This window comes from Haliotis asinina, chromosome 7 (assembly GCF_037392515.1).
Source record: "Haliotis asinina isolate JCU_RB_2024 chromosome 7, JCU_Hal_asi_v2, whole genome shotgun sequence".
NCBI lineage: Eukaryota > Metazoa > Mollusca > Gastropoda > Lepetellida > Haliotidae > Haliotis > Haliotis asinina.
This window is the reverse complement of record NC_090286.1, coordinates 11,916,848-11,988,936: the sequence shown is the minus strand read 5'-3', so window position 1 is coordinate 11,988,936 and position 72,089 is coordinate 11,916,848. Positions and strand designations below refer to the sequence as shown.

Sequence of the window (72,089 nt, the reverse complement as noted above, 5' to 3'; positions counted from 1 at the left end):
AGACCGGCTGGTAACTGACGGTCTTCAAAGTTGACCAACTTCCTGACACACGTTCCGTGCTGCTAGAGGAGAGTAGAGTCGCCCTTCGCTGATCCAGGTATGACTCACTGGGTCGTCGTGTGCATCGTTGAATCCATGTAGGAGGCCTGACACCTGTGGTAGGTCAAAGAAGATGAAGATCAGGATGAGGACACAGCTCTGATCTTGTGGTTCAACATATATGTATTGGGCAGACCGATGTGTTTTAGAACACCCATGCTGTTTGTGTAGTCCGGTATAACGATGATCTCTGTAATAATAGATGTGTGGTAACTCGGAGTCGACTTCGGAAATCGTCTTCCACGTGTGCTATGTGACAAGGAAGAGGAAGCTGACAGACAGTCAGTCGTCACCATGCCGAGGCGCAGGAAAGAGGATGTCACCTGTGACTCGAAGCATGTGAAAATGGGTAAACCCATACAAAGAAACGCTGCCAATGCGCGAGAAAGAGCTCGTATGAGGGTGCTAAGTAAAGCTTTTTCCAAACTGAAAACCACCCTTCCATGGGTACCCGCGGACACTAAATTGTCAAAGTTGGACACTCTCCGTCTGGCGTCGAGCTATATCGCCCACCTACAGCAGATTCTGGATGCAGAGGATGTAGAGACTCAGCAACAACTCATCCACCCTCTTAATCTGGTAGGTCATTCATTCATTCATTATCAACCATATTAATCTTTGGACCATTCATCCTTCGCCCACATCCTCTAAACCTAGAGGGTCACTGATCCTTCTTCAACCCTGACACATTCTATTTCCACCCCTTAACCCGACATGACATTCAGACTACTTTCATCCTTTTAACCTGACAGTTCATTTATCGTTCTTCCAAACTTGTAAAATGACACGTCCTTCTTCCACCCTTATAACCTGAGACATCCTTCTTCCACTCTCTTAACCTGAGACATCCTTCTTCCACCCTCTTAACCTGAGACATCCTTCTTCCACCCCCTTTACCTGAGACATCCTTCTTCCACCCTCTTAACCTGACAGATCCTTCTTCCACCCTCTTAACCTGAGACATCCTTCTTCCACCCACTTAACCTGAGACATCATTCTTCCACCCCCTTTACCTGAGACATCCTTCTTCCACCCTCTTAACCCGACAGATCCTTCTTCCACCCTCTTAACCTGAGACATCCTTCTTCCACCCACTTAACCTGAGACATCATTCTTCCACCCTCTTAACCTGAGACATCCTTCTTCCACCCTCTTAACCTGACAGATCCTTCTTCCACCCTCTTAACCTGAGACATCCTTCTTCCACCCTCTTAACCTGATACATCATTCTTCCACCTACTTAACCTGACAGATCCTTCTTCCACCCTCTTAACCTGAGACATCCTTCTTCCACCCTCTTAACCTGAGACATCCTCCTTCCACCCTCTTTACCTGAGACATCCTCCTTCCGCCCTCTTAACCTGGCACATCCTTCTTCCACCCTCTTAACCTGACACATCATTCTTCCACCTACTTAACCTGACAGATCCATCTTCCACCCTGAACACTCCAGGCATACATCCATTACCCATCCTCTGGGGCAGTTCAGTAATCATTCAAACACCTCCAAACCTTTAATGCCACTCACCATACATATACCTCTTGTCACAATCGGTTTTTAATCACTTGCCAGCCCCAAACCACTATTATGCTTTGTCCCAGTATCCGTCAGCAACTGTTTTAAGGCCCCCTATCATCCGGATATTGCTTTGCTTTCTGTCCAGAGTCAGTCTCCCCTGATGTAGTGATAGTGCATTATTTTGTCTTCCCACAGAGTTTTACTTATCACCTCCTTACATCCCGCATATAATATATTTTCTATATTTTATACCTTTCTGACAAATTGTTCTCTGACCTACAGTTTAATTCATTACCTCCTTATATTCCACATGTATGTTATATTCAGTATTACCACATATCTTTCTGACAAATTGTTCTATTGCCTTCCCACACAATTTAATTCTTTGTCTTTTTATCCGATGTGTATGTCTTATTCAGTATTATCACATACCTTTCTGACAAATTGTTATCTCACATAGCGAAGGTCCCATAATCTATTCTGGATGTCGGTGTAGGAAGAAGAGTTTAACAATCTTTTTAAGCGAGGAGGATGGGGGTTGGTAGATGAAAACCTCATGGTTATTAGTAATGAGTTCTTTTTTTACATTCTCAATCCCTTCAGCAAACAGTCCTTCATACTTTTCAATCCTTATTTCTCTTCATTTTGTTGTAGATTTTTTAAAGAATATTTTAAATTTTTTAAACATATTAAACTACCCTTAAACAACATTTATAGATTGACTTTTGTTTTTTTATGATTGTTATCAGTGACTTTTATCATATATCATTAACTTTTATTTTTGCTGAATATTTTGCTGAGTACCTATAACTCATCCTTTTCGAATTTACTCTTAAATGTTTAGTATACCTTCCTGTTTTTCAGTGTAAAGATTTCCCTTTGCTGATAGCAGTGTATTTCAATCATTCAAGGGCAAGTCTCTTTTATGTGTTCATAAAAAAACCCTGGGATTTTCGTTCATATTGTCTTTTGTACTTAATGCTCCAATGTGATGTGTTGACTCTGGGCTTCAAGTGGAACAGATTTGTTTGTTCACGTCCTTGTTCTTGGCTGTGTGTATCGTGTAAAGGAATATTTCTGTTTGGTTAAGCCTCGTGTCTCTTTTCTATAATTCTATATATTTATGCTTTTTGTCTGCTCTTTGTTTATTAATTTTTAATAATGGATATGAAAGTCTTTGTCTCGTTTCGAGTATTCCCCCTTCCTCCGCTTGAGATATATATTTCTTTCCCCAGTATATTTCACTTTCTGCTTCCTATATCTATTCTGTTTAGCCATATGCCGCAGCAGATTATATTTGCAGTTCCTGTTTCGATAAGCGTTGTGTGTCATTTAAGATTATAATCCCCGTAATGGCAGGAGACGTTTTACATGTGACGTATTCTGGATGGTTGTTTAGGTTGGAACGTGTTAAGTCTACATTTGAACTGATACCTTTACAGCATTGCTCATAATACATGTTGTCAGCCATTTACTTTCTTTATTATTCTCCATCACTTCTTTCATATTTTACGTAATGTTTACACAGGCTCTCTTGACGTTGATATATTCGTGCCACGCATCGCTTAACCCCGGGATACACCACGAAGTCACACACAATTTAACCTAGGATATGCATAAATATCACACACAATTTATACCGAGGTACATGTATACCTCAATGTCACACGCTAATTAACACGGGATATAGATCAATGTCACACACTAGTTAACCTGGGATAACTAACGCCATGCACCATTTATCCTGGGATTTACGACAATGTCACACGCGATTTAACTCGGGATTTACATCAATGTCAACCGCCATTTTACCTGGGATTTACCACAATATCACATCATATAACCTTGGATTTACACCAGTGTCAACCCGGGATATACAATAGTTTCAACTGCCATTTAACCCGGATTATACCGCAATATCACAATTTAACGCGGGATTTACAATGTCACACACCACTTAAACCGGGATATTCAACTGTGTCAACCCCAATTTAACCAGGGATATTCAACACACAGTGTCAGCCACATTCAACCCACGATATACATCAATGTAAACCGCCATTTAACCCGCGATATACAACAGGGTGAACCGCCATATAACCCGGGATATACAAGTGTCCACCACCATTTAACCCGGGATATACAACTGTGTCAACCGCCATTTAACCCGGGATATATCAAGTTCCAAAATGACATTTTACCCACCATCACATGTACATAATACAGAAGTATATCCATTGCATTCCACATAAGATGTCGACATGTAGCATTTCCTGCAGGGGAGAATCCGACTATTCAGAACGCTGTTTTTATTGTAATATGTCTTGTAATAACCATTTGGCCACTACTACGCTATATGTCTGTATGTCATTTCTTATGTCTACCAAAAGTTTTGAAAGACCTGCTAAGGCTTGAGTGACCAACAACTTGTGGTCAAGAGTAGTGAAGCTCTTTGAAATATCAAAAGGAACAGTACGTTCCACTGTACCTATACATTAGCGAAATGTAGACCCAAAGTCTTGAGCTGCTGGAATATTGTTTGACATTGAAGAAAGGTAGACAAGTGAAAAGTCATACCTCTTGTCTGACAGTCTGTTTGTAGTAAAAACCGATACTTTTGCAAAATGCGGACAGATGAGGCAGATGCGGACGTACTTCTAGCCGCTTCTTCTTCGTGTACAGGTGGAGAAGTCAGTAGATAGCACGTGATGATTAAGACGGGGTATAACGGTATCTCACAAGACAGTTAGCCTGGGACACGCGAGTTTATTATATGGAGTCAACAAGATATAGATAAGTGTTTTTGCTCAGAGTGAGTGAGTTTACTTTTACGTCGCACTCAGCAATATTCCAGCTGTATGGCGGCGGTCTGTAAATAATCGAGTCTGGACCAGACAATCCAGTGATCAACAACATGAGCATCGATCTGCGCAATTGGGAACCGATGACATGTGTCAACCAAGTCAGCGAACCTGACAGCCCGATCCCGTTAGTCGCCTCTTACGACAAGCATAGTCGCCTTTTATGGCAAGCATGGGTTGCTGAAGGCCTATTCTTCCTCGGGACCTTCACGGGTGGTTTTGCTAAGAATAGCTATGACATGTATCCCCCAACATCCCCAGTCTGAAGTGTACCCGTTTATCCTGCGGATAATAAGGATCAAGAACAGTGTGTTCTATATGTGTATGTGCATTATGGCCATACCCATGAGTACACTGGGTCACATCCATTCAAAATGACAAATGAACATGTTAATTTTCAAGACTAGTTTCTGATATTTGATTTTCTACAGCAAAGTCTGCACAATTCTCCAAACACTACTTCGGTTAGAAGTTTAGGTAGATGGGGTGGGGTGGGGGGTGTGTGTATCTTAAAACAGTGGAATATGTGTAAAGCGGTATACTAGTATTATAATTAATGGCAGTTATGTAATTCTTTATAAAAACACAAAGTCATCTATATTGAGACCTGTACATAAACGTTCATTAAACTAAACTACTTGAAATGATTTATGTTCTTGATACAGACATGACCTACTTGATTTACAAACCCTTGAACATCAGTCGTGTGGATTACAATCTCTTAATCTTTGTATACGGTTATTATTATATAGAATATATCACCCAGCTCGTGTGTGGTCCATGCGAGACCATGGCCAAAAGTAAACAATAATCTTTTTTACGTTTAATGGCCATGTTACACGATAACATTGAAGCAAATATTTACATAAAAGATAACATTACTTAGATGTTTGTTATTACATTATTATGTTAAACCAATATTTAATTCATTTCTAGGGTTAGTCAACAAATATTAATATACAAATATACCTACCTGATGTATGATTACATTCAGTAATTGCTTACATAAAAGAGGAACGATGAAACATTCGGCATAGCCGATTTTCGAATGTACCCAGACAGCAAATAAGAAATACTGTAAAATCATTTATTTTCGCGCGGCTTAATTTTCGCGGTTAAAGGTGGTATCAAATTTCTTAAATAGAACAGATGGTGAAATATGTGACCTCGATTGTAACTGTTCAGCGTGAACTAAAGCTTTATCAGTTTTGAGAACAAGACTATTGATTCCTTTAGACTAACACAGTCTGTTTGAGAATAACAAGGATTAAAAGTAAAGGTAAATGTTTATACATGGTTATACCATCCATCAGTTTATCAGTGTTCCAGGTGTGCCACCTTTCCTTGAAACATTGTATCATACAGCCGTCAATAGGGCGTGAAACACGGATATAAAATTTTCTGTTGATTTCACTGTAATTGACAAGGGTTGTACTTGTCTATTTCACAGCAGTTGACAAGGGATAAGCCTGTCTATTCTATTTCACAGCACTTGACGTATGTTTTTACCTGTCTATTTCGCAGCATTTGACATAGGTCATATTTGTATATTTCACAGCAGTTGACATGGATTATGGCTGTCTTTTTCATAGCAGTTGAAATGGGTTATACATATCTACCTCACATTAGTTGATTTGGGTTATACCTGTCTATTTCACCGTAACTGACAAGGATTATGCGTGATTATTTCACAGCAGTTGACAAGAGTTATACATATGTATATACGTATATGTTTGCAGACCACTTGACCTAACAAGGATTATATCTGTCTATTCTACAGCATTTGACAAAATTAAACCTGTCAATTTCACAGCAGTTTATATGGATTAAATCTGTTTATTTCACAGCAATTGGCATGGGTCAAACCTGTCTATTTTGTAGCAGTTGACAAGGGGCAAACCTGTCTATTTCACAACAGTTGATATGGATTAAGTCTGTCCATTTCACAGCAGCTGACAAGGGTTAAACCTGTTTATTTCACAGCAGCTGACAAGGGTTAAACCTGTTTATTTCACCGCAATTGACATTGCCAATACTGCTTAATATTACAGAAGTTGAAACGAGTTCCCAATTTATGAAACGGTATAGTTAACACGGATTCTACCGGTTCGTATCTTGGGAGTTGATAAAGCCGGGTATATCGATGTACCTCACATGAAATATACATTTTAATGTAACAAACCTTAACACAGGGTATAGTTGTTTGTCTCACAACAGAACATTCATGTCATTTATCACCTCTGTTACCTGTTAAGAAGGATTATATCTGTTACTATAACAGGAGTTGATACGAGGTATGCCAGTTTATCACAATGCTGCTAACATGGGATAACAGTGCATTGTACAGAAGGTAACTGGTTGTTCAAAATGTAATCAATAAGTTGTACCAGGGATATACAGAGGTTGTATTCAATTTATAATATGTCTTCCTAAAGGGACAGGATACAAAATCTATCCTACAAATATACCTTGACACCTAGTGTTGAATCTTGTTTCATATTGCTCTCTCGTCATGTAGCAGGCAAACCTTTGTATGTGTATATGAAATATATAGTAGGAACTTCACAATCGACTGTGCTTCAGAGATTCTTTAACATTGAATTCCTAAATATTCTAAATATATTGAAAAGGTTTTGTAGCTTGTTTTCAATTCCATGCATATTGTTCTCCTTGAATGCATATGCTAGACGCCTGCGTCAACTTCAAAAGTTCTGAAACAATTACATGTAAAGCTTTTTCTCACGGGCTAGGTTCCTGGAACAAATTGTTGTGCTCAACTGCATGTACTTGTCACGGGGGTCTGCAAAGAATGATCCTATTCCAATTTCACCTGTGTTCAAATAGAGCCACTTGTCCCAGGCCCCCTCCCCCGACCGAGGCTCCGTGACATGAATGCGCTTCCCCCTGCTGTGCTGCCGTTATCAACCAAGGCAAAGAAAAATGAGTAAAAACGACGTAAATAATATGTGCACGTGCGTTATCAGTGCGGGTGTCGTTTATCTCCGCCGAGCTGCCGGGACGATCGGGCCGCGTACATGAGAGTGAAAGAGAAGGATGGGGAGAGCGAGAGTGGTCTTTGAGGGGCGATGGAGGCTGAGACGGAATCGAGAGAGGGTGGGAAAGGGCTGAGCGGGGTTGAAAGGTAGGAGATGGGGGTCTGGACGATTGGACTGATGAAAAATTGATAGCACGAGAGAAAGCTAAAATGGGGTGAGAAAAGGATGGCTGAGAGGCTCTTATAGGGATATTGGAAGGATGAGGTAGTTAAAAGTGGCCGGGACAGTGCGCGGTTGCTTAGGTGAGTGAGCGAATGAGATTGGTTTTACGCCGCTTTTAGCAATAGTCCAATAATATCACGGCGGGAAACACCACAAACTGGCTTCACGCATTGTACCCATATGGGGAATTGGACCCGGGCCTTCGGCGTGACGAGTAAACACTTTAACCACAATTAAGGCTACCCCATCACCCCGGTTGCCGAGGCCACCACATGGCAGCACTGAGGGGTAAAGTGGAGAGAGTGGACCGACAGGAGGTCGGAATTGGGATGAGGAAAGTGAAAATTGTTTTACTGGGTCGGGACAGGCGTAGACAAAGTGGAGCTTCTAAACAGAAGAAGATAATGGAGGGACCGAGGTCTGAAAAGGGTGTGGGGTGGGTAAGGCGAGGGTGATGAGAACTGGGTGGTCAGGCTTGGGTCAAAAGATGAAGAGGTACGACTGAAGTCCCCACTTTTCTGTAACAATATACATTTGCAAAAACAACTATCATAAAGAAACCAACCTTACTACTCATGAAGGTAAACGATAGGCCAAATTCTCGAATTCCAGACAGATAACTCAAGCTTAATAGTAAAATGAAACATTATCAATACATCTACATGCCTATCACTGCAAAAAGCTAAACTGTCGAGCAAAACAAAGTATGCGCCCATTTTTCATAAATCCGACAAGAAATGGCAATTCAATAATGATGTATCAGATCCTCATTACATTATGTTTCGGGCATTAAGTTTACAGTATTGCAATGACAGATCTGTAACGTTTTAATAACTTTCACAATTTTTTGGTCAAATTCAGTTTTCAAGTGTATACTTTCTTTTCGCCGACAGTTCACAAGCCCACCTTTCAACGTAAACAAGTCAGTCAACAAATATAGAATTACGATTCAACAGCATTTCAGCAAAGCTAGGATTCAATAATAAGCCTTCTTCGAGAGTAGTTCAAAAATTCAATGTCGGATAAAAATCTTAATAGGTCTGCAAGTTTTCCATCTTTTCCAAAATAAGCTTTTCCGAGGTTTTTCAGTTCAAGTCAATAAATAAGAGGCCCTAATCGTCACGTTTCTACTCTGAAAATGAACAGCATCAGTATCGTCGGTAAAACGAGATGAAACACAAGAACGCTCGATCGTGCACTTCAAAAACGTCCCTTGTGAGGCGCTGAAAGTCTTGCTCCACAACTATCACGGACAATTTTTAAATATGTATGCAGTGGTAAAAGGGTTTCTTTTTTTCAAAATATATTTGAATCACAATTAGAATTTCGAGTATATGAACTTTGGGTTACATTTTTTCAGCCACATCGGGTTTTAGAACTTCTGAGACAAAAAAAAGTGTACGTTATGATACGGTGAGTGAAGAGAATACATTCTCTCGAATCGGGTCTTGGAAAGATGGGTGGAGGGAAATGTCATATCTGATAAAGGTGAAACTGGAATGGTAACAGGTATGGTGTCAATAAAATGTGCACAATAAATTATGGTACGATTTCAAACAGGGATTATGAAATCTGATAGCATGTAGTCTGTGCAGTGAAACGTATGAAACGGTTATGTATTGAGAGCGTACGTTTGCCTTCGACACTAGTTATTTTAGTTTACATCAGTTTTCAACTCAATGGATTTCTTGGTTAGTGGAGCTTAGATAAATGAATGTGGTCTATACTTTCCACACATTTTCGATTTATAATATAAAACATGACCCAGATGACGGCCATTTTGAATGCACATTGTGTTTTTACATTACCCAGATGTTATATGGTTGTGTAATTTACATGCCGTTTTATCTTTAAAAGTATACGCATGTTCTTCTTTATCCGTTATATAACGTCCTCAACCGTCGCATGTTGTCTATTTCACAAACCAACTACGTTGAGCTGGTGAGTTTTGTGGGTCTCGTGTTCCTTACACATGTTCCACCAAATGTTGTTTCATATTCCCCTAACAGCACTTATAAGAGGAAGAAAATGTGTTTATAGGTGATTTTCTTTTAATATAGCAATATATTGCTCTCCTGGTCGGTCATGGCAAGTAGTTCGTTGTGTACAAGGTTTGAATCTGTTTAAAACTCTAAAATCTGCGTACACTGATTTGGGTTTTTTCATTGTACAGATATTAATCAGCAAGTGTTTGGTCTTCTGTTTCAGACCTGGCCGTTCACCTTTTCCGGGAGGGTCATCGGCGCAGACAACAAGACTCTAGACGCGCTGAAAATCTCAGCAAAACAGGATACCTGCACTAAGTGCTGATTTCATGTTTATCAAGTACAACGTTGTGATACGGGCTACCGTGTAGGAGTCGGAATGAACTTATGGTAGACTCGGTCCCAGTGGCTTGTCCTACGTATCAAGCATTGCCCTATAATATCACAGTTAAAAGCATCGATAGGGTTAAAGACATCCTTGCAACACTGGAAATGGGAAGCAAAGGATTTACCAAAGCGACACAGGACGTCATCCTGCATCGAGGATACAAGGAAGACGTAGTTTGGAACAAGGAAATATTTACCTTTATCATTGTGACACAGGAAGGCCTAGCTTGGAACCACAAGAAAACTTGATCTTTATGATTGTGACACAGGAACAAGCACTTCAGCGACATAGGAAGACGTACCCTAGGGAAGACTTTGAACCAAACTTGTAACACAGGCAGACAACGTAATAGAGAACGATCTATCCTGAAGATTCATACTTATCAGAGCCATGTGCAGACATTCTTGTGACTTTGAACACTTATCGTACACACGTCATCATGACGCATGTGTCATGGAGTGTTTATAATGTGAAATTAGTAGATGTGAGACGACGATAGTAGAGAAGACAGCGACGTCCCGTACAACGTGGCGTTAAACGTCGTGTCGTTGTACCCAGCCATGTTATAGTATCATTTGTGATTGTGACGTGATGTTTGTCAAATTCAAGTAAAACTTGGTACATTCTTAAAACGCTTTTGTTTTCAAGTGATACTTTAGTAATAAAGGGGATTTCAATATTTGAACATATGCTATATCTATGGGGGTGATAATGTAGCTGTATCTCATTAGATGACAAATAATATGACTATATCACCTATATGACAAGAAATATGTCACCTGGATGACAAATATCAGGGAACATATCTATATCTCCTAGATGACAAACACCCGGGTTCATGTCTATATTACCTACTTGACAAATGTCAGGAAACACATCTTATCAAAAAGATGTCAAATATCAGTGGATTATATTTATATCATCCGTATGACAAATATCTGGAAACATATCTACACGTATATCACCTAGATGACAAATGTCAGGGAACATATACATATCATCAGGATAAGAAATATCAGGGAACATATCTATATCACCTAGATGACAAACACCCGGAAGCATGTCTATATTACAAATGTCAGGAAACACACCTGTGCCAATAAGATGACAAATACCAGGGGATTATATTTGTATCATCCAGACGACAAATATCAGGGAACATATCTGTATCGCCCAGTTGACAGATATCAAGGAAGATATCTACATTACCTAGCTGACAAATGTTGGGCAACATAACTATATCACCTAGATGGCAAATTTCAGGAACACATCAGCATCACCCAGTTGACAAATATCAAGGAACACATCTTGACCTATGACCTAAATGAGAAATATCAGAGAGTGTATCTATATCGCCTACAGATGACAAATATCAGTGATCATGTCTGTATCACAAAGACGACAAATATCAAGGAACATATACACGTACATATCATCTGGATGACAAATATCAAGGAACATATACACCTACATATCATCTGGATGACAAATATCAAGGAACATATACACGTACATATCATCTGGATGACAAATATCAAGGAACATATACACCTACATATCATCTGGATGACAAATATCAGTCAACATATCTGTGTCGCCCAGTTACCAAAAGTCAAAGAACATACACATATTGCCTAGATGAGAAATGTTACGGAACACAGACACACACTATATATATGCATATACAGAGAGAGAGAGAGGGTGGGGGAGAGAGAGAGGGAGAGAGAGAGAGAGAGAGAGAGTGTGTGTGTGTGTGTGTGTGTGTGTGTGTGTGTGTGTGTGTTGGTTTTTTGGGGGGTTTTTTGTTGTCGTTTTTTGTGTGTGTGTTTTGTCATCTAGGTAATATGTACACATTACCCGGGTGGCAATATCAGGAGACGTATCTACATGACTCAGTGATAAACATCAGAACATAGCTATATCGCCTTGATGACAAACATCAGAGGACATTACTGTATCGGGTTGATGACAAACATCAGAGGACATTACTGTATCGGGTTGATGACAAACATCAGAGGACATAGCTGCATCGGGTTGGTGACAAACATCAGAGAACACAGCTGTATCACGCTGATGACAAACATCAGAGAACACAGCTATAGCCTAGCACCATAGCAAATGTACCATATGTCGACGCTTGACCAATGAGGTGTACAATGAACGATGTGACCATGATCTTTCCGCGACATTTCTTTGCGACTCTTGTTGGGGTGATCGATATAATTTTGTAACAAGATGCCCTGTACGTCAAGGAGTCTATACACAACAAACTCAAGACAGATATACTACATAAAACAACCATTACAATCAGCAAAACCTCCATGTCATTAAGCGTGGTGGATACTTTGCCCTTTATTGGCACAGTTTACCAGATACGCTCCCTGAATCCAAGTCTGAAGTGCCCCCGCCCTCCACTGGGGGCGCTCGAACGCATCCTACATGCGCCATGTTCCAGCGCATCCTGGCCCGAGCTTGTCAAGGTGTCCGCTAGGGGGCGCTCAACACAGATACCCTGGCCTTGTTATCTCCGCAAGCCCACAATTCCCAGACATTTGTCACGCCCCACGTGCGCGGATGTGATATGCTCTCTCACTTCCTCCGCCAAGAAAGCCAATTTAGATAATATATTTGTTATTAATTTTATTTAATGAGACATTTGCCGAGTCTGCCTGGGATACCAATCTATTCACATTAATATTAGCGATCCATAGTGCCTAGCAGAGAAGGGCACCTCTGATGACGAGGCACATTGACGAAAACCTTCTCCTTTGGAACATGGAAACACAGAAGGGTGGGACAACGGGATAAGTAGCTGCAAGAACAAAAATTGAAAAAAACAAAACAAACAAAACATCGCCGCCTTCCTCGTAGGATACACGAGTCTTATGTTCCTCCGTAAATCAACCAGTGAGTTTTCCTACTGCACGCCCCGGCAAACGGCGCCCCGATGTATGGAAGTGTTCAGTATGTATCTTAGGAGTTGGTAGCAATGGTTAGAAGGCCGCATAACTTAAAGTGTAGTAGAAGACCGTACACGATACTAGTAAAAGGATTTAGAAGGGGGAGTTTGAACAAAATAGCAAAAGGTTCAAGCATGCCTGCTACCAGATCGTACATGGTATTAGATCATATATGAGTAAATATGTGTATTGGTGACTAAAAATATTTTTGGTAGAGTAATGAGTGAGTGAGTTTAGTTTTACGCCGCAGTCGGCAATATTCCATCTATATGGCGACAGTTTGTGAATAGTCGAGTCTGGACCAGACAACCCAGTGATCAACACCAGGTTCATCGATCTGCGCAATTGTGAACCGATGACAAGTGTCAATCAAGACAGCGAGCCTGACCACCCGATCCCCTTAGTCGCCTCTCACGACAAGCACAGTCGCCTTTTATGACAAGCATGGGTTGCTGAAGGCCTATTCTACCTCGGACCTTCACGGGTCTACGGTAGAGGACTGTGTAGAGTAGAGTTGACTGCATGGAAGGTCGTACACAGTAAAACTGAATTTTTGTAACCGGCGGCGTTTGGAATATCTAGTAATCGAGCACAGAGAATACTGTTGAACATGTCTGGCAGAAGATCGTAGATAGGAGAGTTGGACTGTTCTGGTAGAAGATCGTAGATAACAGATGTGACCTTTTTCTAGCTAGAAGATCGTATAGGACTGAGTTCAACATTTCTAATAGTGACCGTTAAAGCAAAAGTTAAATATTTCTGGTAAAAAGGACGTGGAGGGTTGAGTTGAACACTGAAGCAAACTTGAAGCGAAATAAACAATGTTAAGGGGGAGTTGAACATGTAATGCAGAACGTCGTGTAGGGAAGAGCTGAGATCTGAGCCCTTATTCTCGAAACGTTCGTAACCCTAAGAATTCTTAACTTTGATCGTAGTCAATGTTTTAAGAATGGGTAGGGTTACGAACGTTTCGAGAATAGCTAGCCTGTTTCACAAGCGGCGTTGGATGATCAATGGGATTAAAAGTTGGTCCGAGGTAATGAAAAATGTCAGGAATTTCACAGCTAAACATTTACACAGAAGGTGATGAACGATACAGCTAAAATAGTTAGAGAGTCAGAAGGTGTATTTGGTTCACTAACTGACCAACAGCAACTTGAACATATTTATAAAATGTATGTCAACCGTTCATTCTTCATACTGCACCAATAGACGAGCAATGATTCTATGAAATACAAGTCGACATTAAAGACAAATGATTTCTTCAAGAAACAAACACTTAAGAGTAACACCTATGGGTCTTTGATTAAGATATGAGGTGAAATGGGTCTCAACATATTTCAAACTATTTCGCTCATGCTTGCATGCGTGTGTATGTGTAACTGCTTGTACTAGCCGAGACTTAAGCTGGTTTTCCAGTGCTTGTAAATACCTTACACAGACACGTTATACTGACTCCGAGCCTACCAGTCCCTGTTGTACCCACTAACGTTGGGCGTCAGGCAGGGACCAAGTACCATATTTTATCGTCTTTTGGTGACGCGGCCGGGAATCGAACCCGCGACCTTCCGCCCTCCGGTAGGGCGCTCGAACCACTACACGACAGAGGCGGTCCTTTGATTAAGAAATGAAATGAACAGAACATTAAATGAGTACATTGCATAAAAAAACAACAGTCCTTAAATTATCTCAACAAAAAATATGTTAAAGGATCGCAGAGACTCTTTACTTTCAGAACTTGCTGTAATCCAGACTTACCAAATATTTGAAACGTAAATGGACGTATGGTTTCGGGGTGTGTGACGGACAACCTAGTCTGTGTATGAGTGAAAGGTTTAGTATACTCAATTGTGTAGGTATATGTATACATACAAACGTGCAAAGTCACCGATTCTGACATGGTGTATGGCGCAGGCTTTCCCTCAAGCATTCAAACAGTCCGTGACACAAAAACTACACATAGAGCAACTCTAAGAATTATCTGGTGGTATATTTTCACGAAAATCACATGGCCATTAAACCCGAGTTCAAACAGCAAAATGCGCCCCTCCTCAGAAAGGTTGTATCAGCGCTTGAAGCGAACCCAACACAATGTCTTCCTGATGACGATCGTAATCTGGGGGGTAGTTTCACGTGCAGCAAAGTGAAAGATGGGGTCGAGGACAGACCGGGGTAACGGTTCCTGTGTACATGGGCGTACAAGGCGCCGACAGAAAAAGGTAAATATCCGAGTTATTTTCCGGAAAAGAAACTGAGAGACTAATTCATGTTTTGTTGTGAGACTGGAATTTGATCCAACTGTGTGCAACCCGACATGGGTATGGTGTAAGTATTGGTGGGGGATGGGCCCCCTCGTGCCGTGGGGGGTGGGGGACGAAGGGTGGGGGAGTAGATGGAGTGTCCCGAGGGAAGGGCAGGGGAGAGATCGGAGAGAGAGATGGGCGCCGCGTTGTTGGTGCACGTGCGCTGATGAAGTCTCGACCTAGCGCGGAGTAAATATTTACTTCCGAACTCTTTGAGACTGATAAGCGCGGTGTAGCGATGCTTTTGGGAAGTACTCCGGTTTAGACAGTATTTGTTTTCCTGCACTTGCCTTTTGTACACTGTTGTCACACGTGGTCGTGTTGCTCCCTCTGGCGGCGGCGCTAGACACTACATCACGCTGAAGAACTAAAACACGGCTTACAGAAAACAGGATAATGGTTAAGATATGGAAATGCCGAAGTTGACGCGTACCATAATATTACATTCTTTTGATTTCCCCCGACTTTTATCTGAATATCGCCCTCATAGAATTTGGAAATTTTAATAGATATTCATCAAAATGGCACGATGTCAGAATACAGTATAAGTTTTCATAATAGCATAAATTAACTTCTTCCGCCTTCACTTGCACGTGTTTAACCCCTCCAGTAGATTGGGATACTTTGTACCTGACACGGTAGCCTCTTGGAACCAAGGGGCAGGGTCATGCAGTAATTGTTACCGTTCAGTGCATGGTAAAGTCCATGATCACTGTTACCGTACACTGTATGATAAATTCCATGATCACTGTTACCGTACACTGCATGATAAATTCCATGATCACCGTTACTGTCACATTGCATGATAAACTCCAAGATGACTGTTACCGTACACTTACAGCAAAGCAGTGTTGTTTCGGACGAATGTAGCAGTGTTGTAACGGTCGTGGATAGCTGAAATGTGACGGACGTGCAAAGCAGTGTTGTTACAGACGAGCATGGCAGTGTTGTTAAGGACGAACTTAGCAGTGTTCTTTCGGACGAGGAAAGCAGTGTTGTTACGGACAAACATGGCAGTGTTGTTAAGGACGAACTTAGCAGTGTGTTACGGACGGGGAAAGCAGTATTGCTACGGACAAGCATGACAGTGTTGTTAAGGACGAACTTAGCAGTGTGTTACGGACGAGAAAAGCAGTGTTGTTACGGACGAGCATGGCAGTGTTGTTAAGGACGAGCTTAGCTGTATTGTACGGACGAGCACAGCTGTGTTGTTACGGACGAGCATAGCCGTGTTGTACGGACGAGCACAGCAGTGTAGGCTCATTACGTTTAGAAACCACATTTATCCACTAACAACACACTTGCTACAATATGCATATGCTGAAGACATCCACTAGCACGTGTGACATAGCGTTACACTTTGCATAATATGCAGTGTATATTGAGCAGAACAAACAAAAGAAACGGCGTCTCTTTAACTGTGTACATTATCCTCATTTCTTTAGGGAAATGTAGCAAAAAAAATGCGTCTCCCAATTATTTCCGACATGATCATGTTACGTTACATGCCTTTGGTCGTCTTCTGAAACAATTACAACAATTTGACTGATTTCGTCAAACATCGTGAAACAGGACAAGAAGGAAAACATAATGTCATACAATGTATATGTGTTCCTATGCCTTATGCAGTAAGATACCCAGTGTAATGTGGGTATCAAACCAACAAGCCGAACATGTTAGGTCAAGTGCATCCAAGTTCCCCCAGCAAGCCATGTATATATTGTAGTTCCCGCAAAACAGCCATATATGAACGTATGACAATACAAAATATCCATACTATCAAACTTTCTACACAAGATATGTATCAAAGTTTCCATAAAAGAGATTTATCAAACTTTCCGTAAATGAGGTTTATCAAACTTTCTACACAAGAGATTTATCAACCATTCTACACAAGAGATTCATCAAACTTTCCATTCAAGAGGTTTACAAAACGTTCTACACAAGATGTTTATCAAAGTTTTCATAAAAGAGGTTCATCATACTTTCAATACAAGAGATTTACCAAACTTTCTACACAAGAGATTCATCAACCATTCTGCACAAGAGATTTATCAAACTCTCCATAAAAGAGGTTCATCAAACTTTCAATACAAGAGATTTATCAACCATTCTACACAAGAGATTTATCAACCATTCTGCACAAGAGATTTATCAAACTCTCCATAAAAGAGGTTCATCAAACTTTCAATACAAGAGATTTATCAACCATTCTACACAAGAGATTTATCAAACTTTCTACACAAGAGATTTATCAACTATTCTACACAAGACATTTATCAAACTTTCCATTCGAGAGGTTTTTTTAAAGCTTTCTACACGAGGGATTTGTCAAACTTTCCATACAAGAGATTTATCAAACTTTATCAAAGCCACTTATCAAAATACCCGGAGAGGTCAATCCGAAAGTCATCAACACGAATCAAACAGTACAGGTTGTAGAGAATGCATGGACGGTCAAGATCGGAGGCAAATTGCCGTCTTGTCTCTGGGATATTGCTTGCGGCGTTAAACAACAAACACACAGAAGTCTCCCACGCAAATCATATATCGAGGACTCAAACACGCATCGTCTATAACGGTATATCTTCACTGAGATCTCAGATCTGCGACTAAACAAACCCTGAAACATCCACGTGAACAATGATTTTTTATCACTGCCTGTGATCCACGTGCCCTGGAAGAAACCATTTTCAGTGAAGAGGTGACTGTGCCAAAGTGTGAACCGCCGCATCAATGCACTGCGTGCAATCGTTGATGATTAACGTAAACTCGGGCATTGTCACTAGAAAGTGATTCCGAATTCAATGTCGAAGTCTATAAATGCTTAGATAATAATGAGGGATTCGTTTGTCCCCAGAAACGTATTCGGAAGTATCGGAAATGACGAACTAGAAAATCCCTCCACCCCTGCTGTTGCTATCGACTACGCCGATTATGCAGATCGAGGGTTCAGTCGCGCGGTCATGAGATTTCTGGAGTTGTTAGTTCGGAACCTCTGCCGTCCCAGTCTGTCTTCCTAGTCTGTCGTACAGACCCTGAAGTATAAATATCCAAGAAAGCCCATGCAAGTCTAGAAAATGTGGCAAGTCTAGATGAAGAAAGTCTCAGGGCTCCATTTCATTATATTATTATTTTTTCACTATGAACGTTTTTTCAGTAAAATATGTTCATTTCAGAGACTAGCTGCTAGTCTACACGATTCCTCATGTCATCGGCAAGGAAAGACGGGAGGTCTACCACCTCACAATTCTTCCCTGCTTACCAGGATCAAGATACATTAGGCATCAATCCAATGTGAAAGAAATATGTACATGCTGTGTAAAATTGATCTTAGATATGCGTATTTTTAATTCGTTGACTTTTTGAAGAATTAGCAGCGAAACTGTACGTGGAAATTTAAACTTTTTGAAGAATTAACAGCGAAACTGTACGTGGAAACTTAAAGTTAGTTAATTATCTTACAAAAATGACCCAACAAAAGAATTCAAGTGGAACCAAGCAATTAGCAGGTGTAAATTCTGTCCTTAACTCAGTACAGTAGAATTCCACACAGATATACTATGAAATTCTGTTCAATGTGGTACTTAAAGAATGGTCACTGTCGTAAACGGTTTGCTATAAGGGAGGCCATCATTAACATTTTATTCTTCAAATTTCACCTACATCCAAAAATGGGATTTACAAATTCTGTTACTAAGGTGTCTATAAATATAAATGATTTACTACTATACTACCTCGCAAAAGACAGTATGCATCCACAGTTGTCGGTACCTAAAACGAAAAGGTTACGGTGATGTATTTATTACGGGTGTTATATATATTTTGATACAGTAACTTTTTGATTGCGTTTTGATCAATTTTTCTTGCGCATTTATTTCTAACGCGGCCAATTATAACATTCTGAATAGTCTGTCTCACAGTTCCTGAACTGTTATTTTCCCTACAGTCTAGTCTTCCCTGCACTGCAAAAGTCCTAAATGAAGCAGGTTCAGACTGAATCTCTGGTCCAAGGGGTCCTTTTCAGTTTAAATGGGTTTGTTCGTTACAATATGTAGTATATATTCAGAGACTAAACGTTTATCAACATCTTGACTAGAATATGACACACGTGCTGAAATTCTCTCCAATAATTAATTATACTGCAAACACACAGATATGTTCATGTCCTGCTAGATGGTAGAACTATCCCTTCTGATTTCTCCAGTGGCGATGGAGAAAGGACTACATACCTCACTTACCTACCACGGCATACAAAGAAACGGGAGCTCTACCATCTCGCACACCTAGCATCATATTCAGAAACTGGGGGCGTGAAACCAAGAGACGTGAGACGTGAGGTCTACCATCTCGCACAACTAACGTCATAATTATTGTGAGCGAACGCGCTCGTAACTGTGTGTGTGTGTGTGTGTGTGTGTGTGTGTGTGTGTGTGTGTGTGTGTGTGTGTGTGTGTGTGTGTGTGTGTGTGTGTCGCCCTTTGAGTGAGTCTTGCCGATCAGTTCTATTCTATTTTTCCCTGCCGTTGTAGTTCAGCACCAGCGCATTTGCTGAAGCGCTGAAGATCGTTGTTGTTGTGCCGAAGTTCGTGGAGGCTTTATAGTTGGTCATTGTATCCCGTTACAGCACCGTGTAACATCGAAATGCTGCTTATTTTGGTAGTTGAGACTGTTGTCACCATCGTCGCTGTAACACTAGTACTATGGGTTGAGATGGAGCTTTTTAGGTCGTTGTGAGTGAGTGAGTTTAGTTTCACGCCGCACACAGCAGTATTCCAGCTACATGGCGGCTGTCTGTAAATAATCGAGTCTGGGCCAGACAATCCAGTGATGTCCTTGGTTATTTAACCGTGAAAATGTTGATTCCTTTTCAATGACATTGTCAAGATGAACCATTGCATCAGAACTTTAACTGAGTGAGTGAGTTTAGTTTTACGCCACACTCAGCAATATTCCAGCTACTTGGCAGTGGTCTGTAAATAATCGAGTCTAGACCAGACAATCCAGTGATCAGCAACATAAGCATCGATCTGCGCGACTGGGAACCGATGACATATGCGAACCAAGTCAGCGAGCCTGACCACCCGATCCCTTTAGTCGCCTCTTACGACAAGCATAGTCACCTTTTATGGCAAGCACGGGTTGTTGAATGCCTATTCTACCCCGTATAATCTGGGTCTGTAGGTGGTTGTGGGTTGGTGGAGTAGCCTAATGGTTCTTGCGTCCGCTCGTCGCGCTAAAGACCCCGGTTCGATTCCCCACATGCGTACAGTGTTCGAAGTCCATAACTGGTGTCCGTTGTCATGACATTGCTTGGATAGTGATAAAAGCTGTACTCACTGACTTGTAGGTCTTTGTTGTAGGCTGGAGACCGGAGCGACAGCACGGAGTTACATGTAACTATGGATTCAGATGAAGATTTGTGGGTCGTTGTTGTTGCCCTCGAGGTCATTGCTACAGTTCGGGGCCTATCATTCAATTCTTACAGTGGAGCAGCCCTTGCCCACACGTGCAGCTATCGTTATAGTCCACTCGACAGCTAAGATCACTTTTACATGCCTGAAGGGGTAGGTCACGTGACAGCTACTTGAGGGTGGGTATTGCGTTCCAGTAGCGGTTGTTGAAGTAGACGGCAGACAACACACGTGCCGTCATTCAGCATGTGCAGTCGTCGACCACGAACCCACAACTCCAGGCCAAAACAGGAGAAGATAGACCCACCATGCCAAGATGCCTTCAGTGTCGGGTGTGGGTCTTTACGTCGCAACGCCAGTGACGTTCTATGTCACCATGGAAGATCCACCAGTAACGCTGCACGCGAACGTTCTCGTGTGAAGCTGTTACGGACTGCGTTCCTCAACTTGCAGCTGTCCCTGCCCGCTGTGCCCCCTGACACCAAACTGTCCAAGTTGGATGTACTTTTACTGGCCACTGACTACATCGCGCACCTCAGGAACAGTCTAGCACGTGGACAAGAGAGAGACGAGAGAGGTGTCCGTGGGGGTGAGGATGAAGGGGAAGGGTTCCACGCCACCACTGTGTGTACAAGAGGCCGTGGGGCCACTCACGGGATGACAAGATTAAGGGCTCATCGGAGTTCTCGGGATACGCCATATGGGATGTGGATGAGAGGGGTAAGGACTCGACAGAGGGAGGAGAATGCACCGATTGAAACTCATTGCAGATTCACCGAAGATCGTCTGAATAAACATAGATTCGAGAGACATCCAACCAAGGTAAGTAAGTCACACTGATATGTTTTAAAGGATAAGGTGTGTGTGTGTGTGTGTGTGTGTGTGTGTGTGTGTGTGTGTGTGTGTGTGTGTGTGTGTGTGTGTGTGTGTGTGGCTGTGTGTGTGGCTGTGTGTGTGGCTGTGTATGTGTCCGTGTTTGTATCTGTGTCTGTATGTGTGAGTCTGCTTGTGTGCGTTTGTTGATTAACAGACGTATCCTAGCTATTGGATGACTTATAAATTAACTACTCTGGACCAGACAATCCAGAGATTTACATTGTGAACAACTATTCCGTAGCCATCCAAGTGACCGAGTCTGAACATGAGATCAACATAGATGGTGGTGAGATCTATCCAGCGTCTGTTGTGAGATCCCTTGACGTCATCTGTGGATCTTATGGGATCCGTGACACGATCTGTCAAAAGTAGCAGGCACGATCCCATGGCAAGTTTTGAAATCATGTGTCGTAGTTTGTCCAAGGTAGGGTATGAAACCTGTGACGCAGTCTGTCATGATGTAGCAGGAGAGATCCTGTGATTGTTGATGAGATCCTGTGTTGGAGTTTGTCCAAGGTAGGGAGTGAGATCCCGTCATGGAACTTTGCATCCCAATGCCCCTTAATTATTGCTGTCATGTTGGTCAAAGTGTTCCTAAATATTCAAACATATACAACCTTCGGTCACATTTTAATGTCGTCTTATGTAGGCTGGCACTGACACAAAAATTTTCCCTTTCACAGAAATGGCCAATGCGAGCAAGACTATATGACGGGATTGTCAACAGTGCAAGAGAGCCAAAACTGAGAGAGTCACATGCAGTAAACGATACACTGGGGGAGACCAACAAGCAGTAGACGACATATTTTAGGTGACGCGCCAGCAGACGACATATTGTGTAGAATCAGAAGCAGATCGACGACATATTGGATGAGACTCAACAGCATACGACTTACTGGAGCAGACTCACCGACAGACGACGTCTTACTGGAGACACACCAGCAGACGACATATTGGATGAGACACATCGGCAGACGATATATTGCAAACAAAGTAGAAGACTCACCAGTACACAACATATTGGAGCAGACACCCGTGAAACTTAAGTTCATGTCTACATCTTGAGAGAACATCTGCAAAGGTCGTTTCTACAATGATGAGTGCCTGCCATGCCTTTGTACAATGTTCTAATGTTCTTAAGCACAGCTATCGTGCGTAAATGATGTCCTTGAATTTGGAAGAATTATAAAAAGGATACATCATGCAAGAAATATGAGTGCTTTGCCGTGTGATATTTCGAGAGTTTGCTGATGAGTGCGAGACAGATCATACAGTAGAGTGATGTGCGATAAGTGCCTACCAAGCGATCCTACTGCAGTGTTAAGTAGTAACAATATAGTGTGTGGAGCCATAAGTAGTTTGTACCAATGTTTGATTGACATTTCCAAAAGACACTTAAAATCAGTATCCACAATATCACAGTACCGTTCTTAGTTCCTGAAGCTAAAGATTTAGACTTGGCCCATCTGAGGTGGACCCATATTTTAATATGAATTCTTATGCAACTGGGTAACTAGGCTATGCTATTATGTAAAACGCTATATGGAGTGTTAAGATAGTCAAAAACCCTGTACAATGTTAAAATATCAATGCATGCAGGCAGTGGAGGTAGACGGTTAATTTGTGCAATACTAGACATGTGATCCTTTAGTCCCGAATATGTATACAGTGCCACGTAAGTGATTACTGTCTAATATCACAGACAAAGAGCAAAGATAGTTACGTGATTATTACAGCCAGTATTCACGTGTTAAGTTGAGCGAAAACTACGTACATTGCTTAATGATCTAGTGGCGGTGAGCTGTTGCGTTGAGAAACGTTTGTTACACTGTGCAGTGTTTGATTAACAGAGTTAATATTGCCCCGAATTTGTACACAGACATTTCGAAGGTGAAAGAATATATTCAGTGAAACCTGAAATAGGTGTCAATATGATTTACGCATATTCTAGAAGTTATTAAATAAATGTATTATGACTTCTTTGATGGGCATTCTCTGACGGTGATGCTTGACAACGGCATTAGAATCTATGCCGGAACATTGCCTTTCATTGAATAAAGACATTTTTAGCCATAAAATTATCATCATTTTTAAATGTATTATGGGATGAAAAAAATGGGCTGCCTAGGTCTGTGATTGATACAAATACTCCGGAGACGACCTGCGGTGATGTATGCGGCGAAGGTGGCAGCCCACTTGACACTATAACCTTTACCCGTGGTACCTGGCCGCACGTGGGGTGTTGACCTTAACCACAACAGTTTGAGAGACAGGCACTTATTTGTGTAACAACGCCCAGGGCGGGATTCTACCAGCCAAACGTCAACCGCCCCCTCTTTTCCCGTCCACTCTCTCCCTCCTGTAACTGTCTCCCCTTTCTCTTACTGTCCCGTGAAGATCCGGGTTTGAACTGGTCTCCAGCAACCCATGCTTGTCGTAAGAGGCGACTAGAGGGGTCAGATGGCAATGTCATCGTATAATAATTGTGTCGATCGATGCTCATAATGTTGATCACTGGATGACATGAGTAAGGTGTAAACCTCTCTTCTTTCTCTCAGCCTCATCTTCTCTTCTCCCCTTCTGTCTCTACGCTGGCCTTAACTCTACCCTGTGCTCAGTGTGTGACTTGGTGTGAAGCTGGAGTGGAGCTTGGTGTGTTATTTGGGTGTGAAACTGGAGTGTGCGTCGAGTGTGTATCTTGGAGTATGAAACTGGTGTGACTTGGGTGGGGAACTGGAGTGTCTCTTGGGTGTGAAACGTAATGTGAAGCTTGGTGTCTGAAGCTGTGTGTGATTTGGGTGTGAAACTGGAGTGGAGCTTGGTGTGTGATTTGGGTTAGAGACTGGTGTGAAGCTTGGTGTGTGAATTGGGTGTGAAACTGGAGTGACGGTGTGTAACTTGGATGTGAAAGTGGAATGTCCCTCGAGTGTGAAGCTGGTGACCTGCGTGTGAAACTGGTGTGATGGCTGATGTGTGACTTGGGTGTGAAACTGGAGTGTGTCTTGCATGTGAAACTGGTGTGAAGCTTGGTGTGTGGCTTGGATGTGAAACTGCTGAATAACTTTGGTAGGAAAGTGGAGTAAAGCCTTCTTTGGGTTTGAATCTTGCGTGAAGTTCAGTGTGACTCGGGTGTGAAACTGGGGTGACTTGGGTATGAAACTGGTTTGTGCTTTGTTGGAAACTGATGTGTGACTTTGATGCAAAACTGGAGTGAAGCTTGGTGTGTGACTTTTGTGTGAAACTGGTTATATGGTTGTGAAACTGGTGTGATCCTTGAAGTGTTACATGGGTGTGAAACATGTGACTTGGGTGTGAAACTGGTGTGACTGGGTGTAAAACTGGAGTGAAGCTTTGTTTGTGATTTGGGTGTATAACTGGTGTGCCCCTTGGGTGAAAAGCTGATGTGTGACTTTGGTGTGAAAGTGGAGTAAAGCTTGAAGTACAACTTGGGTGTGAATCTGGAGTGAAGGTTGGTTTGTGTGATTTGGGTGTGAAACTTGTGTTGAATCCCAATGTGACTGGTGTGAAACTGCTGTGTGACTTGGGAGTGAAGCTAAGTGTGATACGGGTTGAAACTGGTATGTAACTTAAGTGTGTGTTTTGGGTGTAAAGCGAATTCAATTAGACCCATAATATATTTCAATATATTTCACAAATTAATTGATTAAAGAAAATGAATGAAAAAGTTGTACATGTATATGCATAAAATTATCATTATTTTTTTTTGAAGTACCATGGGATGAAAAAGTGATGTTGAAATTGTCTGTGATTCAGATGTGACATTGGAGTCAAGCTTGGTGTGTGACTTAACGTAAAACTGGTGTGTCCCTTGAGTGTAAAGCTGGTGTGATGCTTGGTGTGTGCCTTGGGTATAAAACTTGTGTGAAGCTCTTTGTGTAACTTGGGCGTGAAACTGGTCACACTTTTTGTCCAATCTGGTGTGTGAACCAGGTGTTTGATTTGGGTGTGAAACTGGTGTAAAGCTTGACATGTCATTTGGGTGTGAAACTGATGTGACCTGGGTGTGAAACTAGTGTGGACACAGTTTCACTGGAGTGAAACTTGGTGTGTGACTTGGATGTGAAACTGCTGTATAACTTGGGTTGGAAAGTGGAGTAAAGCTTTGTGTGTGACTTGGATGTGAAAAGTGTGTGGCTTGGGTGCAAAAGTGGAGTTCAGTTCTGTGTGTGACTTGGGAGTATTTGTGATTTGGGAGTAAAACGGGTGTGTGATTTGGGTGTGAAAGTGGAGTGAAGCTTGGTGTGTGATTTGGGTGTAAAACTGGTGTGTGATAAGGGCGTGAATAATGTGTGACTTGACCATGAAACCTATAAGAGTGAAACAAAGTAGGGGAGCACTATCCAGAAGTGTTGAGTGTTAAAGACCAACCAAAACACAAATTTCCAACTGGTTTATACAACATACGTAATATGAAGACATGTTTTTCAAACCAATTTGAAAATATTTATTTCATTTTTTCATCATGTTCAAAACACTTTGAAAATAAATTTGTCATACCAGACAATTTGATTAAAACATTTTCACCAATACTTGATGAAGTACCATTCTTGTTGACATGAGAGATGTCTCAGTCTACAATATAATCCACATGCTTACATGATGTCATGGTCGCCATGACTCATGAGCTCATTTTTCACATCACAGAACCTCTTCATCCACGCATGGTGCTGTTGTTGGTCCCTTCATAAAATTCCATTTATCCATCAATGATGCTGTCCCTGGTCACATCATATAACCTGTTCATCCCAAATGGTGCTATCCTTGGTCACATCATAACAACCTCTTCATACTAAACAATACTATCCTTGGTCACATCATAACAACCTCTTCATCCAAGAGGATACTGTCCTTGGTCACATCATAACAACCTCTTCATCCATGCATGATGTGATGCTCGGTCACATCGTAAACTCTTCATCCCAAATGATGCTGTTCTCGATCACATCATATGATCTCTTTCTCTCCCAATGATGCTGTCATCTGTCACATCATATAACCTCTTCATCATATGCTGTCCTCATTCTGTCTTGAGAACCATCATAACATACTAGTACTACCCTACTAATCTCTTCATCCATGAACATTTGCAGATCAGGACTCAAGGATCACATCTTGGGGCTTGATGCTCCATATTAACTATTGATCTGAACAGTCTGGCTCCTGAATACACGGTTTCATATGGTTCACCAACTCGAACAAAGCCAAGTTTTTCAAAGAAGTAAGCAGCACCAAGTGCACTCTCTACTCTCACAGGTCGACTTGGCTCATGGGCAGCCATATGTTTAAGGGCCGCCTGGATCAACTGTCGGCCCACTCCTTTCCTCTGATGATCTGGTTTTACAAACAGGAATGTGATCAGATTGTAAAAGCTACTGTCAAACATGGACCCAGCATCGGTTATGGATGGATCAGCCAGGCTGAAAGACAAGGCACCACATGCAACCTGCTGTGCCCGACTACCTCCTGACCTAGACCTCTGCTGCGTCTGCTCTGTTATCTGTGAAGGACCTCTGGTCTGGCGCTCAGGTGGGTAGGCAAGGAGGACCTGATTCTCTTCTGGGACATCATACATCTCATGGGTGACCTCTCGGGCCACCATCCGGAATTCATACCGTGCCTTATTGCTGCGATCTCGAAGTCGAATCTCCATCATCTGAAATTACTAGTCAACAGGTTATCATAGTTCAATTTAATCACAAAAAAATATAAAAAATCTGTGTCATCACGTTCAAAACAGTTTGAAAATGTCATACCAGACAATTTGATTAAAACATTTCCACCAATACTTAAGTAAGGTGTAAGTGATATCTTTTTCGTATATCTGATTGATAAAACATGGTCACAATTCCAGAATAAATCTAACTATTTAATATCAACATAAATATTTATGGATTCTAGTTAAATTAGAAACAAAAGTACGCATGCATTGTATCTGCCATGATCTGGTCTACATAAGAAAAATACACGAACATATCATTATGTTTCTACATTGACAAAATATCACGAAGTACTTATACATATAAATGCTGACAAACTGCATGAAAGCGTCCAAAAGATAACCCATAACAGACAGAGAAAGCGCCCGATTTAGGACAAGTGCTGATTCCGTCTTGCGCTAAGATTACTTTTGCGCCTTTCAGCTCCATCGAAAACAACCCGTGGTTTTTTAATGCCATCTGTTTGTTTCAGTATGCCTTTGTGCCAACGGAATTTACAAAACAGGAAATGACCTCCAAGTTGATACAATCAAAGACTCACGTTGCACACGTTAGAAATGTACATCCGCAAACATTGTTGACTGCGTCGGTTGTCACATTGCATACATCCATGGGGAACAAAGCACTAAGGCACCGGTTCATACCGGTGACGCTACAAAACTGCATCGGTGAACAATATGGAAGGTCCCTTTGGTGATAAATATTGGACATGCTCAGAGCACATAATACAATGGGATCTGACAAGTCATGCATACTGATGATAAGTCATTACCTGGAGGACATGTATTTTCATAGCACGGAGTCTCTTTTGTTGAAAACATTTTTTTATTCTCTATATCTTAAACTGAAGGAACACCTATGCACAGGTGCTTGTAACGTAATATCTACAAATAGCATAGAGGCATGTTGTTGTCACTGCTCAGATCATAGCACTTTATAAAATAACTAAACCCACATACACTCTTCAAAAAAGTAGGGGAACTGTACTTTCAATGCACGGTTGTCAAAACTGGGAGATTGAATAAATGCTGATACAATAATAATGGATGTTTTGAGAATGCATCACCACGTGGATTTCATTCAAAGCAAAGCTGTTCGTTCAGTTATCCCCCTTGTTAGGTGACAGGCGTATGACATGAAAATTTCAGGTTTATAATTTTCAGTCAGTGGTGTGTGATTTGACCCCGAAAACCCCAACCATGCACAGATGTAAGTAAATTATCGGAAAAATGGTGTACAGTGATTTCTCGGAAGGCCTGAGAGACGGCAAGATTCTTAATGACACCCCATGCATGTGTAGGAGGCTCCCACGTTGTGCACGTGCCTCTCATGCATTGTGTTTGCGTGTGGTGATAACGTGAAATAATGCTGCATACACAAGATAAATAGATAAATATCATTGTAACGTTGCTCAATGGATTTTCTTTCTACCAGATTTCAAAGTTCAGGTTGATCACAACTTTTCAGTTTAATGAATGTGCTAGTTGTGTTGATGTGTGTGGGGTTTTTTTTGTTTGTTTGGTTGGTTGGTTGGTTTTGTGTGTTTTATTTTGTTTTGTTCTTGATGTTCGTTTTGTTGGGTTTGGTTTTTGTTTGTTGGCTTTAGCGGGGTTTAGGGGGTTGTTGTTCTTTGTTTGTCTATTTTTGGTTTGGTACGTCTCTTTCTGGTTCTGTTCTGAATTTACGAAAGCCAGGTTTCAGTATAGTCGAAAATTATTAGTGTTGTAGCAAAATTCACGGTCAGAAAACTAGTATACAGTTTATTTTGTTTTTGATCTCCAAGCTATATATAAACTACATTGTGTGACGATGTATTTATGTATGCGCGTATACGCGTGTGCGTGTGTGCGTGTGTGTCCGTCAACGACTATGTGATAATTGTTAGAGTTAACAATGTAGCGATCTGTATGTATTAAAAGTGTTTCCATAAATATGATCAATGTGTTAACAACTTGGGAGTGGCTATACAATGAGGCATCCCTGGACACAGTGTCAAGCGTGTCAGTGAAGAGTAGCTTCTCGTGTGTTTTCAATACGTGTGTGCATGGGTATAAACTATTTATGATATATCTGTTTCACACCACAAACGAGTGATATCACGATATGAATGGCAGCACAACTAAGATGTCTCTGAAATGAACATATTTTGAAGAAGAAAAAAACCCAGGTCCTTTAAGTATCTTTTTATATACATTTATTGAAAGGGGGCCACTATGGAACAGCTGACAATCCCACCAACCCTATGTCGCCATGTTGTACAAAATACAATCTTAACCTTTCATCAGGTCAGCTTGATCTCTCTTCAGTTCAGTCCAATTATAAGTATATAATTATCATTATACATTTCATTACCAGTACATCTTAATTCATTTTTAATATGGTTACATTTACACAATAAACATTCTTTACATTTATTTTTATGAATTATGTTCTGCTGTCCGCTCTGGTTGAGGTTTTACATGAAAGACACATAAAAGCATAACAGGTGGTTATAGTTTTCCTCAGTATAGATCGATACTAGTTTCCGTATTATTTATATTAGTGCGATACACATGACTTGCATCCAGATCTTACTCTAATTTCGTAAAATCAATATATCACAGTTTTGTTTACAGTTATCCTTGGGATTCTGTAATACACATATGCTACCACAAACCCCATGAGTCATGACTGTAGAGGCTGGGCTTCGCGATTGGGATTGGCAATTGTGAGAGTGTGCGCCATCATTCCGTGCGTATTGTCTCCATTATTTACCGCTTGCCGTGGTATATTTATAGCTGGGTGCGGCGTTAAAAACATTTTGACTTTATTTGATTCTTGACGAACTCAACATTTTTTCAGCTATGAGACGGCGGTCTGTGAAGAATGGAGTCTGGAAGAAACAACCTAGTGATTGACATTGTGAGCATCAGTCGTCGCGACCACTCATGTGACAAGCCTAGATCTCGAGGTTGTGCGCTGGTGATCTATTCTAGGCTCACCACTTGCTGTCTCACAGATCGTTGCGGACTTGTCCCAATCTATTTCTCCGCAAAGAAATTCAGACAGTATATGTTGCCTTTCTGAAGAAGCATTAATGTTGAGCAATGATATGCATGTAGAGCGCAGCTAAAGTCTTCTCCAGTCATGCTGCACCTGAACATATAGCACTGGATCAGGTATGTATGTATGTAGATAGGAGTATGGGGTTTTACCGAGCAGTATACATGCGCGCACGCGCGTGAGTGCATGTGTGTGTGAGAGAGAGAGTTAGTGTGTGAGACAGACAGACATACAGACAGTGAGACAGACATAGTGAGACAGACAGAGACAGAGACAGAGGATCTCTTACACATATATACTACACAAAACACGTTAAAGGACGCCCAAAATTGAAAACTGGGGTTTGGCAATATCCACCAGCAACGGAGTCATATGTAAACATGTGTTCTTCAATTTCTTTTGTGAAGCATGGAGTCAAGTTTGCCTCATATCGAAAACGAGGCACTCGTGGCCTCGCCGTCTACCCATATGGGTTCGAATCCCAGTTCGCTAAAAGTACATATGTATGTTTAAAGGTTTGCCCACACCATGCCTGTCCTCGTCAGTCTCACCAGAAGCGGTAAACGACAAAGACCCACATAACCTTATGTTTCCTCAAACAAACGGTTGTCATAAACTGTACTTTTAAAAACGGCGTAAAATCCGACTCACTCACTCGTATCATGTACATGTATAACCAAAGCCGAGATTGATTTATCTGTGGTAGCCCACTCGCAGTTGAGGCTCCACAATTAGCTTTTCAGAGTAGCTTCCATTGGGTGTGCAAGAACCCTAAGATCGTGGGTTTGTGTGTCAGATTCTCTAGGTCTGTAGCGCCTTGCTGGTTGCAAACCGCGGACCTAAACATTGTTTATGGTCGTGGTTTCCTAGAATTGATAAATACATATAGTACTTGTATCCCCCAGGATCCAAAATGGACAGGGCAACAGAATTTCGAAAGGGGCTTGCAATGACGTAAGCAAGTACCATGTTATGTTTTCCATGAATATGATTCTTAAAGGGTCAATGAAAAGAAGACGAACTTGCCGGCAGTTCGTGTAAGTTACTGACATTAACTTGAAACTCAGAGAGTAGAGGCATTCCCGCAACCAGTGCAAGGTACTATCACACTGTCAAAACACTGACAGCACATGGTTATATCAAAACACACACACCTACAAGAGCAAACGAAATCGGTTGCTTCTAGCAGGTGTATATAATTGTTGAACAGGCAAGAGGGGAAAAAGGACTAATTTTCTTAACATAACTGAAATTCGAAAAAAAACTCACATAATTCCTTTACTTTCTAACACTCAATCTCATTTCACTTAACTTCAACATGTAATAGAAAATAAAAAGGAATATCAATTATTGTACTAAAAAGGGGGACAAGGGGCCAAAAGAAGGTACATGGCGTAGCAGCCTTCTAGGAATGCCTGAGGCAAACACTGACGTACTACACGTGCGCTCACCGTCAAGCTGAAACATCCCAGGGCGTGGCACGGTTTACATCGTTTTAAAGCAGGGTTACAATGAAAACTAACCCATTCACACAACCACTCACTAAGTCACTCATTCGGTCGGACGATTTTGCTTTTACCAAGCCACCTGCACCTAGCTTGATTTCGGTAAGGTATGGGAACAATGTTTTCTTACTAAGATTATGTGAAATATTAAAGAAAGGGGCAAGAACGTTTCAGAGAAATTTACAGTTTATTACTACAATACCGAGAAGTAAGATAGATTCGCTTTTGACAAATCAGCGTTAACGGTTCAGTTATTTATATTTCATCAACGCTTGGAATTTAATTGTGTCCAAATATATAACGTGATCAAGTTTAAACGCATGCTCATCTTATATGCATGTATATGCACTTACAGAACAAAGATGCATTTGCACAGTATAATTTCTACATTGGTCAACATTTGCATGTAGATATGTTAAAGTAAATATGTACAACCAGTACATAATAACTGAAACTTTCACTCGTGTAGTTTACAAAACGAGAAAATGAGAAATACTTTAGTTGTTAACCTGGGATAATCGACATATTTTATTTTATTGTGTGTTTTACGTTCATTTAGTTTATGGCAACGAATTACAAACATGTTAGGAATCCGAAAGTCAGTGAGTTACATTTTTCTGTTGTATATGTCAGAATGTAGTCTCGAAATGTAAATGATACAGTCTTAAAGTTAACTATGAAAGTGAATATATAGCATCTCAGGCACTGATTTCACATACTGACTGCAGCGTACTGCTCAATGCCATAACGTGAAATATATTTCTGTTCAGCCTACGTCAAATTAACGTACTAAGAATAATATCAATCGTATTCCGCGTCAAGATACAAATTGGAGTGCCGATCAAATATTTACAATCTTATCTGCCCCAGATGTTCTCCATCAATATTAATCAAACGTGCGTCTGCCACTCCAAGATCCACGCCTCTCCGCGACTGTTTTGAGGTCGATCGAAAGGTCGTCGCTATGGTAATGCACATAAATGCACATATTTTGATGACGAAACAAATTGTGTGCTAGACCTATTTACTTCACGCAGTATTATGTCGCCTGGGAAATTGCACATCTACCGTAAGACAAAGGTACCCTCTGTAACATTATATTCGAGCTAAGACTGTATATAATTTATCATTTCTAAAGGGACAGTGGTGATTTGTTCATTTTTGGTGCAGTAACTCAATGTTCTTAGGGGACTATTTGTTGTTCCTTCACCGCCAAAGGTAATTTGTATCATGGCGACTTCCGGCATCCATGACTGTTGACGCTTCGACTTGGAATATTCGGAAATATGAATTCTGAAATAGAGCCTCACATCACAAAGAAGTATGAAATAAAGAAGAGGCTTGGAAAGGGGGTATGTAACCGAATGGTGCTTTTAATTTTTATTATTGATAAATGATGTGCTATGTCTGATTTTCTGTGTGTTTTGTTTGAAGAGAAGCGATGTGTTCGTACTTGTTGATCTTTCGATGGATACCTCAGCTCGAAACCCCTGACATTGATCAGACACAAAGTCTTGACATCATGACAAATGCAACGTTTTTATAGTCATTATCTTGTTTCGTTTGTTCTTCGTGTCGAAATAAACTTGAAACATGTCTGCCGGAATTGGGATTGACCCAAGTTGAGCTATCCAATCGTGAGACGGCAAGGCCCATGAGATCGATGGTCACTCAAATGACAATGTTGTACAGACTTCGATATCCTTCCATTAGTTGTCAAATCATGAGTGTATCAGACATGAATGGGTAAAAGTGAAGACAAGCGTCCAATGCATTGTCAGTATATCTATCAGTGGCCATATGCGTTTTGTGATCTGACCATTTTCCAACTCATTCTATGCTCGTTAATATACTTCAAGGGCTTATGTAATTAACTGGAAGTTTGGTATTAACAATAAGACAAACACTTGGAAGAGTAGTGGCTATCTGCATCTACTTGTAACTGTATAGTAAAATAAGTCCTTAACATCATAGCTGCTGAATAAAAATAAGTTTCTTAATAAGTTTCATATCCCAAAGCAAGCTGAATTTTAAATCAAAATGAATTAGACATTCTGGTGATTTCAACAATTACTTTGTTTGCGATATATCAGGGGCTATTGGAGTGCACAAACAGCTTTATTAACAGGGTGGATGCACATTTGCTGTCGTTAGAAGAAGTTTTATTGACAATTGAAACCCACAAGTTAAGTTATATGAAAAGCTAACAGACTACAATATTATTTACCCAAGATTGTTAATACCTCTGCAGATGCAAAGTCAGTTGCTTGTATAGCAAAAAACAGCAAGTGAAATTCAGCAACTGAGGTAGACGGGCAGTATATAAATAGGGAGATATGTGATAAAAACACTCTCAGTGCGAAGGGAAAAATATGTCTCATCGTAAGAAAGGGAAAAATATGTCTCATTGTAAGAAAACTAATACAAAATACTAGGATCTGGCGAGTTTGCCAATATAATGTAATCAAAGCTGTATTTTAAGGAAACATTTGATATTTTTATGTGAAATAGATGAATTTATCCTTTATGACTCAAGGTTAGTAAAATAAAAACTTTGAATGATATTAAAGGTAGAAATTATGTTTTTGCTTTTCATCGTTAATGCATAACACCAGGATATAATAATAAGTTAAATAATAAGTTCACATAGAAGTGTAATATAAGTAAATGAACAAATGATAATTTGTGAAAGTGATGCATGCTTCATATTTTTTTTACACAAGTGAAAAATATTTTGCTGTAGGAAATCAAGCCTTTATCAAATTGAATGAGATAAAATTGTACAGCAGTATGTCGCAGCCATATTGCTATAAAAAGTGACTTTATATGTAATGAAATTGTTGTTGTTTTTATTATTAGGTGTCTATCAAATGATGCCCATTATCCTGTCATACATATAGTTATTTTGGCACTGTCTTTTTTTATATTGTCAAAAATGAACTTGATGTATACACCTCTTGTTTATTGCATTTATATACTGTGTGTCAAAACGCAGTGGAACATAGCATCTGCATAGATTAACTGTTGCTTGATACAAGTTATTTGAAGGGTGAATGTTGCGCAGCAAGACATTAATTGACATTGAAACAAAAGAGGAGTAGAACAAACTCCATGGATGTCTTGTCATGGGGACATTGAATCCTGTGAAGTGGACAAGGATGGTGATCTTATATAATATTAATAATATGTTAATAGTATCATGCCCAGTCAATACTTCATGTTGTCAGGGGATGGAATATCGCTGCAAGCCTCTGGTATGGGGCGCATATGTGATTAATAATTAATTGCGATGCTATAACATTGTCTGCAGTGTAAAGCAACATCCACTCTTACAGCTGACCAATATTTATTTAGATTAGACTTAGTTCTACGAAGAAATTGTTTACATTTTTTAATAGTGTTGGGAAATCTCATGATTGATGATCATTTCATTACAACCAATCAGTCATCAAAAATAATTGGTTAGCATCATTTATCAGCTTTTCCTGTTATGTTTGTTAATGCATAAAAAATAAAGATAAAAACACAAGTTCCCACGAGTTATTTGCAAAATTGCACAAAATGCATTAAGGATGACTAGTATCATAGGAACCTAAAGTTGTCAGAGTCTTGAAGACAAATTGAGTCCCGATTTGGAGCAAGCTGGTATTGCTCATGGAATTTAACAGACAAAATCAACCTTGTAAAAATATTGTTAAAGCAATTAACATGATTAAGTATTCCAAAATTGTTTGTGTTCAATTATGACTATTTGACCAAACCTTGATTATGGACCTCCACTGTTTTGTAACCAGGGAATACAATGTACTATCATTGATCACTGACACTCAGTGTGACAGCAATCTGTTGTTGAACTTAAAGATTTTAGATGTAATCATGTTGATAGCATGTACAGATGGCTTTATGTTTATTTAACCATTTGCATAGCCCGTGTTACAGTGTTATCATGATTGTCCAAGAGCTCTGGGATTTGTTTAGTGGACTGTTTTGTACTTCAGTTAAACCCACCAGTGAAAAAGGGGAACAAAGATATCATTTATATAAATAACTGGTATTCGTACTTGTTACTCACCAATGGAAGACACTGCAGTGTAATATTTTTGCTGCAAATGCAATATTACAGTAGTGTAATACCTCTAGACATATTACAGCATAATGTTAATGCCTCTTTCACAATGCTGTTAGACCTAGCTTGACTCACCGAAAATTGATATGAGAGTGATCACACTGCAGGCTGTTCTATCAATACATGTTTCTAGAGTAATAAACAGAAAACTAAATTCGCTTCTGTGAAATTCCATTTTTATGAAATTGTGAAAGGTTTAGTGTCAAACTCTCTTTTGCTTATTTGATACCAAATCACATGTATGCACATGTATGACAGCAAAATATTATTATTAGGTATGAAATTAGACCCATTTCACTTCACCTTGACTGTGTTGATATACAGTGAACAGCTAATTTTAGTTTGTTTTAGACATATTTCATGTGGTTGGTTCTACATTTTTTTAATATAACAAACTGCAAGTGGTCAGGGAAAACAGTTTGTTATATCTATTTGGTTGTTGTTAAATAAAATTGGTGTTACACAGGTCATATGGTACTCTGTTTATTACACAATATAGGTCCTATAAACTTGGTTGACTCAAAACATTTAGAGTAACTGATATATGATCAATATTTGTGCTAAGCCCAGTCTTAACCAGCTAAATGTGTGATCGGTGATGTCAACAAAGAGGTGGTAGAATACATTAAAAGTGAATATGATATACTGTGAGGGATGAAAAATAGCTGTATGATAAAAAATGTATCTTCTTTAACCTTGTTAACATACATGTACTTTGAGTAAAGGGTACTTTTGTGTTCATAGTTCTGCCGCTGTGTATTTTAAACATATTTTATTCGTGAGAAAAGGATTGGGTACAAGTTATACAACTTAGAACACCTTCTCCATAGTATTTACATAATATTATTTACATTCATTATCCAAGATGGACAGACAAGAATAGAAAGATGAGAAAGATTGGTGCAATTGCAATGATTAAGAAAATCTTTTTGATTGACAAATATATGTGTGAACAATTTTTAATATGTTTTGATTGGCATGATCAGTCAGATATGCATTGCAACGTAGCAGTAACTTAGAGTTTATGGTAACATTGGTAACACGGCATAAATTAGCCATCATGGTAGATCTCTGTTGAGTATATAGTTGACAGTCAAATAGGTAATGATAAGAATTATATTTTACCAACGGTATTTCCATTTTGGCAGACCTGTGAAGGTACGGGGTAGAATAGGCCTTCATCCACCCATGCTTGCCATAAAAGGCGACTATGCTTGTTGTAAGAGACAACTAATGCTAAATGGTGGTCACACTCACTAACTTGGTTCCCACATGTCATCTGTTCCCAATTGTGCAGATCGATGCTTATGCTATTGATCACTTGATTGTCTGGTCCATTATTCACAGACCACCACCATATAGCTGGAATATTGCGGGGTCTGGTGTAAAACAAAACTCACTCACTCACTCCAATTTGGCAATTGTTTTTAGAAAAAATTGTTAAATCATTTGAATGGTTTGCTACCTCAAAAGGAAGAAGTATTATGAAACTTAAAATGGTCATTTCTCAAAGTGCAGTCTTCTCATGATAACAAGCAAATGTGCATAGAAAGTGCAAAGTGTAACACTGCACTCTTAGTGCAAGATAACAAGGTTACAGTAGGTTGCTGACGTAACAAGCTTATCTAACTTTGGATATCTAGTGACATGTTTCAGATAACTTTTCAAAAGAAAATGAATGTCTTTTATATTCTGCTTTGTTGTTGATCATTCAGCTGGGATATTTCAATTATAAAATCTGGCTTAAAATCATGGACGTGTGATGTAGATTTGTTAAGCAAAGATTCTTGGTCACAAAAGGCAATGTGTATATGGTCCTATTTGATTAAATTTAAATGAGCATGAGAAAGATTTGTTACATTTGCACAATTTCTGTCTGTGTTGTATAGCAATGCCAGTGTGTGTAGTGTCCTAATTGATTAAATCACAGGCAAAATTCAGTGCGAGTGGGGTTCATCTTCATGATATTTATGCTTCAAGTTCCATGTTTAAAACATAATATTCACATTTGTTCTTTGTCATTGCAGGCATATGGCATCGTATGGAAGGCAATTGATCGTCGCACCGGGGAGGTGGTGGCAGTCAAGAAGATTTTCGATGCTTTCAGGAACCAGACAGATGCCCAGGTACGCAATGTATTACTATTAGTCTGTATCATTTTGCTGATATATGTACCATGTGTGTACCATGTGGATAAATATAAAAGTTATATCATTGGAGTAAATATCAGTATGATGATACATGTGTGTATCGCTGTTGTAGATACCTTTGATTTGATACATATATTCATCATCCAAAATTGTGTTCCCCTGGAGGTTTTGCTTGTGTGAGATCAAACAATGTCTCCTAGGAGATTGTTTTGGCAGTAGATTTTGACATGAGATCACAATGCTTTGAATTTGACATGATCAATGAACATGATGACATCACAGTGCTATGATGTAATAAACTTGATGACATCACATTGTTATGACATCACTGCACTGCAAATCTAATAGCAGTACCACATTCAGAGATGTACATTTTTCATTGAAAACTAATGAAGAATGATCTCTGGTGAGAAATAGAATCTCACCCTCATGGCCTCTGCTATCTGTTCCTGGATTATCAACAGGTTGCCATGATACAAAGGAAATGATGCATAGTGTTAAACAACGCTAGCATAAAGTGTCATAAATTACACTTCAGTCTGTTTCACTATGTTGGAGACTTGAAGGTCATGAGTTTGATCCCCTACTGCATCATACCAAAAGATGTTAAGAAATGGTGCTTGTTGACCTCTGCCTGGCGCCTGGCATAAATGGGTACAACAAGGACTGGTCATCTAGGAGTCAGTATAATATGTCTGAATGAGGTATTCAAAGATCATGCTTAACTGCAGCATGGTATTTCATTGAGCTAGCCCTTTAAATGTAAGGGACCATTCATAATTTATTGCTAGAGGGTTGATGATGATTTTGAGAGAGAGGTCACCCATTTTGTTCAGGGAGGTAGGAGAGGGGATATTTTGTGCATAAATATGTTCTTAAAATATGCATAAAAAGTATGGGAAGTGACAGGGAGGTCAATGATTTTGTGCATGCCATGCCATAAATTGTGAACTGTCCCTAAAGCCAGCTTAAGTCTGGGCTAGTACAAGTAGCCACACGTATACAGTTACCATGGTTACACATGTATGCATATCATCATGTATGACGTGAAACCCTATTTCACTTGACCTTGACTGTGTTGATGTACAGTGAACCACTAAGTTTAGTTTGTTTTAGACATGTTTCGTGTGGTTGGTTCTACACATTTTGAATATAATAAACAGCAAGTGGTTAAAAAAATATCTGTTTGTTTGTTTTAAGTATGTTTGTTATAAACATAGTAGGTACTCTACTTACGTAACACTAACAGCGGAACTGTAAGATTGTGTTTGTCATGAAATAGTCTGCCATGCTTTACAGAGGACGTTCCGAGAGATCATGTTCCTCCAGGAGTTCGGGGACCATCCTAACATCATTAAGCTACATAACGTCATCAAGGCAGAAAATGACAAAGATATCTATCTTGTCTTTGAGTTCATGGGTGAGTTCGCCATTTCATTGAAGTAACTTTCATGTGGTCATGTGACATGTACAGCCACTTGCACTAAACAGTACATCTCAGAGAGTTTGGATGTCTCTAGTGACTATGCCCCAAGCAGAGCATGTTAAAGTATAGGGTCTGTAGGGTCTATAGGGTCTTGCGAGGCACTTCTAGTACTAAGCTGATTTGCATCTCGCTTTTCGCTCACCATCTTGTGGATATGCAAGACAAGACCCAGCTTACTTCCAGTACCAGATTTCCTTTTCAAGAACAAGTTCTGGTTCCAAATTGCGCAACCACCATATATAACTTCATTCCAAAGGTATTAAACATTGTTTATCACCAAAAGTACGCGGTTAAAGTATTTCGTTGTAACTTGCATCCAACATCTATCAACTAGAACATTTTCACGTATTTGGTTATGTTTTTTTCCAGAAACTGACCTGCACAATGTGATCAAGAGAGGCAACATTCTGAAGGATGTACACAAGCGATACATCATGTACCAGCTGTTCAAATCCACCAAATACCTTCACTCTGGCAATGTGATCCATCGAGATCAGAAGGTAACAGCAGTTCACTGGTCACTCAGACCCAGTCTGTAACATAGTCAAGAACTGCCCAGAACTAGTATTTGAATCCCAGGGGAATGGGTCATTGTCCATGCCAGCTTTTCATGCCTCAATTACACAAGATTATCAGTGTGCACTAGATGTGTCTGATATAATTTTGACTCTGAGAAGAAAATGTAAGTTATGGCCACATTTTGGGTTAGAAGATAGCAACTTTCAAATCTAAGCAAGAAGGATCCTCTCTCCCTCAAAAAATGAAAAATCCCAAAAGGGTCCTCTGAATGAGTTTAGTTTTACGCCACACACAGTAATATTCCAGCTATATGGCATCAGTCTCTACATTATTGAGTCTTGACCAGACTATCAAGTGATCAACAGCATGGGCATCGATCTACGCAATTGGGTTACAATATCATGAGTTTTTTCTTTCAAAGCCTTTGATGTGCTGTTCTGCATATTATTACATTGTCGTATCATAACTAAGTGTTATAATTCTCATGATTCTGTGTACCATACTGTATCATATCTCCGCAGCATGACATAGTACAATAAGACTATTCTGTTCTCTTTCCTGCAGCCGTCCAACATCCTGCTGGACAGTGAATGTGTGGTCAAACTATGTGACTTTGGTCTCGCACGGTCACTCACACAGATCGGTATGGACGAAACAGGTGACCCCAATCTGACAGAGTATGTGGCTACACGCTGGTACAGAGCTCCTGAAATTCTGCTTGCATCACACAGGTAAACCAACTGTTTTATCACATGGTACCACAACATGTACGTTTGTACGTGCGATGTGCACGTAGATTGTCCATATTTGTAGCTACTGCACCTTGTCTCCTGTATGTCTCCTGTATTACCCAAATATTATGAGTATAATTCCTGTATAACCTATGTGTTTCACTACTGTATGTATCCTCTATGGCCTTTGTACATGTACTGTATGATCCATATATCTAGTGTAAGACTGTATTTCACCGTATGGTCCCAGTATTGTAATTGTAAGACCCTTGAAGATCTTTTTATCCCCCAGCAACTCCTCATCCACCTGTCAGTAATCATTTTGTTTTCAACATAAATTCATAAATTGGTTTAAGTATTAAACAGAACCTAAAATGGTGCCTTTGCTATTTGCAGATTTTTGTCAGTTATATTTTTCTTGGTTTCTGTGGAAACAATTTGGACTTAGTCTCAAAAAGGGTGGGTGGGTTTCGTTTCTGGAGCACAGTTCGGAAAAGGTTCAATATCTTTCAGGAAAACTTGGCAGATATAGGAGGCAGATCCCAAAGTGGTGTCTTTTGCTGTTTTCAGATTTTTGGCATTTATATTTTAAATGATTTCCATGAAAATGATTTGGACTTAGTCTAAAGCGAAAAAGTTGGACTTGGGGGCCAGGGGGATATTTATGACCTGGTATATCCATGATGTTACCTGTTATCCTTTTCACAATTTTTTTGTTTCCTTGTATGTATCCTGTATGCCCCCAATATGTTTCCTGTGTGATCCCAGTGTCATTTGTATGTCACCTTTATGTTTCAGATACACCAAGGGTGTGGACATGTGGAGTCTTGGCTGTATCCTAGGGGAGATGTTGATGAACAAGCCTTTGTTTCCAGGGTCATCCACCATCAACCAGATCGAAAGGATCATGGCCTCAATTCCTACACCTTCCAGGGGAGGTAAGTCATCACCAAGTTGTGTTGTCAGTCATCCACAAATATGTATCTAGAAAAACACAGATAAACCATCAATGTGCAAATTATGTGCAACCACAAGCTTGTAATTGTTGAAGCATGTGGCCCGAATGGTTATGAGAAGCCCCATTTCATACATTCACACTGGAGTTCTCTGTAGTATATGGTTCCAGAAAGTGATGAGATTTGTCTACTGAAACATACCTGTAAAGCTGTCTAAGAGATTGGAGCCAAAATAGTGACACTAATTTGGCACTTACTGACACAAGCAATTAGGAAGTGAGTTTTCACTTTGGACTTTAGAACTAGTGTCTGTACAGAAGTAAGCCTGAATTACATAGTTACACTTATTCAAAAGACATTTGTATACAAAATTTTGAAAATATAGTTGTAAAAGGTTGACTAAATAAAAACACAAGGGTACTTCTGCGGAATCATCAATGATTAGCATTGACTGTGAACTGCAGAGAATCTGATAGTCTCATTGAATTATATGACGCATGACAAGCTTTTATGGCTACTAACTGCACACAGCCTACATTAGCTGTGATTCACCTCAGAGGTCTGTTTTTCAGCTGAAGTGGCCAGTTGTTTTCTTGATGCATGTAAGTGTGCGACACTGATAGTGATGAGGGAGAAGTATGTCAATCATGTGAGGTACACCTTCTAGTGTTGTAATGCTTCTCTTGTTGTACTCTTACAGACATCGAGAGCATCAAGTCAGCATACGGGTCATCTGTGTTGGAGAAAGCTGCTATGAGGTGAGACTACACCTAGTTCTGGTTTAACCCGGTATCTCAGATCAACAACAACTTTCTGTCATTAAACCATCTGTTTCGATTTTCTAACTGAGGTTATCCTCATTTGGGGCAGTCAAACCAAAGATATGTAAATTGAGACAAACTATACCAAAGCATTGAGCAATTCCTAACAGGAGTGCCAGCTGTGATCTGTAATTTGTTCTGCAGAGTTATGTCCCTTTTTGGACCATCAATCGATCACAAGATTAAACTTGACAACGCATTGTCAGATTTTGCCTTCATGTATCCTACAGATGTAGAGTAGATCTACAGTTCTCTATTCTGCAATTAACTGTTTCAATTTTGCCATCGTTGCAGACCAAAGCGACGACTGGAGGACATGTTGCCAGAAAGTCCCCCAGAGGCCATAGACCTTGTGCGCCGCCTCCTGCACTTTAACCCTGACAAACGTATCACAGCTGATGAGGCAGTGAGGCACCCTTACGTAGAAAGGTATTGTTCAGTTTGATAAGTCTTGCTAAGTGAAAACTGAACGAAGTTTAAATGTTTTTAACTGTCACAAACTGTCCCTTAAATGTTTACTTTCTTCCCTAGATTCCACAACCCGTCAGAAGAGCTGTCGCTTAGTTATGATGTGGTGCCTCCGCTCAGTGACGACGTCCAGCGCTCCGTGGATGAATATCGGAGCATGTTGTATGAGGTAAGATGTAAAGACTGGACCCTTGGACTGACCAGTATGTTAGCATTCTTAGACTTTCTATACCCCATCAGCATGGAATATTAGTCATTATAAGCCACTATTGTGTGACGCCAACGCTTGATTATTTACAAGATTCCATGATGTAGCTGCAGCATTGACGTCTGTTTCTGAAATCTTCAGAGGGCTAACAACTGAACAGTGAGCAATGTTTTGAGTCTGACTAGGTCTAAGGAAGACATTCAATCAATGCCTTACTAACCGTAAGGGTCCGGGCTCAGCCTTCAGTAACCCAACATTATCTGGTAGGCAGGCTCACTGACTTGGTTGACACAAGTTTGATCAACAGCTTGTCTGGTGCAGACTCGATTATTTACAGACAGCTGCTATATAACTGGAACATTGCTGAGAGTTGGGTAAAACTAAACTCACTAACTCAGTCACTCATATATTACTGAAGTGGCATACATCTTCAGATCTGTATCAGTTTGGGCTTGCCTGCTACATAAAACTGAAATGTCATTATGTATCTTCAATACTGTTAATAGCAGTGTTAAATCACATGCAATGAGAAATCGCAGCGTTACACTAGAGTTTTCCAATCCCCCAAATTTTAAGGCTCTTTTTTCCATTATGTTGCACAATTCTGAGGTAAACACTTCCTTGGTGAATGTAGATGATCATGCAGAAGAAAGCAGAGCGGCGCCGGCGCCGAAGGGAAGAGTCACGGAGTGCACAGCAAAGGCAACTGCAGCAACAACAACAGACATTGATGGCTGCCGGGGACTCCAGCAGCAATCTTTCCCCTCCACAACCAGACCCTGCCATGAAGGAGAACGTGTCAGGCCCCTCACCGAAGTCTGCACCGAGAGGAGGCCTTGTTGACAATCGACATCACTCTTCCTTCACAAGTAAATATATATCCTGGTATTGTCTTCACTGACGCTCTGATGATCTGGATGGGACTTATATGGATATCTTTCATCTGTGCTACAATTATAGATTCAAATACCTGTATAGTTCATTAATTTCATATTTTTTACATTGTTTTATTTCTTTGTAAACTTATGTCATTTATCAAAATTATCTTTACAGATGTTGCATTTGGTCGAACAACATCCCATGAAGCTCAGCAAAAGGCCCTGATGAGACAACGCAGTCTTGACTATCTAAATGGACAGCAACACTCAGTTGCCTCCAATGTAAGTCTGTTTCATCAGTAGTTTATGAACCTCCAGTTTTCTCTCTGAACAGAATGTAACCACAAAGATCCAGATTAGAAATGATCTTCAGTAGCCCATGCTGGTCAGAAGACGCGACTAACAGGATCTGGTGGTGAGGCCCGATGACTTGATTGACACATGTCATCGTATCCCAGTTCCACAGGTTGATGCTCATGCTATTGAACACTGGGTTCTCTGGTCCAGAAAGCTGGAATATTGCTGAGTGTGGGGTAAAACAACAAACAAACCCCAAACTCCACAGAATGTAGATGACACACTTACGTAAGCCTCATGTCTCTCACATTTATGTAGGTCTCAGTTAGTTACTGGTATTGGTGTAACATTAAATTTTTGATATAAGGGTTTATCTTGGCTCTTGAAAAAGAATCAACATTTTCACAGTTAAATAACCAAGGACAAATTACCTTAACAGCTAATTATAAAGATGTTGATGCCTAAGAATGCTGTTAATTTTAAACTTTTGTACAGGACACATATCCTCCAATCCAGCAAAACCAGAAGAACCGTCAGGCATCAGCCCCAGCGGTGACTCGGGGTCAAGGTCGTCCAATATCTGGTGCCTTTAGGAACCCTGTGATAACCCGAGGTGGGGAGGAGCGACAAGCGGGAGGGGGATTGACAGTCACAAGCTCACGAATGGTAAGCACTTTTATTTAAGATAGAGGAAAGCAAATCATCAACTAACCGAATTAAAAACATTTTATCTTACTTTATCCTTTTTACCACTAATTTTATTATAGTCTGTTTGGCACACATAGCTGTCCCTTTCTCTGCACTCCTCCGTCGTAACAAACTGTGAGCTCAGTATTTTAATCATAGATTGTGAAACAATTCTTTATTTTTGGCACCAAAATTCTGCGAAAAAAGAGTTGGTATGATGTTTTGATTACGATCAGCATTTCACTGAGTATTTCATGTTGATTAGTGTTCGAGGTAGATTGTAATTCATCGGTCTGCTTTTGAGCCAAACGGACTATAGTAACCTCATCATCATGGCTTGTAGCATGCAATGTGGCACCCTTTCTCATTCCTGATAAGCCTTCATTGTCGTCCATACTTTTATCAGCACCACACAAGTGGCTCTGGGATGTCCTTCACACGGGTAGGATATTTTCCTAGTCTTGTTGCCTATGTTTAATGCGCTGTTAGTGTTACAGCTGTTTGACAATACCTTGCAGACACATATGCCTTGTTTCAATTCCCTACATGTATATAATGTCTGAAGCCCACTGCTGGTCTTCTACAATGACTCTCCTGGAACAGTCAATAATGTAACATAGACATGGGCTGGCAGTACTAAATGTGTTGTGTTTCCACCTAAATATGTCAGTCACTGTGACAAGTCATGGTGATTATTTGCCAGCTGTAAATAATTAGGTATATCAGTCATGATTTACATAATTCCATCGTTCGCTTTATAAAGATTGCAAAACTGCGAAACTTGTCATTTGCAAGATGTAAAGTTATGTTTCAACACGATGGTTAAGATTACTCAATTCATCTTTGATTGGACAACGTATGATCGGGGGTCCTCCAATGGAGACCTTCATGATCTTACACTCTTCACAAACAGGTGCCAACAAAGACTTGATTGTCATGTTAAATTTCCTATCTGACATCACAAGTACACTTTCTGAAGCAACTTTGCAACCATCTTTTTCCAAGATAAAGCTTCAAAGTTGAGATTCATCAAGTAGACCTGTTGTGACAGTGAGCGATACCACGTTGTGCTTTTTGAAGGATGTTCATGTGATTCTTCAAGACAACAAATTCTAAACAGAAAGTGGCTATCATCAGAATGTTGTCAAATACTGACTGAACCACCCCGAAAATATTAGAACACCTCTGGTAAATTTTGCTCCATGTCGTGTTATTGATTCTTTTGGTGATTGATTCAGGACAGTATTGATTTATAGGATGGTTGTTTTGACGTTCCTCACCTGCATTCTTTTGAAATTATAGAATTATTTGATGTCTTTTGATTTTAAATCAAATGTAGTGATTTTATGAAAAGGGAATTAATAATCTTAAAGCATTATTGTCTCAAAATATTTTGTAATAAATTAGCACCATTTCAAAGGAAATTTAAGACCTCATTTGTCATAAGACATGAACTGATTTTATGAAAAGGGAATCAAGATAATTATCATAAATCAATATTGTATTGATTTATTTTGGAAAGAATTAACACCATTGCTAAGAAAACATTAAAAAACCTCTTTATTGATGAAAAAAAACATGAAGTAGTAAAACGATTCAAGATGGTGGATAAGAGCCAAGTGATAGAGATAAATGTGATGGAGGGAAAGCTATGGTAGTAGATGGCTTCAGGGTGATGGAATGGAGATATTATATACTGGAGTATCAGTGATGTTTGCATGTTAGCTCCATGATAGTCACTTGGATTGTTGCCACTATAATTATCCTTTACTGTCACCATCTGTGGGCTTGGTGACATTTTACTGCATATCTCTTCTCTCTGTTAGCTTTCTGTCATCAACTTAAATGAGGGAGTTTGGTTTTACCCTGCTTTATTCCAGCAATATCATGGCTGTTGACACAAGAAATGGGTTTCACATATTGTACCCAACTGGGGAATTGAACCAAGGTCTTCAGTGTGACAAGCGAACACGTTAACCAAAGGGCTAACCCACCACCTCTGGTCAACTTGTCCCTTGGTTGACTGCATACCCTCATCCACAAACAGCCTTGTTGTTTGACAGTGTCTCTGGTTTATTTGGTCAATTCAAATATTTACAGATCACCATCATAGATATAATCATAATACAACAAACTAACCTTTCTGACTTGTATACAGGTTCCAGGACAGCGTCCATCATCAGCATCCAACCCCCGTCCCAAGCCTGTGTATGGTCGCAAGCAGTTCAGTAATGCAGTCAACAACCCATCAACAGGAGCACACAAAGCTACCTTCGGCAGCTACACACAGTCATTCGGAACCATCAGCGCCAGTGGGTTGGCGGCCATTCAGAGTAAAAAGACCTGAGGGTGTGAGACTTTTGTGTACATAGACGGAACCGGCAGGGAGAGCGAGCCACAAGGCAAGGCGTTGAGTCAGACTGCAACCTTTGTACATAGGAAGAGTATCATGTTGCACTGAGTGTTATTCAGCAGAGCACCATCTGAACGTTAGTGATGCCACGGTGCCACGGTGCCACTTGTAACTGTGAATAATGTGGTGCGGCAAAGGGACGTGTCGTGTATGACCATTTACATTGAAGTCCGAACCACAATATCACGGTCAACCTGGTGGAGATCTAAACTGGTGAGATTGCCCGGGAACCCTTTTTAACGCGTCATTCCATAAAGTACCTGGTTTTATTTCTTCATTGATTCATCTAGGGTTGAGTTGTGTATAGTTTCATGACGTTTTTATAGTTCATTGTTTTACAATAGCGACTTCCTGATTGGTGGATATGGTAAGTGTCGCCTGTCATAACTTATCTACATGTGGCACCAACAAGGTGGCACCAATCACTGTCAGCAGGTACAGTTACAACAGTTACGTCATTGCCAGTCATTGTAAATGTGGGTTGCGAACAAGGCACCATGTCACTATCAGGCGCCATGTCGCTATCAACTCCATGTGTTCCTGTTACTAATATGTGGCGCCATGTCTCTTGTAGACTGTTGAATTTGAGGTGTTAACTGACTCAAGCTATATATATATTCCTGTGTGGCATTTACATGTGATTGCATAATGAACATTCCTTATGTCCAGAATTATTTCATGACTTGGACGTGTCTGCAGAGATGCCAACCCATCGGAATTTATCGGAATCATTAAAAAAAATGCAAATCGATTCCATCATTTTGACAAAGCCAAATTTATTCAGATTTTTTCAAAATATAACACAATATACATAGTCTTACTTACTAGAGGGCAGGGATGATCTTTGACTATAAATAATGATAATTAAATAAAAATAAATATGACACTTTGTTTACAGAAATTCTCAAATTTCTTTACGCAAGAAAGTACTCCAGATGAGGAGACTGCTTAATAAATTCCACTTACTGTTTATTTTATTAACACTGCTGCCGAGTACTGCAAATCAGTTTTCAGTTGCATAACTATAAGGATCGCAATGTGTGATGGTATTGAAAACTTTCATTCCTTGAGTGCACCAGTTTATAGGGATCTCTAATTTGATGGGAAAATAACTGTTTATGTCTATCTTGGAGAGCTAGAATTCCTAATTGCACCAATTTGGGGTTGGCATATCTGGTGTCTGTATGTTGAATGTGTTGGACCCACAAGCCAATTTGTCATTGCTGGTGTAAGCAACAGATCTGGAACAGTATTATTCTATTGTCTTAAGTTTTATTACCTCTCTCCATGCCAGTCGGCTGAGGGGAGATTTATCGTGGCACTTGCTCACAAAGACCTGTATATATAATGTATTTTTATTAGGTGCCCTGTTTGTTTGTTGTATGTTTGTATTATACATGCCTGAATGTATCTGCATAGGTAATGTCTGCCCCTAAAAGTGCACATCTAAACGCCAAATGTTAAACAATAGAGTTAACGGATGAGTATAAGTTCATTTTGTATCAAGCTGGTTGTGTCTGCAAATCCTCTGCAACCATGGCGTGGTGGGGGAACCTAGTTCTTGTTGGATTTCCTGCATAGTTTCAATATGTGGAGACCATTTCTGGTGTTCCCTGTCATGATATTGCTGGAATATTGCTGAAAGTGGTTTCAATATGTGGAGACCATTTCTGGTGTTCCCTGTCATGATATTGCTGGAATATTGCTGAAAGTGGTGTAAAACGCTCTCACTCTGTGACCATTGTTGAACATTTTCTAAGGTACTAGGAGTAACCATACAGAGTTGTGTCCCTTTGTCAAGACAGAAATGCAAGATGTGGTTTTAATCCTGGTTTACCCCAGTTAGTTTCTAGGTATGTCAACATCCTACTTGTCTGGTAAATGTAAAACTGCATCACTTCTGGCCTCCTCTCACGCAGAGCTGACACACTGTGATATAGCTGCAATACTGTTGAAGCAGTGTTAAACCCAACACACTCACTCTACAACCACGTGAACATACCGTTGAATAGGCTGGAGGATATTCATATACACTCCAAGTGATCTTGAGGATAATTGGTCTGAAGCACAGAACATCAAAATCCGTCCAATGCAAAGAAGAAACCTAACTAACTTATTATTTATTATTACATATTTATTTTATGAGAATTGAAACATGCCACTTTTGATGTATACTGCATGGACACATCTGGCTATGGTCATATTGCTAAATAGTATATATGATATATTCGTCATGTCAGGCACAAGGATTGTGTAGAACCGGTTTAGCTGCTAGTTCAGTTCGAAACCCACACAGTATCAGTGATGTAGAAATTCAATAGTTCAGTTAAAGTTATGAGCACAAACATATTGATAGAGTTCCTAACCAGATAGGATTACTGTGCCATTTGTCTGGCGTCTAGGAAAGTTCATCAAATGTTTTACTGTAAAAGGTGAACTTATTGATGATTTAGAGAACATTGATATAGCATATCCCTAGTCAGTGGATAATGTAAAGAATATAGTATAAATAGATGCTGCTAGACATTGTTTCATTGTGGAGACGTTCACAGGTTGTGACAGAAGAACAAGGTGGGGAAACATTCCAAAGAGCCGTTCAAGATGCACATTATTTACACAAATTGTTTACATATTTATGAAATGTGTGTTATGTGTTCAACGTGTCCGTCACCGTTACATACAGGTGTTGGCACTGGTGTCTGTGACTGGTGACTTTTATCTTATTATGAAGTGGAAATTGTTGTTGACCATTGATTGACATGTGTTGCAGCAGTGAGCAACAGCTCTGGTGTAGCAGAGGCCACAGATATTGATGATTTAGCTTCTGTTGCCATTTACACCAGTGGTCTGCTGTAACAACAAACACCTACATCACTGTGACCATCATTGTGGCATTTGCTGTGAGACATCTCTAAAGTAACAGTGACAGTATTACAGTGTTACAGTGACCATCATTGTGGTAGTTGATGCAACCATTGACATCCCTGGTCAACTGACACTGGTGTTACAGTGACCATCATTGTGGAAGTTGCTATTGACATTGACATCACTGGTAAACTGACACTGGTGTTACAGTGACCATCGTTGTGGTAGTTTATGCAGCCATTGACATCCCTGGTCAACTGACACTGGTGTTACAGTGACCATCATTGTGGTAGTTGATGCAACCACTGACATCACTGGTCATCTGACACTGATGTTTCAGTGACCACCTTTGTGGAAGTTGCTATTGACATTGAGATCACTGGTCAACTGACACTGAGGTTTCAGTGACCATCATTGTGGTAGTTGATGCAACCATTGACATCACTGGTCATCTGATACTGGTGTTTCAGTGACCATCATTGTGGTAGGTGATGCAGCCATGGACATCACTGGTCAATTGACACTGGTGTTACAGTGACCATCATTGTGGTAGTTGCTATTAACATTCACATAACTGGTCACCACCAACATTGATGCAGGTGCCAATGACGTCAGCTGACACTTGGTATCAATTAACCCTCACACTTTTGTCCAACATTGATGTTCCTGTGACAAAAGACAATGTTATTACTGGCACTAATAACCATGTATTTCCAAACTTGATGTTAATATTTCCACTTGTGTCCCTCACTGATGTTAATATTTCCACTTGTGTCCTTCACTGACAGTTTCCTGTGGATGCAGGTCGTCTGAACCATGTGTTTCTGTGTATGACTGTGATAGATGCCGTCCACTTTACATCATATATGAATATATACATTTTTTGTTAAACATTTTAGTTGCATAACATTGTAAGATTACAATTCACATTGGCCATCAATACATGTTATTTATGATCTGGTCTCATCAAGAAATAAAATAATCAAAGCTGAAAGGTGTTTCCTTGTTTTCTTTTATATGTTTGTCTTTGACTGCTAAAACATAATTTAAACTGTTTTCTTTAAAAAAAAACCGGAATGCATGCATCCATGTTCTCACTTTACTTGTCCAAGCAACAGATGTCAAATTGGCTGCTCCAAATCATGCCAGTTGAAAATATTTAATTCCTTCCTCTGTCTTTGCAACATGCTTTGTGGGCAATCTTACCCAAAGTGGGAGGTCAGTGGTTCAGAAATAACACCACGCACCAAACTCACTCTCAGTACATTCTTGAAAAGTTTTCGCATCGGGCTCGAACTGTGTGAGAAGAGAACAGACATTGTGGTACCTATTTACAGTCTGTTTAGGAACTCCACGGACGGGTTCGGTCGGACTAGGGCCAGATGAGTGCTCCAGAAGGTTTAACATGCCCACTGTTCTACCCGAGTGATAACGTACTTAAAACAGGATTGCCCTACTATGGACGGAATTGCTTTGCTGCAAACCTACGGGAGACATGTGGAAGCAGTGCAGTCTGGTATCAATTACAGTTCGCTTGTACACACTTTCCACCTCATCCATCCCGTTTGCAGACCAACCTAACTCCATCGCATTACGTCCATGGTCAGTCTTGCTACCCTAATGTGCCCTTTTGCTACCCGTATATTCTCTCTCCTCCAAAACTCTGCCATCTGTCAGTCTTGCTACCCCAATGTGCCCTTTTGCTACCGGTATATTCTCTCTCCTCCAAAACTCTGCCATCTGTCAGTCTTGCTACCCCTATATTCCCTTTCCTCCAAAACTGTGTTATCTGTCAGTCTTGCTACCCCTATATTCCCTCTCCTCCAAAACTACGTTAACTGTCAGTCTTCCTACCTCTATATTCCCTTTTTCTACCTCTATATTCCCTCTCTTCCCAAACTGTATTAACTGTCGTCTTGTTACCCCTATATACCCTCTCCTATATCCCCTCCAAAACTGTGTTATCTGTCAGTCTCGCTACCCCTATATTCCCTTTTCCTACCCCTATATTCCCTTTTTCTACCTCTGTATTCCCTCTCTTTCCAAACTGTATTAACTGTCGTCTTGTTACCCCTATATACCCTCTCCTATATCCCCTCTCCTCCAAAACTGTGTTATCTGTCAGTCTCGCTACCCCTATATTCTCTTTTCCTACCCGTATATTCCCATTTTCTACCTCTATATTCCCTCTCTTCCCAAACTGTATTAACTGTCGTCTTTCTACTGTGATATTTCCTCTTCGCCACAGTATAGTAACTGCCAGTGTTGCTACAATATTTTCTCTTCTTCAAACCGTATTAAGTATCAGATTTGCCACCCACACATCTCTTTGAAACAGAACGTTTTGTTACATAAGATAAGCACACCAACAACCTACCCGACTACCAAATATCAAGAACATTATGCATACCTCATTTTCTCTCTCAGTTGAACTTGGTACATCAATTTCTTTTCATCTGTGAAATTACCTACTTAGCAATGGCGTTTAATAGAGCATAAAGCAGTTGGTTACGTTCACGAGAATCTATGGTATAAAAACATTAGTAATAATGATCATCATCATTATGATGGAGCTATCTTCAACTCAATTGAGCACTTTAAACACTGTGAAAAGAGATTCGCTGTAAATTATTTGCTTCAAAAGATCACTTTGGAAAACTGGATGATGATCACAATTACTGTTTCCTTTGAGTATGATCTGTCGTTTTTGTCCATCCCGTGTGTGTCCCCCGTAGTTGAGAGATGCTTTGTGAGGAACCCCCCAAGTAGGTTACATAAACAGGCACCTGTCTTCCCCCAATCATGACACCACTGTGATACTGTAATTACAGCCAACAACAATAAGTAACTAGGTTCAATCTAAACACAAACGGACACCGGGGTTCATGAGCAATTGTTGCGGAGGAAAAAGGTAGAAATGAAAGAGAACATGACAGATTAATATCACGCCATTATCACGCATAGTGTGGATGGTTTCCCACTTGAGAACACTGTAAAAGACCAGTGTGTAATATGATGTGCTGTTCATTGACACAAGGATGAGAAGCGATCTATGCTACATGGTGCTAGATGCCAGCGTTACATGCTACATAATGCGTAGTTAGGAGAGATCAGCGTGTTTGACGCTGTATGTAACATTGTCCCAGCAACCAGGAGTTATGTAGTATGTAACTTGGTCTTTAATATGTTACATTGTCATACATGTAATCCGCAAAATGCATGCTACACAGTCATACAGACAGTGTGGAATATTCAGTGGAATCTGTCTATTACGGACTTGGGACCGAAGAAATCCGGAATAGGCATTTTTTGTCCGTTACTGTAGACACTAATTGGCTCATCTATGGCTTACACTTTCGTCAAACATTTTTCAGTGAAAGAAAAGAACATCGTATGTCTTCGCGTGATCAAACAACGGCAGACGACTAAACTCGCTCAGTCATTTTGTTACCGTGTAGTATGTGTACCACGGGTTTCGTTCCTATTCTCTTTTTTAACTGTGGACATACTAGCGAGACTTGAGACTTGAGCGAGTGTACCTATTAAGTGTGAATGAGACTTAAACTGAGACCTGTGCACAAGAACCGAGATTTAAGTTGACGTACCCTCTACACGCTACGCAGAAGTAAGATGGTAAACGTACCCTCTACACGCTACGCAGAAGTAAGATGGTAAACGTACCTTCTACACGCTACGCAGAAGTAAGATGGTAAACGTACCCTCTACACGCTGCGCAGAAGTAAGATGGTAAACCTTGTAGATTTATACTGAAACTAAAAGCCAGCGTTCAGTCAGTATGTAGTGACGACCAGTGTCAGAAATAGTCACTGAGCCGCTAGACCGTGGCTAGTAAAAGTCCAGTCGGGTCAGTAAATCCCCACAGTCACTGGAAAGACAGGCTAGTAAATTTCCACGGGCTCCTTTTGTAAATATATCCTTCTCTCCGACTAGTGAACTTATAATAAATGTATAAATCCTGCCAGGTTATGGTCCGACAAAAATGTTCATCATATAAGCAGCTTAATGATGACACCTGCGTCACGCCACCAGTATCTCATTCTCATCAACTTTTGTAATCTAGTACTCTGTAAAATTCAAATTTGTTAATTATGTGAGGGGCTGGTAACTTTCAAGTGTAGCTAGCTCGAATGGCTAGTAAAATTTGGAAACGATTTCGCACTAGTGACGACTGTCGTCTCAAACGTCTCAGACGTCCAGATCGGTCGTGTTAGTCCATCCGCCTGCAGTAGTGATCTCTGTATTCCCACTGGTTTATTTAATGACTGCGTGTATACCTGCCTGAGGGGCGAGTGTGAGCTGGTGGAGAGGCACGAGTCCTGAGACGACATCAGATAAGCGTGTTTACCGCCCATCTACAACCTCCAGCCCGCGGCTATTGGAGGTATATACCAGCTACTCCGTGTCTGGGTGTCGAATTTGGAACACAAAACATAAAACACCCATTAACGCAACATTATAACACAACACACCATATCTGGATATCCTATACTACAAAATATCGCATATGGATATCTTATAACACAACATATCATATCTGGATATCCTATACGACAAAATATCGCATATGAACATCTTATAACACAAGATATCATATCTGGATATCCTATACTACAAAATATCGCATATGGATATCTTATAACACAACATATGATATCTGGATATCCTATACGACAAAATATCGCATATGGACATCTTATAACACAACATACCATATCTGGATATCCTATACTACAAAATATAGCATATGGATATCTTATAACACAACATATCATATCTGGGTATCCTATACGACAAAATATCGCATATGGGTATCTTATAACACAACATATCATATCTGGATATCCTATACGACAACATATCGCATATGGGTATCTTATAACACAACATATCACATCTGGATATCCTATACGACAACATATCGCATATGGATATCTTATAACACAACATACCATATCTGGATATCCTATACTACAAAATATCGCATATGGATATCTTATAACACAACATATCATATCTGGATATCCTATACTACAAAATATCGCATATGGATATCTTATAACACAACATATCATATCTGGATATCCTATACGACAAAATATCGCATATGGATATCTTATAACACAACATACCATATCTGGATATCCCATAACTCAGCATACTCGTATCTGAACATTCTTGTACTTGGATACACTATAACACAACATACCTAATATCTGGATACCGTATAACACAATATACTCGTACCTGTATACATTGTAACACAACACACCTAATAGCTGGATACCTTATAACACAACATACCGAACCTGGATATCCTATAACACAGCATAGATAATATCGGGATACCCTATAACACAACATATCCCATGTCACGATATCTTAGAACACAACATTCCTATATCTAGATACTTTATAATACAACATAGCCCGTATCTTGATACCACATAACATAATAAGCCTAAATATTCTATAACACAATACCCACCCTACCACAATACGCCATAACACAATTTACGCTGTATCTGGAAACTTTAATATTCGTCCTATTCGTTCACAAAATGAAAAGCCCAATTTCGAATAGAAGGCATATAAACGCCCATATTTAGATACCCAGTAAAACTAAATTGTAAGCCACAGACCTTACTATGTTCCACAAATCAGTCATAAACTGTACAAGCTAAAAGTTCGTACCCGTTGACCCCCTACGTTGTGAAAGAAGGGAGCATGTTTCTGACTGCAAAATTGTAGCAAATATTTAACACAAGACAAGTACTGTTGTATGTGCCAAATACAGACAACTAAAAAGAGCTTGAAGAAAGTCCACTTCTTTCACAGTATTATTGTCAATCTTTGAAATATATGCTACTCAAAAGAGGTTTGAAAATGTTCAATGACAGATTATCTATAGAAATATGAACGAATCGGTGTTGTTTAAGTTCTGTTGGATAGTATATATCTAGATGCCAAGAGGCCGATCTCGTTACACGTACACGTCGGCAGTGTTCAACTAGAAGAGATTTATGATGATGATGAAGTTGTTGGCATGTGCTCAGAGAATTAAGGGAATGAAATCCTTGCATTCTCTCATCTTTCAAAATCCAAACTTTCCACACTTTTAAAACTGTCCAAATGTTCACAACGCCTTCATACCCAAACCTCAAAATGTGCCTAAAGGGGAATTCTTATTCGCGAACAACTTAGAAACAGTCCAAAATCCTGTTAACGTTTAATAAGGTTGGATCTACCTAACACCTCCCCTCACTTCAACACATCACCTCATCCCTCAACATATCTCCATTCAGACTGCCTGTAACCAATTGTCTTACCTTTAAACACGGGACAGGGTTCGGCTAATCCCATCTGCGATCGTGCATGAAAGATGTGTCGATTATAAATATGTCTTATGCTAAAAATGCTAAAAGCAAGAGTGACGACGTTAGTCGGGTATGCGGGCTGTCACAGTCAATCTGGTGTCCCGACCTCCGTGCTGGCATACTCAGAGCCGCGAAGCCGAGGGTGATTATGTGTACGACTGGAGTATCATTTCACACGCTACAGCTGATGTCATTACCCGTGATGTGCCTACTTACCTGTTTGGAGTTTGAAGGAAAGTGAATGACCGGAGTGTTCGGTTCCACCCAAGGGGTTCGCGAGTGACCCTGGGTTCTCGTTATGCACTTACTGCTAGCTGTTGTGTGTGTACATCTGACCGTTCTCGGACAGACAGACATCTTGGGACATCTGGTAGAGAAGGGGCAGAGAGGCACAATGAGATATCTGGTAGAGAAGGGGCACAGAGGCCAAACTGGACGTCGGGTGGAAGACGGAGGACAGAAAAGACCACTAGGGCAATTGGTGGAAGAGGGACACACAACCCCACTGATATTTCTGGTAGAGAATGGACACAGAGGCCAAATTGGACGTCGGGTGGAAGACGGGCAGAACGGACCACTAGGACAATTGGTGGAAGAGGCACACACAGCCCCACTGGGATTTCTGGTAGGGAATGGGCACAAAGGTCAAATAGGGCGTCTGGGGGGAGACGGGCAGAAAGGATCACTGGGACAGTTAGTAGAGGTGGGACAGACAGGCACACTGGGACATCTGGCCAAGGTTGGACCGGCAGACCCCAAAACACATCTGGAGGAGGAGGGTCAGATAGACCTGTTGGGACGTGTGGTGAATGAGGCACAGACAGACACACTGGGACTGCTTATGGAGGATAGAGAGACATCGGGACATCTAATGATCCGAGTTAAGGGTAAATCAAGTCAAGCGAGTTTGATCCGAGGGAAGAGGGATACATACATCGTCGACGGCCACAACATTGTCACAAACATGATGGCAGGCCCATCTTGGATATTAACCCCTGAATCCCAGACTGGGATACCTAGAGATCCAGGCCAGAGTACAAGCATACTGAAGGTGGACTCTCCACAAGTCAGAACAAGGCGAAGTAAGTACATATGTCTGCATTTTAATGCATGTAAATTGTGTATGTCTGTTTATATATTGTGTTAGTTCAGATGAAGTCTGTGTATAGTGTTTGCCAGGTCAGATTAAGTGAGTAGTACATATGTGAAATGTTTATTCAAATGAAGTATCTGTAACGTCACATCTGATGAAAGCCAGTTCATCCCTGCATGTCTTGTCATTCCTGCTCCCAGCAATGTTCCAGCTATATGACAGCTACCTGTATCAACGAAACCAATGATTAAAAGTATGACAACGTGTCATGCCGCCGTGGACGTATACGACATATGGTACCGGAAACCAATCATGACACTGAAACCCGGAAAAAGTAGGTCTTTTAAATGTTGTTTCATGTCTCGTTGCGCCCGTACATCTTCTAGGTGTTGTAACAGGGTTATTGTTGTGCTGACGTTGTTGCTGTAAAATGTTGTTTCAGGTCACGTTGGATCCATACACCTTCTAGTTGTTGTTGTTGTTGTTGTTGTTGTTCGAGAAAATACCAGAAGGAGATAGTTTTATGTTATTAAAGGGCCTTAACAGCCCTACATCTAAGGAACAAGTTTATAACCACTTAAGTGTGAACGCCAGTCGAGTGTTTCAAGCATTAGTTCATACATGAGTCACGCCTGCTGTTCAGCTTTGCCTCCAAGGCCCCTAGACTGTCTGCTCACAAAAACATTCGTGTTCTTATTTGAAACAGGACCTGTTGGCTTCTCGAAATATTTGTAGCTTGTGATTGTAAATTGTTGCTTTGAAATATCAAGGCCACTACTTTATAAGCTCAAGCGCACATAATGATCGAAATAGTTTCAAACAATGACACAAGATATTCACTTGGCAATAAACAATATAAGACAACCGTGGACATGGTCCTTAGTTAAAACATGTCTGAATTGGAATATTTATCCTACATCTACTTTATCATTTATTAGAAATAATGTATTTATTATGTGTTATTATTCCAATGAAATATCTATCATAATAGAATTTTGTCTTAACTTTCTAATGAAACGCTTTTGGACATCACTTACGCATAATGAAGTGTATAACCTGAAATATTTCTATAATGCAATTGTTCAGAGCAGAACAACTTTATAATCATTTATAAGACAACCGAGGAAAGACGATTTGGTTTTTCTCTGTTCTAACCAAACTGTTAGTTCAATGTACCTTAATAACATCTTATCGTAATGCATATTTTGTGAATGTTCTAAAAGTGGTTTTAGAAAAAAATCCACTCATTAAGTAATATGATACAACATGAATGCAGTATGATATACAGGCAACTGGGGGTTATTTAGTACCGTTTCAGCTGCGTCCTGGGCTTGAGGTTCAGAGAGTCCAGCAGACGCACAGCTGGGGACGCACGGAATATTTGTGCAGATAACAGCGGTAACATTCGCATTTATAAAAATGTAACCAATGGTATGCGCAGGTATTACCAGTAGACACACGAGAGTTCCAGAAACATGGAGGAAAGGAGCTTTGTGTAAATATTACAAATGTTTAACTGTCTAAAATAAATTTACAAAACTACCTCGAGAACACCCTGCGTCGTCTTTATTGGCATCGATCCATTCATGTCATTCTGATTGGACAGCCTAGTAGGTAAAGTGTCCACTCGGGACGCTGAAGGCCCGGGTTCGATTAGCCGCATGGGCACAATGTGTGAAACCATTTCTGCCATCACCACCGTGATATTACTGGAATATTGCTTAAAAACGGCATAAAATCATACTCAGTCACGTAATTCTATTTTGACCCCAAAATCCGATAGAATCTGTTTTGGCGCATGACCGAGACTGGTTAATTTCTAGCATTGACGTTTTATGTTGTCAACAAATACTTTGTCGCCTTTACACCATAGCATTAAGGTGTATTATGGCCTGATAAACATGTTTAATATTGGAATATATGTGTTTCAGTTCTTGTAACTTGCCGCAGTTCCAAACAAACAAACGAGAATCAAAGCAATTCCACCATTTGAATAAAAGAGAATCGAAATGAAAACGTGTTGGTCCAAAAATAATCAAAGAAGGGATCAATCACAAATGCTGTTTTATCATAGATCAAAGCGATTAATCACAGAAAAAGAAGCCTTATTCGGTCTTAAAAGACAGTGCTAACTTCACTGAATGTGGAATTGATTCTCAAACCCTCATGACTGAACTTGAGACCTGTTTGATTGTATTCAAAGTAAAGTGCGCTGGTATCTTAAATAGTTAAAAAGAAGATGTATAGTGACGATTAAGGGGAGAGACTGTGGACTTGGGCTAACTTTTTTTTAAAAAAGTTCTCCGATTTCCATTGCGACGTGATCAATAGCTTTGAAGCAGAATGGTTTTAAATGAAACATCGATTGAGAAGAGTTTTAAGAGAAGAAACGGGCGCAACTGCTTTATTGGAGTAACGATTGGACGACAGACGAGAACCATATAGGCGCGCAGGCTCGGTAACAACAAATAACCGATCATAATGACGTCTACATCATCTATTATAAGTCAGAACGATCCCTTGAAGAGAGGGTCAGTTAGAGGGTCAGTTTCATGTAGTGTCCTATTAATCATTCCTTCTATGTACGCCACGTTAACTGTTTTGACAGTTTAACCTAGAATGGATTTCCAGTTGCCATAATGGAAATGGCGGCCATCTTGAATATTTTTAATCGGTGTCTATTAGCCTGTTTTAGACTGTTAATTAAGTAATGTGTGGCATGATCACATGTAGTCCGAGCTATTACCCCAACTAAAACACAATTTGTCTATCAACCTGTTTGACTTAATCGTGGTGTGTGATATGGTGCGGTTTGTGCGTGCGTGTGTGCGAGCATACGCGCGCGCGTTCGTGTTTATATCCCAGAGTCCATGTAACTCTTGTATCATATTTTTAAACGATGGTGTGTGGATCCAGTGTCTGGATTCAGGATTTAGGCCATGAGCTAATTAGGCCCAAAGTCCCAGACGGGATAGAACATTGGCTGCTTGTTTGTCAGGAAAGGGGCATTTACAGACCAACGTCACGTGACAGGGATATTACACTAACGTGAGTGAGCTAGGATTATACGTTTACCGCTTTGACGAGTTAGAGTCCACGAGTTACGTTGCTGACAAACCTGGAAAACATAATCAAAGCGATGCGGTCCGAACATGATCATAGTTTCCTGTCGTGTCAAAGGGCGGCAACTCCGCAGAGCGAAAGGCTGCCACTTGTGCTCCATTGTAAAAAGAAACGCCGTCACTGAGATATCAGTGGGTAAATGTAGAAACCTGGTGATATAACTTGATTATTGATGTGTTTCAGCTGTGATCGGGCGCTACCCGATGTGTCCTCGCGGCTGTACGTCATGTTCTGCCGTCAACGGCTGTGTGACGTGTGAGAGACGATACTTCTTGTTTCTGTACCGCCGGAACATGCGTCAGACGGGCATGTGCACACCCAGCTGTCCCCCAGGGTACTTTGGTGTCCGTCAACACTTCCACAACAGATGCGTCAGTATGTTGCCTCTTGCACGTAGAAAAATCATTAGTGAGTGAGTTTAGTTTTACGCCGCAATATTACATCTACATGGTGGCAGTCTGTAAATAATCGAGTCTGGACCAGACAATCCAGTGATCAACAGTGTGAACATCGATCTGCTCAACTGGGAGCCAATGTCATGTCAACCAAGCCTGACCACCCGATCCCATTAGCCGCCTCTTACGACAAGCATAGTCGCCTTTAATGGCAAGCATGGGTTGCTGAAGGCCTGTTCTACCCCGGACCCTCACTGAGAAGGTCAGTCATCTCGTGACATGACTAAGAGGGTCAGTCATCTCGTGACATGACTGAGAGGGCCAGTCATCTCGTGACATGACTGAGAGGGCCAGTCATCTCGTGACATGACTAAGAGGGTCAGTCATCTCGTGACATGACTGAGAGGGCGAGTCATCTCGTGACATGACTAAGAGGGTCAGTCATCTCGTGACATGACTGAGAGGGTCACCCATCTCGTGACATGACTGAGAGGGTCAGTCATCTCGTGACATGACTGATAGGGCCAGTCATCTCGTGACATGACTAAGAGGGTCAGTCATCTCGTGACATGACTAAGATGGTCAGTCATCTCGTGACATGACTGAGAGAGTCAGTCATCTCGTGACATGACTAAGAGGGTCAGCCATCTCACGACATGACTAAGAGGGTCAGCCATCTCGTGACATGACTGAGAGGGTCAGTAATCTCGTGACATGACTGAGAGGGTCAGTCATCTCGTGACATGACTGAGAGGGTCAGTCATCTCGTGACATGACTAAGATGGTCAGTCATCTCGTGACATGACTGAGAGGGTCAGTCATCTCGTGACATGACTGAGAGGGTCAGTCATCTTGTGACATGACTGAGAGGGTCAGCCATCTCGTGACATGACTGAGAGGGTCAGTCATCTCGTGACATGACTGAGAGGGTCAGCCATCTCGTGACATGACTGAGAGGGTCAGCCATCTCGTGACATGACTCAGATGGTCAGTCATCTCGTGACATGACTAAGAGGGTCAGTCATCTCGTGACATGACTAAGAGGGTCAGGCATATCGTGACATGACTGAGAGGGTCAGGCATCTCGTGACATGGCTGAGATGGTCAGTCATGTCGTGACATGACTAAGAGGGTCAGTCATCTCGTGACATGACTGAGAGGGCCAGTCATCTCGTGACATGACTCAGAGGGTCAGTCATCTCGTGACATGACTGAGAGGGTCAGTCATCTCGTGACATGACTGAGAGGGTCAGTCATCTCGTGACATGACTGAGAGGGTCAGTCATCTCGTGACATGACTGAGAGGGTCAGGCATCTCGTGACATGACTGAGAGGGCCAGTCATCTCGTGACATGACTGAGAGGGCCAGTCATCTCGTGACATGACTGAGAGGGTCAGCCATCTCGTGACATGACTGAGAGGGTCAGCCATCTCGTGACATGAGTAAGAGGGTCAGTCATCTCGTGACATGACTGAGAGGGTCAGTCATCTCGTGACATGACTGAGAGGGTCAGCCATCTCGTGACATGACTGAGAGGGTCAGCCATCTCGTGACATGGCTGAGATGGTCAGTCATGTCGTGACATGACTAAGAGGGTCAGTCATCTCGTGACATGACTGAGAGGGCCAGTCATCTCGTGACATGACTCAGAGGGTCAGTCATCTCGTGACATGACTGAGAGGGCCAGTCATCTCGTGACATGACTGAGAGGGTCAGCCATCTCGTGACATGACTGAGAGGGTCAGCCATCTCGTGACATGAGTAAGAGGGTCAGTCATCTCGTGACATGACTGAGAGGGTCAGTCATCTCGTGACATGACTGAGAGGGTCAGTCATCTCGTGACATGACTGAGAGGGCCAGTCATCTCGTGACATGACTGAGAGGGCGAGTCATCTCGTGACATGACTGAGAGGGTCAGTCATCTCGTGACATGACTGAGAGGGTCACCCATCTCGTGACATGACTGAGAGGGTCAGTCATCTCGTGACATGACTGATAGGGCCAGTCATCTCGTGACATGACTAAGAGGGTCAGTCATCTCGTGACATGACTAAGATGGTCAGTCATCTCGTGACATGACTGAGAGAGTCAGTCATCTCGTGACATGACTAAGAGGGTCAGCCATCTCACGACATGACTAAGAGGGTCAGCCATCTCGTGACATGACTGAGAGGGTCAGTCATCTCGTGACATGACTGAGAGGGTCAGTCATCTCGTGACATGACTGAGAGGGTCAGTCATCTCGTGACATGACTAAGATGGTCAGTCATCTCGTGACATGACTGAGAGGGTCAGTCATCTCGTGACATGACTGAGAGGGTCAGTCATCTTGTGACATGACTGAGAGGGTCAGCCATCTCGTGACATGACTGAGAGGGTCAGTCATCTCGTGACATGACTGAGAGGGTCAGCCATCTCGTGACATGACTGAGAGGGTCAGCCATCTCGTGACATGACTCAGATGGTCAGTCATCTCGTGACATGACTAAGAGGGTCAGTCATCTCGTGACATGACTAAGAGGGTCAGGCATATCGTGACATGACTGAGAGGGTCAGGCATCTCGTGACATGGCTGAGATGGTCAGTCATGTCGTGACATGACTAAGAGGGTCAGTCATCTCGTGACATGACTGAGAGGGCCAGTCATCTCGTGACATGACTCAGAGGGTCAGTCATCTCGTGACATGACTCAGAGGGTCAGTCATCTCGTGACATGACTGAGAGGGTCAGTCATCTCGTGACATGACTGAGAGGGTCAGTCATCTCGTGACATGACTGAGAGGGTCAGTCATCTCGTGACATGACTGAGAGGGCCAGTCATCTCGTGACATGACTGAGAGGGCCAGTCATCTCGTGACATGACTGAGAGGGTCAGCCATCTCGTGACATGACTGAGAGGGTCAGCCATCTCGTGACATGAGTAAGAGGGTCAGTCATCTCGTGACATGACTGAGAGGGTCAGTCATCTCGTGACATGACTGAGAGGGTCAGCCATCTCGTGACATGACTGAGAGGGTCAGCCATCTCGTGACATGGCTGAGATGGTCAGTCATGTCGTGACATGACTAAGAGGGTCAGTCATCTCGTGACATGACTGAGAGGGCCAGTCATCTCGTGACATGACTCAGAGGGTCAGTCATCTCGTGACATGACTGAGAGGGCCAGTCATCTCGTGACATGACTGAGAGGGTCAGTCATCTCGTGACATGACTGAGAGGGTCAGCCATCTCGTGACATGAGTAAGAGGGTCAGTCATCTCGTGACATGACTGAGAGGGTCAGTCATCTCGTGACATGACTGAGAGGGTCAGTCATCTCGTGACATGACTGAGAGGGCCAGTCATCTCGTGACATGACTGAGAGGGCCAGTCATCTCGTGACATGACTGAGAGGGTCAGTCATCTCGTGACATGACTGAGAGGGTCAGTCATCTCGTGACATGACTGAGAGGGTCACCCATCTCGTGACATGACTGAGAGGGTCAGTCATCTCGTGACATGACTAAGAGAGCCATTTCGCATCATTTTGTGTAACAGCAATCAATGTGCTTCAGCCATTTCATGAAATTCCATTCCATCTATATGTGGTGAACAGGGGTTTGTGAAGGGGCTGCCCTGGTCACAGCAAGTAGCAAACAAACAAGTGGAAATGCTTCAAACCCATGTAGAAGTGCACCAGTCGTTGCCTCAATAATTTTACTGTTAATGACAATAAGTGATGTTGAAATTGTGATCCACTTTTGTAGATTAAGTAAAATGTCATGAAATCACTGAAGTATATTATTGTTGCTACACAAAATTTAGAATTAATCTTCACTATCCCATGCTTGTCGTGAGAGGTGAATGCCGGTATCGGGTGGTCTGACTCGCTGACTTTGTTGACACGTTCTTGGTTCCCAGTTGCGTAGATCGATGCTCATGTCGTTGATCACTTAATTATCTGTCCCAGACTCGATTATTTACACACCGCCGCCATGTAGCTGGAATATTGCTGAGTGCGGTGTAAAACTAAACTCACTCACTTTCTCATAGGTATGCTCACAGCGAGTCGAAAATTAATGTGAAACCATTCTGTTTGCACACAGAGGTTTACCTGCATGAGGTCTATAGCGCTACAATGACTGTAACCCCCAATCTCATAGGCTTAAGACAGTCGTAACGCTAAAATCCCTTTGTGCAGGTGGGCCCTGGAAGTCTGCCTATTCATATCTGGAAGTTTACCTGTAAGAATATGCAGGTTTTCCAGTCTGTATGTACTTGACTGTGCTTCTGAATTTCCACCTGTATATATCTAGAGGTGTCTGTACCGTATACTTTTGAGTATCTTGGGGTGTGTGTACCCGTCTGTGTTTCTACCCGTATGTCTCTAGGTGATGTGCTAGAGAGTAGAAGGCTACTAAAGTGTATGGAATGGATAATGTTTCCATTTTTTGTGATTTTGTTTTCCCAGAGTGTCAAGTGAGTCACTGCCGGTCCTGCTTCACGCGCCAGTATTGCACGCAGTGTTACCGTCCACGAATAGCACACAGGGGCGACTGCATCGACTCCTGCCCCACCGGCTTGCACCTCGCCAACTACTCGTCAGAGTGTAGGAGTAGAGGTGAGTGAGGGAGGGAGGGAGGGAGATGTTTGCGCAAACAGTTTGCCAGAAAAGCTAAATATCGGTAGTGAAGATGGATCTTGTTGTTACTGTCTGGAGCTTGACATCGCAGGGCTAAAACCAGTACTGATCGGCTCGGAGTCTGTGACACTATGCACACACGAAACGTGCATGACACTTGTATAAAACATGACCTATATAATAATAATCCCTATCCAACCTCTTATATATCAAGGGAGCCGTGAGGTAGCTTAACGGTTAAGCGTCCACTCGTCACGCTTTAAGTTCAAGTTCGGATCCAAATATATACAGTGCGTGAGCCCGTTCCTGAAGTCCCCTACCGTGACAGTACCGTGACAATATGGCATAAAACCACGTGAAACAAAACTCACTCACCTGCTTATATACGACACACATACAACGATGTTTCCCATCGATATTCGTGTACAATACGACTCGTATATAGCACTGTTCCCTATAAACTTTTAAATAAGACAACAGGAAGGCTATACTCACACTCTTGCATAGCACAACGCATGCACCACCCTTTTCCTTCCTTTGTGTTCCAGAACATGTATATAATGAATAAACAGTGTTCATGAAGATATTCTTCCCTTAGCACTCACCGTGAAGATGCTTGTATATCACATTGTGCCCATTCTTTTTACAGTGGACTGTCTCGTGGGACCGTGGACAACGTGGAGCGCATGTAGACCACGTGGAAGAGGGTGCGGACAACGGCGGCGCTTCCGAGTCCGATCCCGGAGCATCATTGAGTCTCCGTCACCCAACGGGGGAACTGCGTGTCCCCCTCTTCGAGAGCGACGCGGGTGTCAAGGTGCGCGGGGAACTTGCAGAGGTAAATCCCTTAAGTCATCTTCTTGTACGGCAAAAACCGCTGAGCAGACGTTGAAAGGTCCCACGTAAATACTTCGAGTTTACTTAATGAGCATGCTATAATCGAGGTAACTTGGATGCGACACACCCAAATTAGGCTGAGTAAGTTCAGTTGGGTTTTATGTCACATCGGCATTATTCCAGCCACATAGTGACGTGAACCATATAGTAACGTGAACCAGTGACGTGAGCCATAGAGTGACGTGAGCCACAGAGTGACGTGAATCATATAGCGACGTGAACCATATAGGGACGTGAGCCATATATTGACGTGAACCATATAGTGACGTGAACCATATAGTGACGTGAACCATATAGGGACGTGAGCCATATAGTGACGTGAATCATATAGCGACGTGAACCATAGAGTGACGTGAGCCATATAGTGACGTGAGCCATAGAGTGGCGTGAGCCATAGAGTGACGTGAGCCACAGAGTGACGTGAATCATACACTGACGTGAGCCATAGAGTGATGTGAACCATATAGTGACGTGAACCAGTGACGTGAGCCATATAGTGACGTGAGCCATAGAGTGACGTGAGCCACGGAGTGACGTGAATCATATAGCGACGTGAACCATATAGGGACGTGAGCCATATAGTGACGTGAATCATATAGTGACGTGAACCATATAGGGACGTGAGCCATATAGTGACGTGAATCATATAATGACGTGAACCATATAGGGACGTGAGCCATATAGTGACGTGAGCCATATAGCGACGTGAGCCATATAGCGACGTGAACCATAGAGTGGCGTGAACCATACAGTGACGTGAGCCATAGAGTGACGTGAGCCACGGAGTGACGTGAATCATATAGCGACGTGAACCATATAGGGACGTGAGCCATATAGTGACGTGAACCATATAGTGACGTGAACCATAGAGTGGCGTGAACCATACAGTGAAGTGAGCCATATAGTGACGTGAGCCATATAGTGACGCGATCAAGTCTGCATTCATGAACATTCTAAGTACAAAGTCAAAACAAGGCTGACTATAGAAGCGTACGAAGCTTTTACTGCGAGGCAACCGGAAGTTCTACAAATGAGTTCGACTCAGGGGTGTTTCATTATAGCGCAGTGTTGGTGTAAGTGAGTGAGTTTAGTTCTATTCCGGATCAGCAATATTTCAGCTATTTCACGGCGATCTGTAGATAATCAAGCCGGTACCAATCAATCCGGTGATCAACAACATGAGCATGGATCCAAGCAATGAAGATACGATAACGTGTCAACCAAGTCAGTGAACCTGACCATTGGATCCCGTTAGTCGCCTCTTACAAGCATGGGTTTCTGAAGACCAATTCTAACCCGAATCTTCCCGGATTTCGATGGTGATGTAAGTATGCCGTCTGCACCTAAGAATAACTGTATTAACTTTTATAGAGAACGAATGAAAACAAAAGCCACCAAACAAAATTCATAGTCAGGAAAGCACAAGAGTGATTCCGACTAAAATATGAAGTGGATGATCCGCTGATAGTAGAATAGTGTTGATACATTGATGTACGTCTATACTGTGGACTTGAAGCTGGTACCGATATATTGATAGAGGTATTGATAGAGGTCCCACTGTTGCAGATCCCTGTCGGCGCCGGAAGCGACGTAAGCGGAAGTGGCGTGGAAAACGCCGGAAGGAGCGCGGAAGAAGGAGAGGTCACAGTCGGGGCTCTGATGCCAGGAAGCGGCGGCGCTGCAGAAGCGGTCGTAAATCGTTACAAAGATGCAGGCGCCGCAGACACTGCCGTGGCGGAGAGGGCTGACATTTCAATGGACGTGTGATGTGACCTGGAGCGTCATCAGAGTCAAAGACTCTACCAGCTGTTCAGATTGCCTGGCGGCGTAGGGCAGTGTTTGGACTATATTTTTGTGTAATCGTCCAATGTCTCACATCTCCAAATGTCCAGAATGTACGGCTGTTTCTACAATAAATCTATAATTTGACCATTTTATATTGCCTTATATCACGTCCCATGACCGCATGGTGTTTATTTGAGTTTACCTCGTATCTCACATTTACACTAAATAAATCTATCGTCCCTTTCTTCAACCTATGTGTATTACGGACAATCAATTTTCAGTCTTCAAAACACATCATCCGTCTTCGCTCGATCACTCCTCAACCTTCACAATCCATTCTCCGTCTTTTCAACACATCCTCCATCTCCACAACCAATCATCAACCTTCACAGTCATCCTGGGACTATTTGGTAGCCTAATGGTTAAAACGTCCGTTTGTCACACCGAAGACCCGGGTTCGATTCCCCACAAGGGTACTTTGTGTCAAACCCACGTCTGGTGTCCCCAGCCGTGGTATTGCTGGAATATTCATAAAACGGCGTAAAGTTACACTCTCTCATCACACTTCATCTGTGCAACCAATTCTCAGCCTCCACAACCCATCCTACGTCTTTACAACCTATCATGCATCTTCATGTCCATCACCCATGTCCCGTCTTCTATATCCAAAACTTTCACCCATTCTCTCAACTCGTCTCTCCTCAGAACACAGGTCTCACACCCCTACAAACACATTACAAACCCTCAAGACCGATGATCCATCACCATCTCAAATCTCAGCATCCCCAAACCCCTTCATCAGTTCTCAAGATCACCAAACATTACGAACCCATTAAACCAAGCACCACCCATCCTAAATAACCAACTTCCAGCATCCAAACAGTATTGGCCATTCCCGAGTACCCACATCCTAACCACCCGAAAGAACCATCCTAAGACCCTGGCTAGGTCCTCCCCATCCCCAAGGCCCTCCCCCTACCCCCTACCTCCATCCCCCGGTTAGGACACAAATACCTATTGCACTCCACCCACACAGTTCTGTCCATGTTACCGCCGTGGTTGTGACACATCATGTCATTATACGGCCAGCTCGCAACCAAGACGCCACTGTGTGCATACCTCACCAAAGTCTGACAGGCCAGCATCCAAAGCTATCATTATTAACAACTATTTAATCGAACCACGTCAATTCTTCTCGCCTAATTGACATTGCAACCCATTCTTTAAACCCCTAGTCGTCAATTTTTGGACGACAACTTTGTCGTGAGTTTATTGGAATCGTACGGTCGATACGGTTGAGCCGGCGTCAGAGCAAGGGCAATATCGGGAGCTCCAATACGGAGCCGTGCAGCTGGCGACATCTCTTCGCCAAGACTGGCGGTAATTACTAGCACTGAGAGGAGCGCAGGGAGCCAGGGAGAGGGTGGTTCTTCATCGATCTGGACTCCCTCCATCGCTGTCCGACAGTTTCTCAATCACATCTAGAGGTCACCACTCTCCATTGGCACTTGCTGGGGCATACGACACCACAGACTCTCAGGCGGACGGTCGGTCATTGCAAACTCCGGCTCAATCACAGCGATGGCAGCGGTATAGCTCTGTGATTCCCTTCACGGTAAGTTCCAGAGCTAGTGCTCGCATCCATTACGCCTAGATCAGATTGACGTCAATTATCTCCCGATTCTAGATAGGAGGTTCACCTTGCACCATAATCAGTCACGAACAGGTTCATCGGGATTTTCTTTCCTCTCCGATATTTACCTACTCCTGATAAATCCTTACACACTTTCTTTTTTCACCTTACTTTGAATTCACCATTGTGCTATAACTTCTTGATGTTAGTTAAATCACTGTAAATTTAATTGTCATTCTATAAGTTGATGAGTCAATAATCAAGCATACGAATAACTTGTTTATTCAGAGTTACGTTTCGATCTATAGATTTTTTGATTATTGTCAAAAAAGAATCTACACCGAAACATTGCTCTGTGCAATGAACAAGTTGTATAAAGTTGCATGTTTCATCACTCTACATTTGCATAGATTTAGAAAGTTTTTAAGGAATTACTAACTGAAGGCCTAACCTCTCTTACAAGTAAATAGGAAATGTGTTTTAGTTTGAAGCCAAAGATTCGCTCAGCTGGTGTATGTCCAATGGCCTCTTGGGTGAGGGGACATTCTATCTACCAGAACACCATTAGGCAGAGTAAATATGTACGGTAAACACTTAAGTACTGACCTTGTCTTTCCATGACAGCCAATCAGAGAGCTTTCTAAGAATAGATTGTGATTGATAGTGTCCATCGAAAGTACCCGTGGGGGTTAAAAAGATGGGACCTCTGTTCTAGACATAAACCATTTTTGCAACAGCCACAAGCACAGGGCATGGAGCCCATTCATTGTGATTCTAATCGAACTGAGCAGTATGAAGCTTTTGTTAAATATGTTTAAATTTGGTTTTATTTTTGTCTTTTTTAATTCAGTGAAGTCCACTCAATAAGATAAGGTGACCAAGTCGACTGTCATGTTATCCTGTGGGGTGAATATAATTGCAATGCAATGATTTTGGGGGGGATCTTTTCGTCTATTGTTGGTTTTTTTAGTCGGGGTGGGGTGGGGGATTGTTTCTTTTTGGTTTTGGGGGGTTTTTGGAGCGGTTTTTTTTTTCATTTGTTATTTGGGCTGGGTTTCTTTCACAAGCTGCTATCGGACAGTTTCTTGATCGTTTTCGGTTCATCTTGGTATTTCCGGCTATCATAGTGATTTTCTTCTACTATTATTCTTGTTGGGAACACTAAACAAACGTTCTAAACCAAAACAAGCCGTCATTTTAATCATTTTACATCATATCTTTTATATCAAATCTCACGTGTTTCTTTCACACTACTTTATCACATCAGGGGTCATTTATTCTAATTTTTCATTTATCAGGTGTTGGTCACACCAGTTCATAACGGCTGTGTTTCTCATACTAATGTATCACATATCAGGTGTTATTCACTCATTATAAATGCACGTGTCTCTCGTACTATTCATTCACATAATTCGGTTTGACATTACATGCCAAAGATGACACATATCAGCTACACAATAGCTTCTAACACACGCCTACACAATAGCTTCTCACACACACCTACACAATTGTTACTCACACACCTACACAAAATCTTCTCACACATACGCACACAATAGGTTTTTAAAAACACTTACACAATAGTTTCTCACTCACACACATCTACACAATAGGTTCTCACACAAACCTTCACA

At 41.2% G+C, this 72,089-nt stretch overlaps 4 protein-coding genes across 6 annotated transcripts in view; 3 read left to right on the top strand and 1 right to left on the bottom strand.

The window, feature by feature from the left end:
• The window catches only part of LOC137291518 (transcription factor 21-like), a 10,776-nt gene extending 74 nt beyond the window's left edge, over window positions 1-10,702 (top strand). The window contains exons 1-2 of the mRNA XM_067822883.1: window positions 1-678; window positions 9,906-10,702. The exon at window positions 1-678 is cut by the window's left edge and continues 74 nt beyond it. Coding sequence (XP_067678984.1) covers window positions 394-678; window positions 9,906-10,007 — 387 coding nt within the window. The 5' untranslated portion in view covers window positions 1-393 and the 3' untranslated portion in view covers window positions 10,008-10,702. The remainder of the gene's footprint in view (window positions 679-9,905) is intronic.
• A 15,362-nt stretch (window positions 10,703-26,064) lies between these two features.
• LOC137291463 (uncharacterized) lies at window positions 26,065-28,570 on the bottom strand. Of its 2 annotated transcripts, none has more exons than XM_067822814.1 (2): window positions 27,903-28,570; window positions 26,065-27,297 (listed from the first exon to the last, which is right to left on the bottom strand). In XM_067822814.1, the coding sequence occupies exons 1-2, from the start codon at window positions 27,963-27,965 to the stop codon at window positions 26,743-26,745; spliced, it is 618 nt and encodes a 205-aa protein (XP_067678915.1). In that variant the 5' UTR covers window positions 27,966-28,570; the 3' UTR covers window positions 26,065-26,742. The 2 variants fall into 2 exon arrangements, with proteins under 2 accessions (XP_067678915.1, XP_067678916.1); XM_067822815.1 differs by having other exon boundaries at window positions 26,065-27,306; window positions 27,903-27,993.
• Window positions 28,571-33,135: 4,565 nt separating this feature from the next.
• Window positions 33,136-51,507, top strand: LOC137291462 (extracellular signal-regulated kinase 2-like). The gene is made up of 13 exons (XM_067822813.1): window positions 33,136-33,260; window positions 38,062-38,160; window positions 39,484-39,604; window positions 40,040-40,170; window positions 40,754-40,920; window positions 41,719-41,858; window positions 42,577-42,634; window positions 42,992-43,126; window positions 43,229-43,334; window positions 44,008-44,242; window positions 44,427-44,533; window positions 45,044-45,214; window positions 47,394-51,507. Exons 1-13 carry the CDS (start codon window positions 33,195-33,197, stop codon window positions 47,580-47,582), a joined length of 1,725 nt encoding a protein of 574 aa, XP_067678914.1. The 5' UTR covers window positions 33,136-33,194; the 3' UTR covers window positions 47,583-51,507.
• Window positions 51,508-56,972: 5,465 nt separating this feature from the next.
• On the top strand, window positions 56,973-68,972 carry LOC137291810 (uncharacterized). Of its 2 annotated transcripts, none has more exons than XM_067823347.1 (5): window positions 56,973-57,990; window positions 61,308-61,499; window positions 65,970-66,119; window positions 66,790-66,978; window positions 68,604-68,972. In XM_067823347.1, exons 1-5 carry the CDS (start codon window positions 57,207-57,209, stop codon window positions 68,783-68,785), a joined length of 1,497 nt encoding a protein of 498 aa, XP_067679448.1. In that variant the 5' UTR covers window positions 56,973-57,206; the 3' UTR covers window positions 68,786-68,972. The 2 variants fall into 2 exon arrangements, with proteins under 2 accessions (XP_067679448.1, XP_067679447.1); XM_067823346.1 differs by having other exon boundaries at window positions 56,990-57,990; window positions 61,308-61,532.
• The last annotated feature ends 3,117 nt before the right edge of the window (window positions 68,973-72,089 follow it).

Bases quoted from the DNA above. Each gene is read 5' to 3' on its own strand.
- LOC137291463 (XM_067822814.1), bottom strand. From the start codon at position 27,965: ATGCAATGTGACAACCGACGCAGTCAACAATGTTTGCGGATGTACATT. The intron at 27,298-27,902 runs GTGAGTCTTTGA...TAGTAATTTCAG, and splicing joins ACATTTCTAACGTGTGCAAC to ATGATGGAGATTCGACTTCG.
- LOC137291462 (XM_067822813.1), top strand. From the start codon at position 33,195: ATGAATTCTGAAATAGAGCCTCACATCACAAAGAAGTATGAAATAAAG. The intron at 39,605-40,039 runs GTGAGTTCGCCA...GTTTTTTTCCAG, and splicing joins TCTTGTCTTTGAGTTCATGG to AAACTGACCTGCACAATGTG. The intron at 43,335-44,007 runs GTAAGATGTAAA...TGGTGAATGTAG, and splicing joins ATCGGAGCATGTTGTATGAG to ATGATCATGCAGAAGAAAGC.
- LOC137291810 (XM_067823346.1), top strand. From the start codon at position 57,207: ATGCACTTACTGCTAGCTGTTGTGTGTGTACATCTGACCGTTCTCGGA. The intron at 66,120-66,789 runs GTGAGTGAGGGA...TTCTTTTTACAG, and splicing joins GTCAGAGTGTAGGAGTAGAG to TGGACTGTCTCGTGGGACCG. The intron at 66,979-68,603 runs GTAAATCCCTTA...CCACTGTTGCAG, and splicing joins TGCGCGGGGAACTTGCAGAG to ATCCCTGTCGGCGCCGGAAG.